Source organism: Talpa europaea (genome assembly GCF_964194135.1).
Source record: "Talpa europaea genome assembly, chromosome: 16".
Taxonomy (NCBI): Eukaryota; Metazoa; Chordata; class Mammalia; order Eulipotyphla; family Talpidae; genus Talpa; species Talpa europaea.
In genome coordinates, this window is record NC_140084.1 from 37,567,159 (window position 1) to 37,639,247 (window position 72,089).

Consider the following 72,089-nt stretch of genomic DNA (forward strand, 5'->3'; position numbering starts at 1 on the left):
AAAAAGTTTCTCAAGTAATGAGGCAAACAGAAATTTTCTTCCTGATGGAAAGCAAAGAGAAGAACACAGCATTATCCCTGTGGTAATTCTGCCAAAGATACAAAATCTAGATCAACTCATGAAGAAACATCAGATACTCCAAATTAAGGAAAAGGCTAGCAAAGAGCTAATAATCTTCAAAAAGAAATTGAGGAGCTATTCTAAACTGAAAGAGTTTTAAAAATGACAACAGTAACTGTGTGGCAAAGGGTGATGTAACAAGACCCAAAACAGCGAATATTTCACAACTTTCACACACGAACATTTCACATATTTACACCTCTCAAATCATGATGTTGCACACCTAGAATTAATGTAATGTTATATATCAATTATACCTCGATTTAAAAAAGAAACATGAGATCTAAAGCAAACATGTGGTTCTAGAGAGGGTCCTTTGGCTCCAAAGGGAATTACGAGGGCACACGGCAAAATGCCAACACTCGGGATTACCACGTAGGTAAATGACACAATTCTTCCACTAATTAGGGTGAGTCTCTGCATGACTCCAGACTTCAGCGATGCCACTGAGTTCTTGTGTGGTTGCAGCAAGGCGCATCCTCTCCCCACCATCTCTCTCACTTTCTCAATCAAGGGTCACTGCCTTATTAGGGATATGGAGTTTGGATTGGCAGGATGATCTGGGCTTGGATTGGCACGAAGATCTGAGGTTGGCAGGATGATCTGGGGTTGGCAGGATGATCGTGGAGCTTCATGTTGTATTCCAGGCTCTGTGGCAGCCGAGCTGACTGGTCCCCACTTCACTGGTCCTCACTTCATAGTCTCTTGTACCTGGATTTTCTATTTCATCTTGGAGTCAAACAGCAAGTCTGCAAGAGGCCAGAAAGGATGCACTTTCTAAAACAAAGAGTAGAGTTTGCAAGGGCAACACTTTTTCAGTTAGTTGCTGTTTTGTTTCATTTTTTTAATGCTTGGGCTAGAGCAGCTAGTATCTAATGGGAGGGGGGGGGGCAGGGAGAGAATGAAAAGCTGTCAAATCTCAGGCTCAGAGTCTTTTAAATAGAATCCCTAAGGTGAGCAAGAGTGGGTTAAGGCCCTAAATCAGTAGTCTGCCACACTCTGCCTGCAACCATCAGAAGGGGTGGGTCTCTCTGGAGGGGAAACTTCCCACCTTTCACATAAGACCCACTGTAAAGTAACAAGCAATTGTCTGTGATTTCTACTGGTGACAAACTCACAGTTACCCCCAATACAGCCATGGGTTTTATTTGTTTGCATACTACAACCATAATGGACGAAAATGCTACATTTTATTTAGCAGTTAGTGAATAAGACGTCATTTTAATTTTCATCCAAGTGTATAAACCTGCTCAGTTCAAGCTACTGATCCAGATTAAGGCTCTCTGGACCAGCACTTGGTACTTAGGAAAGCCCAGAAAACAGAAAAGGACCCCACAGAAGCCCACGGAAGGGAGATGGGGTGGGCTTTATTCAAGGCAAAGTCTATGGACGTGGCGACTGGAGAGTGGGAGCGAGCTGCCATCTGGAGGGAAAGCCAGCTGGACTTGGTGATGGGTGGCGCGTGGGCGTTGATGGTGAGTCTGGACAATTTGGAAGAGAAGTTTGGCAGGAAGAGGAAGAATGTTTGTGAAGCGCAGTGGCCTCCCCAAGGAGATGCAGGCGCCTGCTACTGTGAAGCTCAGCTTGCTCCCCTCTAAATGCCCACCCAGATGTCCCAGTGTGTCTGTAGCCCTCAGGGAAGTACTGTCTCCCATCCAAAATATGCCCCCTGCCTTTTTTTCACTCCCAACTGCAGGATCAAGGATCTATGCCCAGCTTCTTTGTTCTGACCCTCTTTAAATGAACCCCATTTGATTTTTTTAAAGATTTATTTATTTACGCATACAAGAATTGGAGTACAGGCTCCAGAGGTGTGGGGGTGGGGTGAGAGGATTCACCAGAGACAGAGTGGGGAGCAGAACAGGGAGACTGACAGAAATACACTGCTGAGGGGAGCAGTGGGCGAGACAGGAAAGGTCTGCTGTGCCATGTGGGTAGCTCCCTGGCCGGCTAGGGATTAAACTCATGCTGCAGAGGCTGTGGGTAGCTTCACAGTGCTATGCTGTGCTTAACCCCTTGTGCCACTAGGGAGGCCCAAAATAAACCCCGTTTTAGAGAGCTGTTATTTACATGTTAGTCTGAATGAGTTTGTCCATCCTTCTCTGAGAACATCAGGAGATTTTGAGTTTACTGAGCTCCTGAGAAAAGGTAGGTGTTGGAGGACAGGGGTAAAAGTGTGCCCCTTTTCCCAGTCAGACAAGGCTGAAAAACAGGGGCCCCTAGTGGAGCCCCAACAGAAAATTTCTATTTTTGTCACTTCTAGCCTGTGTCACATTCCCTCCTGTCACTCTCTGGGTGGAAGATAGGTTGGGTTTACTTTAAGGATGATTAGGGGACAATGAATTAAAAGGGATGTTTCTGATGGAAACTTGACTTTGGGGGATAATCATGAAGTAGTATATATGGATGTTGAATTATAAAGCTGTACACCTGATACTCACATTATGTTACAAACCAATACTACCTTAATAAACTAATTACCTCAATTAATAACAAAAAAATAATATCCCTAAGTAAGTATGTGCAAACATACCCAGGTGGAGCGCAGCCTGTGAGGCCCTCATTAGCACATTTTATTCACCTATCTGGAGTTCAAAGTCACCCAGAGGTGAGAATCTAGCATTTCCTCTGGACTCCATGGATTACACAGAGAATTTCCATAAATGGGGAAAAGCCCCAATTAATCTATAAGTTGTTGAGGGAAAAGCTTAGGATAGCCACCAGTCTATAAACACTAGTTATTTTTTCTAATTATAGAAGTAAAGTCAACCGATTCCAAGACTCAAAGGCGCTTAATGTACTTCCTTCCAATTCTTTTCCAAACTATTTGTTACAAGCCTGAGAACTTACGTACTAATACACACATGAACTTTGATAACCTACTTTGAAACAGAGCAAAGCAAATCCAAAGTACATGTGCTGTGTTAGATTTTCTTATTGCAAAGAAAAAGGCCTGAAAGGGCACTCATCAAACTGTGGAGTGTAGAAGGCAAAGAAGGGCACCTTTCACAGTGGCGTCTGAATTTTTTTTTTAGGATTTATTTATTTATACAAGAACTGGGGTACAGGCCAGATGCACAGGAGAGTGAGAGGATTCACTAGAGACAGAGCGGGGAAAAGAACAGGCAGACTGACGAAATACACTGCTGAGGGGAGCAGCGGGCGAGACAGGAGAGGTCTGCCACACACCATGTGGGACCCTCGCTGGCTGGCCAGGATCGAACCGGCACAGCAGAGGCTGCAGACAGCTTCACAGCGCTGCGCTCAAAAGCCTGTGCCACCAGGGGAGGCCCCCGGCTTCTGAATTTCTTAAGAAATGTTTAGTGACTACATGTTACTATGGCTGCTGTAACACATCATCACCAATTTAGCGTCATAAAGCAGTACAAATTTATAATCTTATAATTCAAGAGATCAGAAGTTTGAAGTGGGTTTCATTGAACTAAAATCAAGTCTCGGCAGGGCTGCATTCTTTCTGAAAGTGCTAAATGAGAATCCATTTCCTGTCATTTTCCAATTTCTAGAGGCTGCCCACATTCTTTGGCTCACAGACCCTTCTCTCTACCAAACCAGCAATTGAACTGGTTCTGGCTTCTTCCATCATCTCTTCTATCATCTCTGACTCTCCAGCCACCCTGTTTCACTTATAAGGACACTTGAGAATACAGTAAACTGACCCCACCTCAAAATCCTTAATTTAATCACATGATGAAAGTCTCTTTTTCCATGTAAAATCATAAATTTACATATTCATAGGTACTAGAGATCAGGAAGTAGGTACCTTTGGGGGATATAGGAGGCACTATTTTGCTTACCACAATTACTTGTGTAACTTAAAAAAAATTATTTTAAAAATTATGTATGATAAAAATTTCTCATCACTAAAATTTCCTGATAATCATAATTTTTAATGATGCCTAATGGGAAATATGAACCTCGATTTATTTAACTGGTCCTCCAAAATAAATTGATGTGCCTCAATTTATTTAACTGGCCCTCTCAATTGGGGCTATTTAGATTGTTCACATTTTCATGATTAAGGAGTGTGATTTTCATGAGGAACATCTTTAGACTTTCTGCAAGATGTGCTGACTCAGAAAAGGGGGTTAGAAAATGGACTTGAGGGGCCTTCCTGGTGGCACAAGGGTTTCTATGAAGCTACCCGCAACTACTGCAGCACGAGTTTGATCCCAGGCCAGGGAGGTGACCCACATGGCACAGCAGATCTCTCCTGTCTTGCCTGCTGCTCCCTTCAGCAGTGTATTTCAGGCAGTCTGCCTGTTCTGCTCCCCACTCTGTCTCTAGTGAATCCTCTCACCTCCCCACCCCGCACCTCTGGCCTATACCCCAGTTCTTGTATGCATGAGTAAATAAATCTTTAAAAAAAAAAAAGAAAATGGAATTGAACTCAGGAAGATCTGAGTTCAGAGCCAGACCTTGCCTCAGGGTATCCATGTGATTGGTCTTGGTTTCCTCAGCTGCAGAAAGGGAATCCTTATCACTTCATTCTCATAGCAATTTTTTTTACCAGCTTCTTGAGATATAATTCACAGACTATAAAATTTACCCACTGAAAGGGCAAATTCCATGGTTTTTAGCTGTGTGTGTGTGGAGGGAGTGGTGTTTGCAGGATTTAATGATGTTGAACATTCAAATTGTCATAATAGTAACAATTTGTTATTAATTATTTTCTTAGGCTCTCCTTAGAACAGCAATGTAGGATAGAACTCTACGAACCTTTCAATGTTTTGGAAATAGCCTTGTAAACATAGGGGTTCTTCTGTGATTTTTAATATTTATATATTCATTTGCTTTGGATTTATCAAAAGGGTGTTTGGATAGAATTGAGAGGCGTAGGAGATGTTGGTATGAGAATGTTAGACTATTTGACACAAGGTATCATCCTCCCTTGTGTAATGCTGAATTAAACTCATCTCCAAACCCTCACTCACAGGTAATTAAGGGAAGTTAATTCCAGTTCATTGAATCTCCCTGCCCCAGTCCCCAACCCCTGCAGAATCACCGGCCTGCTCCTCCTCCATATCCACGTGAGACTTACTCCTTCAGTGAGGGTTACATGGCTATATCTGCAATTGCCCATCTTAACTCATGCCATGCAAGTGGCTTGGAGGGCAGGCAGGAAGGAGAGACAGTGGGTCTCTACCAATCCCTTGGGGGGGTATCCAACCTACCTACCAGCAAACCATAAAATCAAATTCCGTTTGGCCATGAAGACTGACTGCAGGTTTCAGACTTCAGTGAGTGAAGTATCAGCCAAATCCAGGTGTGTGTTGCACCAGAGTGGTGTGTGGGTGAATCCTCAGGCATCCCACAGGTGTGGGAGCAGGTTACGTGAGATGGGTGTGGGTTAAGTGGTGAGGGACAGGAGGAAGGTGCAGGGAGGGTGGGTGGAGTCGGAGGTGGGCGAGGGTGGAGGCAAAGAATGGGGTTGGACCTAGTTAGACCAGTGGTTTGGAACCATTTTTTGGGTCACAGCCTCCTTTGAGAATCTGATGGATGTTAACAGAGTAATGCTCATGTGCACGCACGCACACACAAATTTCACATTCAGTTCCTGAATCATGAGTTCCTGGAACCCTAGAAGCTCATCTGAGGATTCAGAATGAGGGGCCTCTGGTCTGCACTAGTTAATTCACAGCAACTAAGAACTTGAGACTCTCATGTTATAGTTAGGAAGTTAGAGAATTAGATTCCAAAGTCCATTTATTCCATAAATGCTTTATATATGTTTTCCAGTTTTAATTTTGAAAACTTTCAAGTATATTGAAAAGTTGCAAGCTCATGTAGTCTTCAATTACATTCTCTGATTGTTAACATTTCTCTCCATTTGCGCCCCTCCCCCCACGTATGTTAGTGTGCTCAGGAACCCCGTGGTTTTTTTGGTTGTTGCTGTTTGTTTTCTGGAGAACCATTTGAGAGTAAATTGCAGATATTATGATACTTCATTCCTCGACACCTGGCATGTAATTTCTGAGATCAAGAGATTCTTCTGCAATCTAATCTCCTATACTATAATCCTCAGGCGCACAAAATTTAACATTGATAAAATATTATTGGGTAATATACATCCAATATTCAAATTTCCCCACTAGTCCCAATAGTGTCCTAAAGCTGTATCTTTTTTTAAAAAGATTTATTTATTTATACAAGAACTGGGGTACAGGCCAGATGTGCGGGAGTGTGAAAGGATTCACCAGAGACAGAGCGGGGAATAGAACAGGCAGACTGACTGATATATACTGCTGAGGGGAGCAGCGGGTGAGACAGGAGAGGTCTGCTGTGCTATGTGGGATTCTCACTGGCAGGCCGTGATCGAACTGGTGCTGCAGAGGCTGCAGACAGCTTCACAGCGCGGCGCTCAACCACCTGAGCCGCGAGGGAGGCCCCTAAAGCTCTTATCTTTTCTCCTTCCTTCCTACCCCACCCCCTCCAACTTTTTATCCAGTATCTAACCCAGAATCATAAACTTCATTTAGTTGTTAAAGCTCTCAGGCTCTAACAGCTGTTTTGCAGAATGCCACCCACACACCTCACTCCCTCCTCTTTGGGCACCCTCTCCATTTGTATTTGTCCTGTGTCCTAGCGATTGGATTCAGATACTTCAGGGTCCCTTCTGGCTGGTGCATCTCATCAGAACATCAGTTGGTGCCACACTGAGTTTGATTCATAGTTAAAGGGGTGACCTCCAGGTTCCCTTTGTAATTGCTAAGTGATCTGTGGGATAATACTATGTTCATTGAAAGCCTCCAACTGTGGCAAATGCTGGGTGAGCTACCGGACAGAGTCCTTGCTGTCATATTGTTCTTACAGAGGAGGAGACAGTAAGGAAATAAATAATTACAAAATGCAGATTTTTGAAGGTTGTGGGTAGGGCATAGGGATGTATCAACTCTGACTTTTAAAGTGAAATTAAAGGTGAGACTTGAAGAGAAAAAAGGAGTCAGGCATGGGAAGAGGGCCCTGGCCAATCTTGTAAGGTAGAAGGAACTGAAAGATGGGCATATGGTCTCAGGGAGGGAAAAGCTATACGCAAAAGGCCCTATATGATAATACTAATATTGAGGACTTAGTATCTGCAGGACACTGTCCGAAGAGGTTTCTGGATTTATCTTGTTTAGTGTTCCCATAGCTCTGTGAAGTAGGTGTCATTACTGTTTTTATGCTATAAAATCTACAGCACAGCACAGAGAGGTTAAGTTATTGACCCAGAGTCACACAGCTTGTAAGTAGCAGTGCTGGACTTCAAATTTAGATAGCTCCGACTTCATAGATAGCTCTTGACAGTACTGAGGAGGAAACAGGGTTTCATATAGAAAGCAAATGTGAAAAAGAGTTGGAGTCAGAGCAGCCTGGGCTGAGTGAGGAAGTTCTGTTGACCAAAGATGTGGGATGGGAAAGTGAGACCAAATGCAAGAAGAGATTTCAGGGCCAGTCATCAACATACAAAATAGACGAAAATTTGGTTAGCTAAACCACCTTAGTCCCCCCACCCTCTAGCCTGGCCCTTCAGGGAGAACAGCCACCATTCCTTTCCTGCTCTCTACCCTAACAAACAAAAAGAGAGAATTTCTATGGTCTTAAAGTATCTCCCTACAAACTGCTTACTGATTACAAAGAGAAAAATAGGAGCTTTTCCAGTGGGCTTTGAGCCAACTCCAGCTGAACCAAGGGAACATTCAGAAGGTCCTTAGGGAAGGCTCACAAAGGGGATTTGGGGGAAAGTGTAAGAGAAGGGTCTGGTAAGAAAGTCTCTGGATGGAGAGAGACTAGGAGGTCTTGGGGGTTTAGGAGTCTATGGGTGACAAGGCAGGGTCCAGTGTGGGCAGAAGGGGTGTCTAGGGCCCAGTGTTCCAGGCAGAAGGGGTGTCTAGGGCCCAGTGTGGGCAGAAGGGGTGTCTAGGGCCCAGTGTTCCGGGAAGAAGGGGTGTCTAGGGCCCAGTGAGGGAAGAAGGGGTGTCTAGGGTCCAGGGTTCTGGGAAGAAGTGGTGTCTAGGGCCCAGTGAGGGAAGGGGTGTCTAGGGCCCAATGAGGGAAGAAGGGGTGTCTAGGGCCCAGTGTGGGAAGATGGGGTGTCTCTGGGCAGGATGGGGGGGAAAATCTCGAGTAGGGGATGTCCTGGGGTGAGTCAGTCATCGGGAAGGGGCGTGAAGGGAGCCGTCTGGGGCCAGGCAGGCAGAACGCGGGCAGTGTGAAGGGGTAGCGGTGGGTAGACGCGAGGTGACGAGAGGGTTGGGGGCCTGTAGCGTGTCCGGGACAGCCATGAGAGGGTACACGAGGAGTTAGGCCCCAAGGCAGCCGTTTGCGGGCGGGCGAGGCAGGGTTGCGGGGGTCAGGCCACCCCGACGCTGAGGAGACTTGGAAGCACGACTCGGGGCAGCGGGAGGCCGGGGGCGGGGCCGGGGGCGGGGCCGGCGCCGCCCGGCGGGTCCCCCCGCGCTGCAGGGGGCGCTGTGGGCCTGGGCGGCCCCGGGCCGGGCGGCGGCCGCTCCTGGTGAGCGCGGCCCCTTTTCCGGGTTTCCTCCTCCTCCTCCTCCTCCTTCTTCGCCGCCGCCGCGCCGCCGCTGCCCCTTTCCCGGCCGGCGGCCGCCGCTGCTGGTGCCGCCGCCGCCACCGCGCCGGGGCCGCGAGTCGAGCGGAGGCCGCCGAGGAGCGCGAGCGCCGCCCGCCCCGCCGCCCCGCCGGCCGCTCCAGGGCCGGGCCGGCTCGGCCGGCGCCCCCCGCGCCCCCAACCCGCCCGCCCCCGCGGGCCCGGCCTGGCGCGGCCGCCCGTCGCCGCGCTCCTCCTCCTCCTGCTCCGGCGCCCCGCGGCCCGCCGCCTCCTCCGCCCGCCGCCCCGCGCCCCTTGCCGCGCCGCCGCCGCCCTCTGCGCCCCGCGGCGCCCCCCGGTCCCGCCCGCCATGCCCGGCCCGGCCGCGGGCAGCAGGGCCCGGGTCTACGCTGAGGTGAACAGCCTGAGGAGCCGCGAATATTGGGACTACGAGTCTCACGTCCCGAGCTGGGGGTAAAGCCACCGCCGCCCCCCGCAGGCCCTCTGACCCCCCTCCCCAGCCCCCAGCGCGACCCCCACCGGTTCCCCCCGCGGTCTGAGCCCCCCCACCCCCACCTCACCCCCCCACCACCCCCAGTCGGTCCCTCTCGGGGGCCGGCGCTTGTCGCGTCTGGGGTGGGAGGAGAGTACCCCGTACCCCGGCTCGCACATGTCTTCGCCTCCCTCTCCCCGCTTCTCCTCGCTCTGTCCCCGCCTTGCGCACCCCTCTTTCTCGCCTTTACCCCGCGGAAGGCTTGCTTGCTTACTGGGGAGCACTGTAGGGGCCAGGGGCCAGGGCTGGGTGGGAGAGAGGGAGCAGCCCTTCCTCCTTACTCTGTCGGGTTTCTACTAGGGTGGGAAGTCAACAGCTGTCCTCTTGTGCTATTAAAATTCCCTGCCTTTTTAGTCTTTTGAAATGAGACTGGGTGGGAGGAAATTTTTTAAAAGACATCCAGATTCTCCAGCCAGCCACTGTCTACCTTCGGGGTGTGAATTCAGGCAGGTGCCTAGGAGCTCTGGGCAGAGGGGCAGCTTCTGAATTTCCACCTTGGATGCTTTGCTCACCCCTCCAGATTGGCTCCGAGCGGTGCCTTCCTACCTCATCTGCCCAGGTTCTGAGGAACCAATTAGGTTGGGAGCTGTGTGCAGAGTGAAGGGAGCCAAGTTGATGTTAGAGCTTTCATTTAGGGAATGAGTTGTGGCGTGATGTATAGACACTTCCAAGTGCTTGATTGATGCAGGGACTGGATGGGGACATTTCGTGGGCAGAGACTTGGTTAATCCCGAATCCTGGCATTTATGTCTTGCTCTTTTCCTTTCACAGCAATCAAGATGATTACCAACTCGTTCGGAAACTTGGTCGGGGGAAATATAGTGAAGTATTTGAGGCCATTAACATCACTAACAATGAGAGAGTGGTTGTAAAAATTCTCAAGGTGAGTGTCTTATGAGTGGCGGCAATTTTTTTTTTTTCCTACAGGTCAAAAGATATAAACGATCCCAGCGACATTCTAGAATGAACGGGATAAGCTCTTTTTATGATCTCTGTCTTCCTCCATTGCTTCCTCTACCCCATTTTCCTGTGAACTTTCAAGAAAATATTCAGACCTCTTTCAAATCTAAGCACGGTAGTTCAGGAACATCCTTGTTCTAAAATGAAATTATGAGCTCCCAAAGCAAAGATTCCTAAGGGGCTGTGAGTAGGTTTTCAGAAAAAGAAAAGCCTTTTCGTGAAGAACCCATCAGCCCGAAGGGTTCTTGAGCACTGCTAGTAGTCTAAGTTATTCCAGAAAGTTGGGAAAAATTGGAGTGGCTTCAAAGATGAGTTTGAAGCCCGAGTGAACACAGTAGATAATCACTTGTTTCTACTTTGGCAAATAAAAGTTTCAGGTGAGATGGATACAGTGAACCAGTAGTGCTGGGAAGGTTCATTGTTATTTATCAGCTAGTACACGTGAAATCAAGAGCAGTAGACGAATACACTTACAGTAGCTAAAATTACCAGAACAAAACTGACTTAATAGTCTAAAACTGGTTTAGCGGCCTAAATTTGATCATAATACATCTTTTGTCATCTCTTGGATGAAAACATGATCTTAATGAGCATAAAGAGTGGACTGAATTCTCCTTCAGATAACCGATTAGTTGTGCAGCTTTAACAGTGTTGTGTAGAATGTACTAAAAAGTAATTCTTAGACTCTTTTTAGAGTCTTTGTCATTGCCAGATCATTTAGTGTGTGTGCTTGTCCTTTAGGGCAGGATTGAGAAGACTAAAGAATAATATAAACACAGTGACTTAAACATGAATGTGGCCATTCTGTAGAGGTTCTATGAATAAGAAAGTGTTGAAAAACTTAAGTCTTGAGGAGAGAACCAGAGCATTTGTTTCCAAGTTTAACATGAGGGGTCAGGTTTACGCTGTCGGAAAGTTGCATTTTGAAAAAGTGATCCACTCCATCACTCTGTACCGCCCTGGCCGAGGGATGACGCAGAATTGCAGTAGCAACAGGCACAGTTATTTGTGCTGTTAGAAACACATGAGAATGAGAAATGAAAAATCATACTGAAGATGTGGAGTGTGACTCCCCTCTTCCCTAAATATAAACTGTATCTTCAGAAGTCATGTGGTCTTTTTTTTTCTTTCTAAGCATAAATTCTTCAATGTTCCTTTCAGAGAATTCACCTAGGAAGCCATACAATTCTTGTCTTTTATATATAAACCATAAATGTTTTTAATACAAACTGCTAAGTCTTTCTAGGAAATTGAAATTAGGAATGTCCATGTTCTACCACTATGCATTAAGAAGAATGAATTGTTAACTTTAAAGCAATTCCAGAAAAAGGCCTAAACTTTCGTGCAATGGCAGCAGTTTTAGAATAAGTGTGCAATTTCCTGTGGTATCGCCGAAAGGAACAGCATAGATTCGGGTATAAGTAACAGCATGTTCATTTTTAGGAGAGCATCACGTTGCTCTTTAGTTTCCTGGAGAACTACGTAGATTCCATTGCTGAATAGTTTTGCCTCTGCTCCAGAGAGTCTCAGGTTGTGTTTAGGGCACTGAATATGGACGCTATAGGTTATTTTCACAAATGAGAAACCTGGACACAAGAAATTTATCTAACACCATGGTGAATTGCTCCTCAGCCAGAGCTCCTGTTTCTTATTTCTTCCTGTCTCTTACCACTTATTTTAGCATTGACTTATAAGATCCTGTCTTGAGCAAGAATATGATCCAGTGCTCTGAAATAAGACTTGGGAGGCCCCTTTGATGCCCTAGTTAATGAAGTGTTATTTCTTTGACATGGGTTCCATTCAGGGAGCAGCCTGAACTGATTTCCACTGATGAAAACTTACTCCTTTCTGTTTTTAAAGCCCTGTGGCATTTTCATCCAAAATTTGCTCCCATCTGAAGGATGGGGCAAGAAACTACTAATGGCGTTATTGTGGTTTTCTCTTTGTTCTGACAGACTGCATTAAAGTAGATTAAAAGTCTTATTTTTAAAATAGCACTGAGTCTTCATCCAAAGTTGTGCTCCTCTACTCAGATAAATTAAACTTTTGATTGATATCTACTATTGTGATATTTGGTCATAGGAAATTAAGTTCTTACCAGAGTACCAGCTGTTGATGATTTGAAGGAATCTAGAAGCTTTCATATGGGGCTGCATCCTTTTCATATGGGGCTACTTTCAACTGCAGAGAGGAAGTTGTGCATTAATACAGAAGTGATCGATATAGAGAGTTAGTCTTTGAGGACAGGGGCGGTATTCCTTTTTTGGTTAATAACTTTTCGCTCAATCTTTTCCAATATATGGGCATTATTAGATAAGATGAATGACCACAGAGGAATTTCTTACCATTTATTTTACCTAAATTTCTAAATATTTTATTGAGCAAAAAACAATTGGAGGTTTTAAGTTATAGCAATTTAAAAATTGTAAGCAAAATTTTATAGTCTATCCTGAAGTAAAATTCTGAGGCTGAAATCGTAAAGCTTTCCGGTCAGTAGGGAGGTTTTTATCTTTTTTGACAGAAACTATTTTGAACAGAAAAGAAAGGGGGGGATGATAAACCTTACGATAGCAGGACAGAAAGCCACTTTAGAGTCTGAAGTTTCATCTTTTGATTCTGAAAAATCACCTTTTCAGTTCCTCCACAGTACCTCTTCAGAAAGTATACACAGAAATAAAAGCATTTGGCCATTTTGGACAACATTTACCATCACTTGAGCACCATCTATGTGTGGATTTCAACCCCTTCTGGGGTCATGGAAATCCTTCAAATTAAACTGCTATTACTTAAGTAGAAGTTAAAGCCAATACTGTACTTCAAAAAACAAACGTACAGTTTCATGATCCTGTGTTGCAGTGGGTTGGAAATTCTCATCTAAGGCTTACTGGGGAGAGTCTTAGTTTATAAGAGCTTGGCTGTTGTTTTTTTTTTCCTCAGAAAGTAATTCTCAAGCTTAGCACAAAGAGTGATGGTAATACAAATTTGTTTTTTAAGCATGCTTAGTATGTTTGTAGATATTTAAAATTTTTTGTGCTGTTGGGGTGGTATTAAAAGAAGGGTAACTTGACTGTTGATTATAGCTCCTTGTAAGTATGTAGTGAGCTGATGACTGTTGAGATTATATCACAATGATGATTTCTCCTTTATTTTTACTTTCTCAGCTGATAGGTTTTTTACCCTCTCTTTACTTACTTGGCCATTGTACCAAGGAAGACATCATCTTCCTAAACAGTAGTATTAATTTGCTTAAATTTATATGAATTCTAGTTTCCCCAGATGTCATAAGGGTATAAAAATAAAAACACTACATTAACATTAATAATAATATGACTTATAAAAATCATGTGTGAACTAGTCAGTGCTATTTCTAATATTGTGGTTGTGGGGTCAGAGATTGAAAATGTGGTTAACCTATGTGAAACAGAATTGCAGAATATGGGCGCATCCAAGCCATTAGAAGCAAAAAACCCTTTTTACAGTCAAACCAAGACAATACCAAGAGAGCATTCTATTCAGTAGTTTGCTCAGGTCACACAGAGGGTAGAGACCCTAAGTTGAGGCCCTTCATCCCTAATGGAGTCTTGATCGACGTTGGGAGCACAGTTAGGACGTTTGCTGGCTGGCTGACCTGATGTGCAGCGCTGTCCTGGAAGGACTGACACACCAAGTCAAAGGAAATTAACTTGTTTCTAATGATTTTTTTTTTTTTTTTTTTGCATTCTGAAAGGAAATACATGACTTTGTTGGGTCACTAGTTGAAATGTAAAATATCTGTCTGTCCACAGAGCTGTTGGAACTCAGGCCTTTTGATTTGTCTTCACAGCAACATGTTTAATGCCTAAGGGAGATGTTACTTTAGTTTCCTGTTTTGAGGTCTCAGTAGCTAGTATTTTTATACTTTTTTAATCCATACAATTCTTGCAAGTCTTTTCGTAATCTCTTGGTCAAATTTTTGGTTTTACAGATTTATCCTCTTAATGTGTTTATTGGAGAGTCACCCATGTGTGAAAAGAATATTTTGATAAAGAGTACCTATTTTCACGTGTAAAGATTGGCTCCAGCTAGTTTCTATGGCCTAATTTTAGGATCTGCCACCTCATAATTAGGGTGTTACAGTGTAAGAAGTGCTGTGTGTGGAGGGCAGAAGACTTGGGTTCAATAATCAGTGTGTCCATTTATACCCACTTGATTTTCTCATCTGTAGAATGGGTTTACCGTTCCTGTTTGACTCCGAAGGTGGTTGGGAGAATCAGTGAGATAGAAGTGGATGGTAGGCAAGTGGGTGATAGCGTGTTAGTCATCTGCAAAGTGGTTTTTTCCCTGAGAGAACGTGGCCATGAAATTGCCCTGCATGGATTTGGATGTTAATTGCAACACTTAGAAACTCTATGAGCAGTCGTTTAAACACCAGCCTCAGTGTCCTGGCATAAAACTAGTTCCTGTGTCAGAATACTGTAAAATGTGGATTAAATACATTTACATCCATGCATGGCATTTAGAAAGCAATAAAATATAGTTAAAACTATTTCAGTTGGGCCAAGTAAGTGACGTTAGAGGACAGAACCAGTAGTAGGAAGGACTGTTATATTCTCTCGATGAGGTGCAAGAGAGGCTATTTACTTCTCCTTTTTAAATTAAAAAAAAAAAGTTTAATACTGAGAATTAACTGTTGCCCTCAAGGATTTGACAGTGCAATTGGAAAGTTGAGACTTGGAAGATTAGGGGCAGAGTTGCTGTGAAGAAATAAAATTACACAGATGTTTATATTTAGGTCAGTTGCTGTGGATTTCAGAGATACTAGCAAGTAGCATGTCCTGGTAAATGTCCTGGTCCAGGCTGAACTTTCTTCCCTACTCTCCTGTATTCTTAGCAGCCGTCGTTTGTTGTAATCGTTTGTTGCTGGTGATGAAATTAATATCTTAGTGAATCAATCATCGTTTTAAGCGTCCGAGTAAATAAATAGAACAGATTAGTACTTTATCATCAGTACTCCATCTTTCCAAGTAGCCGGTCAGTAAATAGGTCTCTTGTTTCTAATTTTGGGGGTTTTTTTGTTCCTTGCTGTTGTTTTTTTAAAATATTTATTTATTTGTGCATACAAGAGCTGGGGTACAGGGCAGAGATTGACGGGGGGGGGGGGAGGATTCACCAGAGACAGAGTGGGGAGCAGAACAGGCAAATCAACTGAAATACACTGCTGAGGGAAGTAACAGGTGAGACAGGAGATGTCTGCTGTGCCATGTGGGTTGCTCCCTGGCTGGCTGGGGATTGAACTCATGCTGTAGCAGCTGCAGATTGCTTTATAGTGCGGTTTTAACCCCTTGCGCCCTGTTTTTGTTGTTTTTTAGCTTTTGCCATTTCATCTCTGAGACTGACTTTTTAAAAAATTTGGGAAATAGGGCCTCCCCAGTGGCGCAGCGGTTGAGTGCTGGGTTGCGAAGCTGCCGGCAGCCTCTGCAGCGCCATTTCGATCCCTGGCTGCTCCCCCGTCCTCTGGAGGAGGGTCCCCCATGGCGCGCAGACCTCTCCTGCCGCCCGCTGCTCCCCTCAGCAGTGTACTTCGGTCCTTCTGCCTGCTCTGCTCCCCGCTCTGGCTCTGGTGAATTCTCTCACCCTCCTGCACTTCTGACTGTGTACCCAGTGCATGTATAAATAAATAAATAAATCTTTAAAAAAAAAATTTGGGAAACAGCTAAACTGATTCAGTTAGAATCTTTTAAACAGATATTCTCTAGATTAGAATAAATGACCTTAGCGGAGTGTGATTATCTTACATGCAAAATGAAATTATGACGTTATCGTGGAAGTATGTATATTTTCTCTACTTTGTGTACTTGGTGGCTAATGAGTACAAATGCTGGTCTGGATGGTCAAAGAAGACTTATTTCTTTAAAAGCCATAATTTGTTTTCATCAGGTTGCTAAGGGTCCTCCATTATAGATCTTCCTGAATTTCTCTGTTACTTTTTATAGCCATTGAAATGATCACTTTCACTCCCTGAGAACTCTTTGGTTGGGTAGCTTCTGGAGCATCTTCCAGCTTCAAAGGAATAAAAGGTTATTCAAAGGAATAAACCGAGGCTACCTGAAGCCTCAGGGCCTGAGGGCTCTCTCCTTGATCTCAGTATCTTGCTCTTTTGTCAGTCCATGAGGACTCCAGCTACTGCATCACTCATTGACCTATCACTTCAGAATTGTTCTGCTGTCCCTAGTCTCTAATTTGGAAATTTGTCTGGCCAGGTAACAGTTGGGCAGCAAAACATGCTTCACTTTGGCTCCATCAGTTACCTTTTGACATGATAAGCGACATCTCAGTCTTAACTGGGTTGTCCAGGAACAGTGAGCTTGATTGACCTGTTGCTGTGTAACAGGAGAGCAAAGCAAGGCTTTATAAGGCACTGTGTCATAAAAGCAACTCACTAGGATTACTCCTTGTTAGGAGGAGAGGAGGGTTTTTGGGTACATGACTGTTTTTTTACCTTTTTTTTTGGTCTAAAACAAACAAACAAAAAAAGCTGTTACCACTCCACAGATGTATAACAGCTTCCAATAATGTCTGTCAACTCTAGAATTTTCTTATTTGGATATGCTGATAGTATTGACTGAATTTATAGATATGATAGCTGGCTTTTAGTTTTCTTTTAGCTTTTGACATAATTTTAGACTTACAGAAAGTTGTAAGAATCTTTCCACCCACATTTCTCAAAGGTTAGCATTTATTTTATCCTTCTCTCTAGCCTTCTCTCACTTTTTCACATACACATCTACATACATAATTATATTTGTTGTACATTTCTTTCTTGAAGTAGCTGAGAGTAAATTGCAGTCATCCCTACCGTAGTGTGTGTTCCTAAAAACAACTTCTCATGTAGCCCCCGTGCTATTATGATCAAGCATATTTTGCGGCCTAATTGTCACCTGGCCAGACAAATTCCCAAACTTAGCATTGGTACAATGCCGTTGACCAGTCTAGAGCCTCTGCTCTTATTTGTCCTAATGTCCTTTATAGAAAAAGAAAACCCCACATCACATGTCATGTTTTTTTAAATCTGGAACAGTTGTTTAGACTGCATTGACATTTTTGAAGTTTACAGGCTGCTGTGTAGTATGTCCTGTCACGATTTTTTGATCCCGTTGTAATTCATGTTCGAGTGCTTTGTCTTTCCAAAGCATTGAAATTATGGAATAACTATGACAAAGGGAAGAAAGGGTAAGATTCCTATGTGGAGATGGGGAAGGAGACACAGTAGCCAAATCAGTTTTACTGGCAACCCTGGCAGGGGGGTGGGCCCAATGGTGGCAGCTGTCTTGGAAGGAGACAGCTTGATTCCAGGCTCTGTTGGCTCCCTGTTGTAGGTGATACAGGTACTTTGTGTTTTATAATCCCCTTCTCTGTTTATTGTGTGTTCAAAGCTGTAACTTAGTGACCAAAAAGAGAAAGGTTTCTCTGGCATATGTACATGTTTTTTTCTCCTCCCTCCCACCACCACCAGAAAGTCTTTTTAAATCTTATTTCAAAGCAAAAGCAAATCTGCTGGTCTCTCTTTGCTTGTGCTATTCTAACAGCGTCTCAGTAATGCCATACTCCTTTTCCTTAGCTCTGTTTCTCCCCAAAGCCACAGTTGGGAATGAAAGCACAATAGCTAAGAGTGGGGCCTAAGAGACTTTTTAGATTTGAATCCTACCCTCCAATTTTTAGTGTTAGCTATATGACATTGGGCAAAAGGTTCAGTTTGGCTGGTTGTACTACATAAGAGTTCTATAAGGATAAAATATGATTTATCCCTAACTAAAATTTTGAAAATAATAAAACTGGCATTTACTGAGTGCTTACAATGTGCCACTCACTATTCTAAAGTGGTTATGGTATTTTTTTCCCAGAACTATATGTGTTCTTCTCCAAACTCTCTAGCCTATTTAAGACAAGAAATAACATCTATATTACTGCATTAAAGTCTTTAGTTCTTTTGTCCACTGTATTGAAAGGTTAGCAGGTAGCAGAGATTTTTCAATCACTGCTGTACCAGAGACCTGTTATCTCTGGTTGATCCAATATCTCTTTCTTTAGAATTGGGGTCGTTTGGGAAATGTTACTGGCTGCTTGCTGATTTCAGATTCTAGTTTTAAGGAAATGGGAGTGGTGACAGGAAATGGGAGCCAGCAGCTGGGAAACAAGTTTGTAACTTGATGTCAGTGAACTGGTCTTCACTCCTGGAAGACAGAGTGACATGTAACTCATTGGAAGAGCAGGTGTCTCTCCATTTTGTTTCAGTTTTTCCATTTGTGAGTGCCTAATATACAGCTGTTCAGGGCTCTAACACTTTCTATTTGGCAGTTATCTAGTAAGCATTTTATTTTTAAAGTATGACATGGGTGTTCCAAATTTTTAAGTACCCTAAATGTAACTACTTAAAGGCTTGAGACCTAAGCTATTTTAGTCTGTGAACTATTTAACTTAATCTTTTAAGATTCTGATGGGTGGGTCCATATTATGTCGATATTTTTCTCTTCTAATTTAGACATGCTCTTTAACACAGTGTACAAAATAGCACATTATTTATTTGTTTTTGCTTTTTAAAAAGATTTATTTATTTATACAATAACTGGGGTACAAGTCAGAGGCGCAGGAGGGTGAGAGAACTCACCAGAGAGAGCAGGGAGCAGAACATGCAGACAGACCATGGGGAGCAGCGGGTGAGGCAGGAGAGGTCTGCCGTGCCACGTGGGAATCTCCCTGGCCGGCCAGGAATCAAACCCGAGCTGCGGAGGCTGCGGACAGCTTCACAGCACAGCGCTCAACCCGCTGCACCACCGGGAGGCCCCACATTATTTATTTGATTAGCTAACATTGTTTTCAAGTTTTATTAACTTCAAAAGAAGTCTCATTTCTGATTTCTCTTATGTATTTAAGCCAGTGAAGAAAAAGAAGATAAAACGAGAGGTTAAGATTCTGGAGAACCTCCGTGGTGGAACAAATATTATTAAGTTGATTGACACCGTGAAGGACCCTGTGGTAAGTGCCTGGAGAAGGTGATGAGACTCTTGGTCACATAGTAATGAAATGATTCCTTATTTTGATTTAGTCCAGAAACATTGGATGCATATCTCTTTAAATCCCCCTGCTTTTCTCCCAATTTTGAAATCTTTATTACTGCCAGCTAGCTTTATTTTACCTTACTCGAGTAAGCCTGACATTTGAAAGTCTGGGTTTGCGCAAGGAAATATTGACTCTCTCTGCATGAACACCTGCATGAACACCTGGCATAGAGCTGAGCAGGTCGCACAGCCTCATCTCCCCAAAGACCCTGTCAGAAAGTGCCCTTGCTGTCTCTCATGAGTACTAGCCTTTAACATCTACCACCTACCGCTAGGGCTCATTTTGTAGATACAACCAAAATATTTTTGCTAAAATGCTTAATTTTTTAATCTTTTTACATGTGCCATTTAACTTTCTGTCCTTGGGGAGTGTTTATGATTAGCTGAGGTTGAAAGCTCCCACTCCCTACCCCATTTTTGTTTTCCATTTATTTGTTCTACCTCAGATGTGTCCCTGTTCTCCCTGATAGCTTTCTGTTTATTTAAGAAGTCTTTGCTTCTGTCTGCTACCATAAGCTCATAATAATACAGAGGCTTGCTTCTGTCCTCATGATAATATAGTGGCTAACATGTTGCAGCACACTATTTTGAGTATTTAACTGTATCAAGTCCTTACAACATTCCATCGGGGTAGGTACTATTATTCACATTGTCACATTGTACAAATAAGAAAATTGAAGTCTACTGAGATTTAAGTAATTTTTCCAAGGTTGTAGAGTATTGCTGAACTGAATAGTATTGGATCCTGAAAGACTCAGAAGGATTGTTTTGTGCTAGATTTCATCTAACTGGCATTAAAAATTGACTGAAAATTAATTTTTTAATGACTAACCCTTTGCAGATGGCTGGCAGTATGAGCAGTATGTAGTATCATAGCAGGAACATCCTCATTTTGCCTTTTTTTTGTGTTAAGTTCACAGAACCTCGTGATAACTCTCTTCATAGTATTTTTGTAATTTGTTGCTTAAAGTATGTGTGTTTTATATGGTATGTGAGATAAGTAAATTGCAGTAGATTCGAATCAACAGGGAACCTTTTTTTCCCTAACTTGTAGGGGGAACAGGTTTGCTCCCAGTACAGAGAGTAATGTTCTTGATGAAATTCTTTGAACTTTGGGCTAGTGAAGAATCCTTGACCAGGACTGCTGCTTGTCCTAGCACAGACCTGTGGTGTACACTGTGGCCTGTTTCCTAAGTTGTTTTCACCTGCTTCCTTGAGCTGACCATCCCAACCATAAAGATTTCCCGGAGGTTTTCCTTTCTTTCTGAAACCTGTTAAGCCCTGCTCTTTTCCCAATTTTGAGAGCTTATTATTGCCAGTTAGCGTTAATTTCCTTCAATTAAAGGAAACCTGACATTAGAAAATCTGGACTTATGCAAGGAAATACTGAACATTTTGCACATGTTACATTAAAGATAGTGCTTTTAAAGTACTTGATTTTTTTTTTTTTTTTTTGGTTGGGGGTGTGGTGGGACAACACATCTGCTTTGTAGGGTGAGGGATTCTCTACTGGTCTCTAGCCAACACAGTAGTTTTATGTTATATGTTCCTTTTAGACCCTGAAAAAAATTTATGGTAGATTTCCAGGACTTGTGATAACTCAGCCAACAGTATCTGACTTAAGTCTCTCCTTTTGTAGTTGGCACACTAGAACACTGCAGTGTAAATCTTCATATAATGTGCCGGGCTCACTGATAGGTTAGTCAGAATAAGAACCTTTATTATGAAAAATTTCAAACATTTTCAAAAATAATGAACCTCCCTACACACAGCACCCAGTTTTAGCAGTTAACAGTTCCTGGCCAGCTTTGTTACATCTGTCCCCACCTTCCCCAGGTATACTGTGAAACAAATTCTAGGTACCATAAATTATAAGGGGATATTTTCTTGAATAGACCCTCCATGATGAGTAAATCTCTGTCATTTAAATGAGATCTGGGGATGGGGCAGTATGATAGAAGCAAATTGTATATTGTTTGAATACTTAAAAGACATAAATATTTTTTTTCTTGCAGTCAAAGACACCAGCTTTGGTATTTGAATATATCAATAATACAGATTTTAAGGTGCGTATATACTTTTTTGTTTATTTTTGGCATGGGGTAATGGAGGATTGGGAGGTGACAATAAGTGCTGTTTATAGTCTAAACAGAAGGGGGCCAGGAAGGTCATTAGTAAGATGAGGAAATAACAATTAGATTCCTTATCATGTGAGTACAGGATTCAGAAAGTGGCTAGGGTTTTTGCTTTTGATGAAATTACTCGCTACTCTGCCTTGCTTATTCTGGAAATAACTGGTGGACCGGGCCTAAGCTGTTGCCACATCTATAACAATCCTGTTTTAGACAGCATAGCTTTAGGTAGATGTTAACTTTGACTTCTGTAGGAATCTTAACATTGCAGATAGAAAGTGATAAATGGATACAGGGCTCCTGTGAAAAGAAGCAGTGCACTGACTCAGCTGCCAGATGAGTATGTTCATGCAGGCTGTCCACAGAGCCAGTGATAGGAAGAGCTAGTTAAGGATCACCGTGCTTTTAGCACAGCTCTGTCCGGGGTTATTTACATTTCTTGCATTTTTAATGCATGTTAATATAGACTTTAGATTATTTTTCTGAAAGTATCATTTAAAGCTATTTTTTTTCATGAATTTGTTTTTATCATTGTTCAAACACTGCAGCCTTAACCTCTGATAAGGATTTGGAGGTGGAGGGACGGGGACATGATAGAACATAATTTGAAGACCAATATAAGAACAAAATAATGGTGTTGATTTCCAGGGGCATTTAGAGAACTTTGGTTCTCTAAATCATTTAGGTGATTATAGCTATCACTGAATAAAACGCTTGTGATTTTGTGATGAAAGTTAGAGGCAAAACCAAATTAGCAGTTAAGAGATGCTGGTATCAGGAGTGACACTTTTGGCTAAAAATAAAAGCACCTTGTCCTCACATTTAATTTTTCTTAGGTAATCACCCTAAAATTACTCAAAAATTAGGTTAATTGGTAAAGAATAAATAAAAGACTGGTGGCTTATAAAACAACAAGAAAGCAAGTTTTATGTATCTTAAAACTTCCCATGTGTAGCAGGTTTCCTTGCTAATGTCTGTTGACTTCTTAAGAGTGACTCAATAGTGAGCTCTTAAGTGGGATGTACATTTTTTCACTAGCTGTCATAGCGGTGCTTAGGGTGGGGTACTGTGCTGACATACATAGCTGATCACATTTTTACCATGAATGACAAGTTTATCAAGGTGTAACAAGTGGGAATGTGTGTGTGTTTCTTAGAGATGGGCTTTAATGAAACCAAAACATTTTCCTGATGCAGAAGTTTAAAAGCTGGTTTAATGGAACTTCATAGTGGAGTCCCTAAGTTTTAAATGTTTGTGTTTCATTCTAGTCATATACATAAAATTTTACCTAAGACTTTTGTTTCATAAATTGACAGCTGCCCTCTTGATATAATAATACGCTGAAAATCAGTTAACAGGAATTTTTTAAAAAAGATTTATTTATGCGTACAAGAACTAGGGTGTACGCCAGAGGTGAGAGGGTGAGAGGATTCATCAGAGACAGAGCGGGGAGCAGAGCAGGCGGACTGACTGAAAGACACTGCTGAGGGGAGCAGTGGGTGAGACAGGAGAAGTTTGCTGCCCCGTGTGGGTTAGCTCCTTGGCTGGGGATCGAACTTGTGCTGCAGTGGCTGGCAATACCTTGATAGCGCTGTGTCTTTAACCCCTCTGCCACCAGGAGGCTCAACGGGAATTTTTAATTCCCTAGAGAAATCTTATTTCTCTCTGCTTTTAAACCTCAAAGGGTATGGTTTGACAGTACATATTTTGTAGTAACTTCTTTTTAAAGGGTCGTTGGAAATTGATATTTTGGAGGGGCTGTCATATCTGAAACTATCTTGATTTTATCTTCCCAATTTATTTTTCATGGAATAGAATTCTGGGTGGTAATTAAGAATTTTCCCAGAATTTTGAAGAGTCTGTCATTCTGGCATCATCTTATGTGATCACTTTCTGTGTTTGTTTTCTCTTCTGAAAGCTTTTAGGATTTTCTCTTCCTCCTCCTGAAATTTCACAAAATTGTGCCTTTGTATATGTCACTTTCATCTTCTGGTCTGGACACTTGCTGGGCTTTTTCAGTCTAGAAACTCATGTCCTTCCGTTTGGGGGGAAGTATTTTTAATGTTCTTTGATTTTCTTCCCTTTCTTTTTTGTTCTCACTTTCTAGAACTCATTCTAATGTTAGATATCATATCTTAGAGCTCTACTTTGTTCTCTGAACTCTTAAAAATAGTATTCTGTTCTTCTGTGTTTTATGTAATATCTTCTGTTTTCCTGCTGAGAATTTTTTTTGACCATTGTTTTCTTCATGCCTTTTCTGTTTTTCTTCCAAATACCTTTTTTGTGTGTTTTTGTCTATTACAGTTGTCTGAAATGTCCTGGTTTTTGAATGTTGCTCTTCTTTGAGAGTGATGCTCTAAAGTGCAGATTGCCATGTAAGTGCATTAACTTGCACTTAATTCCCCTGTAAATGAGTTTTAAACTTATTTTCCTGTATTCGGCTCAGTCTGTTTACCCTTTTTCTTTGATACCTGGAGTCAACATTCCTGAGCCTTTTACAGCTAGCTTTTCAATTTGAAGCTTTTTGCTGCTAGACCCTTCCACCGTTGGCAGGATTTTCAGCTTTTTTTTGGTCTGCTAAGTCAGTTGGACACCTGGCTTCTAGCTTCTCATGTTGACTCTTCCATTCTCTTGGATCTTGTGAGTTAATCCTCTCTCCCACTCCTTTCACTGTTATTTTAAAGAAACTTTGGGAAGAGGCACCCAAAAAAAATGTTTTATCTACCTTGTTTAACTGGAAGTCTCCTTTGAATATTAAAAATATTCATGCTATTTTAGTGGGCTGAAATTGTTAAATTTTCAGGTAGAAATCTTTTTCAGATATTAGAACATGGCAGTTGCTTAGGTTCTTACTGTCCTTCAGACTTCTCATTTTCTTCTCTGTCCATCTTTTTTTTTTTTTTTTTTTTTTAAGATTATTTATTTATATGAGCACTGGTTACAGTCAGAAGCGCGGGAGGGTGAGAGAATTCACCAGAGCCAGAGCAGGGAGCAGAACAGGCAGACTGACGAAGAAGTACACTGCTGAGGGGATCGGCGGGTGAGGTCTATGCGCCATGTGGGAGCAGCCAGGGATTGAACCAGCGCTGCAGAGGCTGCGGGCAGCTTTGCAGCCCAGTGATCAACCGCTGCGCCACCGAGGGAGGCCCTCTGTTCATCTTACTTAGAAAACTTTGGTTTGGGTTTTTTTTTTTTTTTCCTTCTCATTTTACTGTTAATTGTATTAATAATAGATTTTAAGCTATCGCTCAGTGGAACTCTGTTCCAGGTTTAATATCAGGGGTGAATCACCAGTGATAAAGCCCACAACCCATTCTTTTTAATATTTTTTATTGATACAATTGATAATAGGGTACAAATTTACCAATCTCATATCCAACCATCAATTTTAGCTCACACCATGTTTTCCATTTGGAACATGAATTTTGCCCAAATATAATTAAGTATCCCTCAGAGTGTTTTCTTCATTTCGAGTCAGTCCTGAAAGGTGATCGCCGTCATTTCACTACATTTTCCTTTTAAAATATACTGTAAGTTAAATGTCTTTCCTGATTTTTCTATCTTTTCTTGAGTGTATTTGGATAATATTTGCCCACTTTCCATTTTTTTGTTTTAATATTGTTAGACTTCTCTGAGGACTTAATTTTGTCTGTAATTTTGCTTTCCTTTACATTTTATCATTATTTTACTTTTACTGTTATTTCTCTTTTTTGAAGAAATAGCTGTCTTGCTAGAAATCTCTTAGTAATACTTTTCAGAGAGCCAGCTTTTAGTTTTATTGCTCAGATGTTGTTGTTTTCTCTCTTAAATATTTTCTTCATTCAACCTCCTTGAGGTTTTTACTAGTTTTCCCCCTTAACTTCTTGAGTAGAAGTCAGCTCAAGATTTGTTTGTTTCTTTCTTGGTTGTTGATAAATGTACTTTTAAGTCTGTGTAACCTGTGCAGCATTTTGGCTACAATCCATGGTTATGGAGCTCACTTCTAGCTAGTTTGTAAATTAGAAGTACAAATTCCAAGCTTGTGGATTTGAGTTTTCCTTCCCAAACTTTGCAGTTTGGAATTTTTTAAATCTACTGAAAATTGGAAAAAGAAGATTTACTAGTTGTTTCTCTCTCTCTCCCTTTTATCTCTATTTTGCTTTGGTCATCTTAAAGTAGGTTGTAGACATTCCATTCTGCTACTTCACCCCTAAAAGTACTGGCACTGGAATTAAGACATTTTCTTACATAACCACAATATAATTATTGTTATTATTATTATACTTCCGAGTATTAACTTCTATTAAGTAATGTCGTATACGATGTTGTCTGTATTCAAAATTTTCTCAGTAATTAGCTTCCCAGTACTGTCCTTCATAACTATGTTTATAAATATATGATTCAGGATCCTTTTAGGTTTTCAGTGTTTATTCCTAATTTGGTTGCGCTGCGTCTGGAGAACATGGTCTTTGTGATGTTGATTATTTGGAATTTGTTGATGGCTGCATGGTAATACTTAGAACAAAAGACAAAACTCCAGAAAAGCCAGTCTCTAAAAGTTGGAGTGTGAAGATTTACAGAAGGTACCCAAACTCAAAAGTCTCCAGGCAACTAAGATAGCATTTTTAGGTAAAGAAAAAGTTTCTATTGAAACATGCTTCTCAGTGTTGTATGCCTTTGGAAGAGTGTCAATAAAAATGTGAATGTACATAATAAGTAAAATATATCATTAGATATATTAAAAACGATGGTAGGCCTTTATTGGTCTATGGAGAATTTCTACATCTCAACATAAAGGTAGGCTTTGACTAGCTGCTGTCTTGAGGCCATGTTTACGCTGTTTGAGATTGATGTGGAGCAGATGAGTTAACAGAATAGTTTACTTATTCAGGTGAACAAATTTTATTATTGTTATAAGTCATTGATATATTTGTCATTTGCTTGTAAGACTTAAATGACATTTTTAAGTCATTTGTAGTAATACAGATTTGCTTGATTATGAGTTCCTTAGATTTCTAAAAATGTTGGTCTTGGTTTCATTCTGGATTTTGGAGTTACAAGTTAACAGTTCTGAAACTAGTAACTACTATATTAAATAGCTTTTGATTTTCACTTTATATCCCATTCCCCCAGTTTTTTCTTCTCCCTGTGTGGGGACCCCTGGGGTTTCTGGGCATCGACTGAGTTGTGTATGTCAGGGAATGTGCAGATTTTGTGCGCAGGGTGAGAGTTTGCTGTTGATGATTCCCACATCTAGCTGGGAACCTTCGTAAAGTGTGGGGTGAGAAATGGGATGAGGCCTTGGGCTCTCGTGATCATGACACAACTGAGCAAAAGTTAAGGTCTAAGGACCTGTGCATGTTCAGAAGTGAGGTCCACTTGTGACCATCCTCTCTGACTGTTGGTTTTAGACCCAAAGAGTCCCTGAGTCTGTGGATCAAATTGCATTTTTTTTGGTCATTCTTTTCCTCAGGCTCTCTGAAGTTAATTAAAAGTCCCAGGAAATAGCTACCAGGCCCTCAGGGGGTAATCCTAGGGTGGAACTGATTTCTAGGGAAATGCCAAGGCGCTTGAGGCTTTGGAGCCAAAAGATGATTGGTGAATAGTTTCTTCCTCAGTGCTTTTATCTTCCGGGAAGCATAGGCTTGTTTTGTTTCTGATAAGTCATTTATGAAAATGTAAGCAAAGCTAACTTCCTGCCAACATTTTGCAGTTCATTGGTAGATAACGTTCTCCACAGAGCTGGTTAAGAATGGAGCAAAGTACGGTTCTTGTGAAGTTTCCCTTTCTAATTTGTCACGGATGCTTAGTTCTTCTTTCTGTTTATCAGGAGATGGTTTTTATTTTGTTCCAATGAGGTGAATGTCATCAGAGACAGATCTTCATTGACTCTCTTCTGTGCACAGACAGAATGAGCATACGCGGTGTGGGGTACATAAAGCTAATGCTTTTCTGTCTTGTATGTTAGGACTCTGATTATGGGTCGAGTTCTTTGGTGGACCCCTTGACAGATTGGAGGGAGGGAAATTCAGAATCTTGGAATCATCACAGTAGTGACTACCACCTGCCATGGCCCCTGTTTTTCCCCTTTGTGTATGTCTCCCTATGCAGGGATGCTGGCCTGTGATTATTGGGGTGAGGGCAAAGTGAAGCAGCCCATTGTTCCCCACAGAAGAAGAAAGTATCTTGAGAACTTGAGGTCCCTGCCCAGTACTTGAGTAAGGAATGTTAACCCTGGGGTCCCTGCTGCTGTCAGTTTCCAAATGGACAATAAACAGTGTGGGGGTTCAGAGAAAGAGCTCTGTGGCTCTAAGATAGGGTTTGACCCTTAAGGGGCAGGGTATTCCAGGTTTGGGAGGAAGGCAGGGACATTGGAGAAGGAAGAAGGGAGGTGGCAGACACGGGCTTGTATGGTTGGAGGGATATCTCCGAGGGGACTGCCTGGAGACAGCTGTGGGAGTTGGAGACCAGACTGTGGACCCTGGTGAGTCCTGAATATTAGGCGCAGGTGGTTAAACATTACAGATGTTAAACATACACAGCTGCTTGGTACAGATACCACACTATATGAGAAAAAGTCCAGATAATAAAATGGCCCATATTGGTTTTCTGGAAATAAAATACTGCAGCCGTCTGAGGGTTAGAAGAAAATGCTCTTTTCACTTTCATGGTCTATTTACTGACTTGAGGTTTGACTTGGCAGAGTCTCTAGGAGTGATTTTGTTAACTCTCAGAGGAGAAGCTGATTTGATGTCCAAAGAGATGGTATCTTTGGCTGTACACACAGGTTGTTCGTGTGCTAGCTGAAAGACCTTCCTGCTATGCAGAGCTGGGGGAAAACAAACAGCTTGGCTTTACGTGATCGATCTTTCCTGAGAAGTGTTGGCATATTTGTACCTTTGTGCCTGAATGTGGTTCATTGCCAACCAGGGTCAGCCCCCGGTGGTGGAACAGATCCAAGGCACCTCCAGTGTGGCCTCTGTTCTGTGTGCTTTCGTTCTCCATAGTGCCCTGAGCTGGCCACTGTCTGAGCTTGATGAAACCAGACATTCTGAACTGAAGGGAGAAATAACTTGAAAGAGGACATTTCAGAAAGAAACTAAGTCCCAGTCTTCTTTTAAATTTGTATAAGGTTTGATTATTGGCAAATTTGTCATTTTTGAACATGTATATTACATGGATCAAAAGTATAAGATTAGGCATGAAGTGAAAAGTGTTCTTCTGTGTCCTCGCTATCCACCACCACCACCCCTATCCCCTGCACACACTTATACATGAACCATTTTTTACTAATCTCTTTTATATCATTCCTGGTAGATACAAAGAAATGTGAACATGTAGTTTTACATACCCCCTTTTGCACAGACACAAGTGGTGTTGTATGCCCCTTGGGGAGATTCTCTATACTGTGTGAATCTTCCCATAAAGGAAGGAATGAAATAAGTTAATAAAGGTGTGATGATTAACATTTTAGAAAGTGTTGATTGGATTGATGGGGGGGAAGATTTACTTGGAATTGGTTATCAAAAATAATAGTATAGGGCCTCCCCGGTGGTCCAGCGGTTGAGGGCTGGGCTGCGAAGCTGCCCGCAGCCTCTGCAGCGCCGGTTCAAAACCCGGCTGCCGGGCGAGGGTCCCACATGGCGCGCAGACCTCTCCTGCCGCCTGCTGCTCCCCTCAGCAGTGTACTTTGTCACTCTGCCTGTTCTGCTCCCTGCTCTGGCTCTGGTGAGTTCTCTCACCCTCCTGCGCTTCTGATATACCCAGTGCCTGTATGTATGTATGTATGTATGTATGTATGTATGTATGTATGTATAAATAAATCTTAAAAATAAATAAGATTTATTTAAAAAAATAGTATAGTTCTGCCAAGAGTTTATGATGGTTTTAATGAACCGAATGTGTAAGTGATATTCTGCCTCTTAGAAATTTTTTAAATTCTCTTTCATTTGTGTGAATTTCGCTGGCAGTCATTTTCAGTTCCACTGCCTGTTCCTTTTTTTTTTTTTTTTTTTTTTTTAGCATCTCATTCCACTACTATTTTCTTTACCCTAAAGTTCCATCTATTGTTGCCTGTGAAGTGTTCTATTTTCCCAGCCTGGAATTGGTTTTGGGAAAAATGAGGTGTATAAATGTTTCAAGCTTCTTACCATCTCCAAAACTCTAACAGTTCATTTTCCTTGTTTCTTTCATGAACAGGCCGACTTCCTTACTACTGTTTTACCCACATGGGCTAATGCAGTTCAGGTTTTGCTGTCCTCTCAGAACTCAGCTCAATAAAGCTGCATGTAATACTGCAGTGGGGCTGGTTAGTTTGAAGTGCAGTTGGCCTGAGGACAGTTGGGCAACTTGGACTCCATAATAATATAATAGTGGGCTTGAAATCATGGAGCATTAAAAAAGTTTTTGAAGGTTCAAGTTGACTTAAATGTTTTTTCCCTTAGAATTCTTTATTTTTTTTCCCTTCCAAACACTGAAGTATTACACTGTAGTCGTTAGTCTTGTCCCCATTTGTTCTAGATCAGGTTGTAAAAAGGCCTGGGTTCTTTAGTGATTTAAACACTAAGTATAGTGTTTAAACAATATGTATATGGGGCCTCCCCAGTGGCGCAGCGGTTGAGCGCTGGGTTGCAAAGCTGCCCGCAGCCTCTGCAGTGCCGGTTCGATCCCCGGCTGCTTCCCGGCCACCAGAGGAGGGTCCCACATGGCGCGCAGACCTCTCCTGCCGCCCGCTGCTCCCCTCAGCAGTGTACTTCGGTCCTTCTGCCTGCTCTGCTCCCCACCCTCTCTCTGGTGAATTCTCTCACCCTCCCGCGCTTCTGACTGTACCCAGTGCTTGTATAAATAAATAAATCTTTAAAAAAAAAAAAAATATGGCACCAAGAAGTGACATACATTTAAAAAAATATATATATGTATATGTATAATGACTGCCTTTTGCTTACAGGATGCAACGAGACTAACTTTCTGTTTTCTGAACTCTGTTTTCAGCAACTTTACCAGATCCTGACAGACTTTGATATCCGGTTTTATATGTATGAACTACTTAAAGTAAGTGGCATTTATAAACAGTGATTTCTCAGGCTTATTTATTAGAGAAGTTTTTGAGAGGACAAAGACTCAGGCAGAATGTTTCTTAATACCCAAAGAATTTAGGGAGGTTTTTATCTTCAAATGATTTATTTCTCAAAATTCCGTGGGTTAGCTGGGGCAGTCTTTTGGTCTGGGTCAGCTTGACTAGGGCAGCATGGTCCAGAATGGGCTTTCACTTACCTGAAATGGCAGCTGGAATAGCTGTGTTCTCTTCTCCAGGAAGTTAGTCTGGGACACTTCCCATAGTGGTCTCAGAGTCCTAGGAGCACGAGTGTGTACAAGCACTCAGTGTGTGCAAGCACTTTTCATGCTTCTGCTTGTATCGTGTTTGCTACTGCCCTTTTGACCAAAACAGATTGTGTCGCCAAATCTAAATGCAGGTGGTGGAGTAGAAGCTCTTGGTGGACAGAGAATTGAAGTCACATTATGGACTGACACGCATACAGAAATGGCAGGCATTTGCAGCTGTCCTTTTGCAAATTTCTCCTAATCCCATTCTCATGAGTAGAAAGTCTACCCACTAGCTTATCCCTCTAGTTCTGGCTAGTTAACTTGGACATGCAGGGAAAGTAGATCTACCTATTAACTTTTGTAAGTCTGAAATCCCAAGACTGAAATTCTGAAGCATCACTGCTTAGTGGAGGATTGATCTTTTTTAGTTTGTCTAGGTAAAAAGGTTTATAAAGTAGAGTAGACCAATGCTTCCTAAGATTTTTAGGATCAAGAATCACTAAGAATATAATAAAAGCTTTGAGTGCCACCTCAAAATGCATGTATAATATGCAGTGTCATATAGTTTTTTTGGAGGGCGGGCATTGCTATGGATTTCAATTAAGAATTTCTGAAAGAAGAGATTCTTAGAGATGACTAAGATGTTGGCATTACTGAGGGAATATTGTAAAGATAGACTATTGATGGGATTGTGAACAGTTCCATAAAAGGACCAAGATAAATTAAGGCTAAGCTTTAGGGAACTGGGATTTAAAGAAAGTAGCTTTATGGAGTGAATGTGTTTTCTTCATAACACATGGTTTGGTTGCACAAACCACATGTTATTAGAGAGAGCCTAGGTAGTGAATTTAAGGATTCACTTTAAGTCTGATGGGTCAGTAAGATCCAGAAGATGAAAAAGGTAGAACTTGATTTACCCTACCTTCTCCATGCTCTCTCCAAATTAAAGTTGAAGACCTTGGTGGGTGGGGATGAGGTTTGCAGTGCCAATTAGTGCCTTTCCTGGAGGTACTTTCCAGAAAATCCTAGGCACTCACCCAATGAGAGCTACAAAGCAAATCTCATAATTGGTGATTTTTTGTTTGTTTTTTAAGTAAGTCATCAAGGTTTTGGCCGGACACCAAAGGTAAAGATCTGTAACCTAGCAGTTGCCCTTGAATCAGGTAGAGGCATCTCAATGATGCGGGTTTTCACAGGCTGGCCTTTCAGGTGGGACTCAGTGGTTGACCTCCTCTCTGCTTTCCAGAGGTGGCATAGAGATGTTCAAAGCATACCTTCTGCTAATGAGGCTTAGAACTCCAGATAAAACCTGAAAAGCGTCTTTCATGCTTAATGGTCAGAAACTGGACCAGATTTTAAAACTGAAATAATTCCCAAAGGAATTTAAAAGTATGTCAGTAGCTCCAGAGGGAGTCTGACTAGTGAATTTGGCAAAGGAATTAATTCCCTTACTGTATTAGTTCAGCCTTTGCCATTCATCGGGTATTTTTCACATCCCAGGTATTGTGAATAATACCTTAATTGGTTTATTCCTTTCGGTAAAGATGGAGCAAAATAGCATCAACACTTGCTAAACTTTATGGAAAAAGAAGTGGGGGTGGGAAGGAAGAAACACCTCATTGAAAACGTAGAAGAAACTGAGACTGAGGACTGGTGATTGCTGGGTGACTCATGGAGGTTTTGTACAGAACCGGTCTCCTGATTCAGATTCAGGGAGGCCTATCCTCAGGAGCCCTCATTTCATAAGGCACTACCACATAGGTGCTGTGGAATCTTGCTACAACTTCTGTAAGACAAAACAGAGAAAAAATAAATTGAAGTAGAACTTATAAACAAAGTGAACACATTGTAAGTGTACAGTTTTTTGGATTTTACGTAAGTGAAACCTTTACCGAGATCCACACAGAACTATGCTTTCCAGAGAACTATTTAAATTAAGAAAGATTTAAAATGCAGTTCCTTAGTCTCACAACATTTCAAGTGCTCTGGCATCATTAGCTAGTGGCTACCATATTGGACAGTGTAGTTACTGAGTATTTTTTATTTCACAAAGTTCTGTTGGACAGGGCTAATAAAGAATGTTATAATTACCCCAAATTCCCCTGTGGCCCTTCAACATTGTCGTCATCCCCCCACCCAACAAAGATTAAATTTTCACCTCTTCCACCACAGCTACTTTTGCTTGCTTTTGACCTTCATATAAAAAGCATCATACATTGTATATTCTTGTTCTGGTGAATGTTGACCCGAGGGATGATTCTCTTTTTTTAATGTGTCCCTGTCATGTAAAGAGGTGCCTTTTATGATCATATGGCTGCTCTAGTCCAGTGGTTTATAGCCAGGTCAGCTTTGTCCTCCAGGAGACATTTGGCAGTGACTGGAACCATTTCTGGTTGTCACAGTTGCTACTGGCATCTTGGTGGGTAGATGCCAGGAGTTCTGCTAACCAAAGAATTATCTGATCCAAAATGTCAATGATGGTGAGGTTGAGAAATCCTAATCTCGCTCAGAAAACCAATATTTGAATCAACATTTGTGCAAAGAAGATAAAGGATGGCCATAAGCACACAAAAAGATGGTCAGCTTGATCACTCTTTAGGGAAATACAACTCAAAACCATAAGATAGTATTTCAGATCCTCTAGAATGGCCATAGTGAAAAATCGATGGTGAGAGGTTGGCAAGTATATAGAGAAAAGAGTCCTCGTACATCACTAGGAATGTAAAAAGGCATAGTCATTTTGGAAATAGGCATAACTTTAAAAGTTTAATGTGAAATAAATGTGAACTTATATACAAGCCAGCACTGTATCCTCAGGAATCTACCCAAGAGAAATGAAAATATATGCTCTCTCCAAGACTTGTATGTAAATGTTCATTGCAGCATTATTCATAGTAGCCAAAAAGTAGAAACAACCCAAATGTTCGTCTATACAGCCATACAATGGAATACTACTCAGCAAGAAAAAAGCAACATGGATGAATCTCAGAAAGAAGCTGAGTGCAAGAAGTTATATTACATTCAGTACATTTTGTGTCTTATTGTCTATGAATGTCCAAAAAAAAGGCAAATCTGTAGCAACAGACAGCAGATTAGTGCTGAGGAGGAGAGAAGGTGGTAGGGTGGAGGTGACAGTGGTAATTAACTGCAGGCAAGTTTAAGAGACATTCTTAAGGTAATGGAAACTTTCTAAAACTAAATTTTGGTCATAGTTGCACAGGTCTAGAAATTAACTAAAAGGTTTTTGTATACTTAAAAAAATCTTACCTGCTTATCAGTTATCTTAAAGAAGGAGTTTCCTCTCTTTGGGTAATAAAACAGTTAAAATGCTTAAAGGTTAACTGGCCCAAGGATGGTTGTTAAAGAAAATACTAATATTCAGAATGCTTGTTAATCTAGAGAACCCACAGGGCGCATTTACTTAAGACGAGCCACGTTAAAATCTTCGTGTCTTTGTGGGACTCTTGCCTGTCATTTGAACCACTCTGAGAGGACTCTGGTGATGTTCCCAGATGTGGTTTTTTTTCTTTTAAGATTTTTTTATACATACAAGAACTGGGGTACAGGCCAGAGTTTTGGGGGATGAGAGGATTCACCAGAGACAGAGTGGGGGAACAGAACAGGCAGATCGACTGAAATACACTGCTGAGGGGAGCACCAGGCGAGTCAGGAGAAGTCCTGCGCCATGTGGGTCACCTCCCTGGCCGGGCATCAAACTTGTGCTATAGTGGCTGCAGTGAGCTTCATAGGTTGCATCTTAACCCCTTGCACCACCAGGGAGGCCCCCCAGATGTGGTTTTAAGCACATCAAATTAGACTAACAAATGGATGAAAGCAGGTGGCTAATAAATTGGTGTCTACTACATGTTGGAGAGGAGTGTCTAAAGTGTGTCAGCTCCTCCTTTTAAGGTTCCTTCATTATAGCTCTTTATTCCCTCCATAGCTCCTTGTCTACCAGCTACCAGCCCTACTAGACACAGAAAACAAGGGGTGCCTTGTTTTTTCTCTTTTTACCGAGAGTAAGCCGCCCCTTCGGGAGACCATATTCGAGTCAGGCTGTCACAAACATAGAATATGCTTGCATTGGGGGGTGGTAGAGGGTTTGTTTACTTTTCTCTGTGCTTTCTTATCTAATAGGCTCTGGATTACTGCCACAGCAAAGGAATCATGCACAGGGATGTGAAACCTCACAATGTCATGATAGATCACCAACAGAAAAAGGTACCATTACAGCCAGGTAGCAGCAAGCCTTTCATTGGAAGGCTTAAGGTAGATCATAGTGCTGGCCTGTACTGTAGTTTCTGGAGACCCATGCTGCCTGTTTTCTTTGGCGGACTTGTGTTACTGTTACTTCCCCGTCTCCAGAGTTGGTTTCTACTTTACATAAGCACAGTACACAAGGAAAGTAGGTAGCTGAGCCCTAGTAACTTGTTTAATTTGGTCATGGTTTCTGGAGAACCTCAAGATAGAAACTTCAGCTGAGTTTCTACTTCTTAATGACCCTCAGACCAGTCTGCCTGGTCTTAATAGTACACTGGGGTCCCTCCTATTTTTGAAATCCAATTCTGTTTGTCTCTAATTGGTGAGAAAATGAGTGAAATAGTAGTAAGTTAACAAAGAGTTAGAGTGCTTCATTCCTGGAGTGGGGTATATGTCCCCAGCCCTCCTTACACTGAAAACTGTTGCTGATGGGGGAGTGTATTACACATGTAAGTGGCATAAAGCTTAAGCTCTGCTGATCTAGAGAGCATGATAAACCAGGATAACTTAAATTGGGAAAAAAGAAAAGATTCTAAGTGCTCCCTTTAGAACTCGTATGTAGTTGCTGAAAGTGTAGTTTTTTAGCACTTACTCACATGTTTTATGTGATCGAATAGTTCTCTAATGTGTGTTATCTAAGGCACCAGCATCTGTGAACACTCCTTTCACATGTCCTATTCTGTTGTGTTTGTAGCTGCGACTGATAGACTGGGGTCTGGCCGAGTTCTATCACCCTGCTCAGGAGTACAATGTACGTGTAGCCTCGAGATACTTCAAGGGACCGGAGCTTCTTGTGGACTACCAGGTAAAGTGCCTCTGGATTCTTCATGTATTTCCTTAGAGCTTTTCTTAGGATTTGCCCTTTAGTTAATTGGGGTACATTTAAAACCTAGTCTTTATTTCACCCTAAGACGACAATAACTCAGTTTTTCCTCAGCTTTTTTTTTTTCTTCCCCACTTTGAGTTCTAAAATACCTGCAGGGAACAACTGAAGGCTAGAAATTTGGCTCAGAGAAATGCATTTGTTATACCTTTAACTGACGCTCTGTATTTCCTCAGATGTATGATTATAGCTTGGACATGTGGAGTTTGGGCTGTATGTTAGCGAGCATGATCTTTCGAAAGGAACCCTTCTTCCACGGACAGGACAACTATGACCAGGTGAGCAAACACCATGTGGCTCTTACATGTGGGGACAGATGCCAAAGGATAGCATCCTTTGATAGGGACGCTGTCCTTGAGCCAAAAAGCATCACTTAGTCTCTACATAGAAACTTCTTTTTGGATAAAGAATTTCACAAATTTTCTTGATATTGCTAGCTAGGTTCCCCAAAGACAGACAGATTATACTGTGTATACCCACTTTCAACCTGAGTCTGTGAAAAAGTCAGGCACTCCCTTGTCTAATAAAACTAGATTCTAATCATTAGATTGTGATGTCACTATAAGTGTCAGATTTTAGATTATTGCCATAAATTGTGTTACCATCTTAAAGGCAGTTTGGAAATTTGCATTCCTGTGAACTTCATGTCTATAGGTGTACAGTCTGTCTGGCCCAGATCTGTATCTGGTTCCTGGAGTTTAGTGATTTGGAAGTCAGGTTGCTTGGTGCATCATCCTCACCACGTGCTGTGAGTTCTGTGCTCAGTGATTTGGTCAGTTTGTTTTGTGTTTCAGCTTGTTCGCATTGCCAAGGTTCTGGGTACAGATGAGCTGTATGGGTATCTGAAGAAATATCACATAGACCTAGATCCACACTTCAACGATATCCTGGGACAGTAAGTAAGAGAGAAAGAAAAAGAAGTGGAAAGGTTAGCTGAAGTCACTTTCTAAAGGCCTTGCCACCTTTCTGATCACACCAAAATTGAAATATCCTTTCTCATTCCGTGTGTATTTTGTTAACTAATTTTGAGTTCTTTGGACATTGTTACTTGTATATTTACTTATCAGTTACTTACCCAAGAGAATAACTTATCTATCAATAGGAAATAGAAAACAAAATCATAATGTTAAAGAAAAATGCTTTCTGCTACAACATATGCTTATTTTAACAGGAAATAATCTTAGGAAGTTGTGATTCTTCTTCGAGTAAGAGATTTTATAATTCTTATTCTGTATAGTGGGTTTTCTGTAAAGAAGCAATTTTTAAGGCACATTTTCAGAGATAGTTTGATAATACTGAAAAGTAAATGTGTTGATGATTTTCAAAAAGTATTTTCTGGAACCTCCATTTTTCTGAAGGTAGCACTAATTATATCTGCTGGCCAGTAAAAAGTCACCTCATGCCACACCCAGAACTGACTAAAATTGATGCCTGAGACATGAGAAGTAATCTAAGGTGATTCCACCAATTCTAAGTCAGATGTGGAAGTTTTACCTAATTTTATATGTCAATTTCATGTCATTATGATCATAATCATGAGAAGTTGGGGCAGCTACCAATAAGAATGAGTCTTCTTGACTTTAGTCTTCATAAGTAGGAATTGTTGTGGAACTTAGTATCCAAATACTAACGCTTCCCTTTTCTTCTCAGACATTCACGAAAACGCTGGGAAAACTTTATCCATAGTGAGAACAGACACCTTGTCAGTCCTGAGGCCCTAGATCTTTTGGACAAACTTCTGCGATATGACCATCAACAGAGACTGACTGCCAAAGAGGCCATGGAGCACCCCTACTTCTGTGAGTCTCCAGGGACTGTTTCCAGGACTGATTATTAAAGGGAAAAACTTACTGCCTTTTATCTTTGAGGCCAGACTAGAGAATTCTAGGTATTTGGACTGAATTGTCCTTGGAATTTGGCCTCACTGGTTCTAGAAGATCGAGACAGCTTTGCTGATCTGTTTTTGATCCCCAGCAGTTTTGTTTGTTCACCACATGGCTGGCTTGAGTCTGGTCTGTTTCCCCTTCCCCATGGCCCTCGGTTGATTGATCACAGGTATCTAAAATTAGTTTTCAAATCTGTACATTTGTGTGGAAACATAATCAAAAAGGATTCCTCCCACCAAAAAAAAAAAAGTAGTTAAAAGTAATACGGTCAACACAGTATATTTTAAAAGATAGAAATAAAAGAAGTTTGAGGAAAGGTAAGTAGGGAAGACTTCATTAAAATCCTATCTGAATTGATGACTTCTTAAGTTTCACTTAGAACTGAATATGTACCATATATTTGCAGGCATACACTTCTCTCTACTGATAAAGTTTGTCTCAAATAAATTTCCTCCGATTAACAATTTGAGATGATTTAGAGAAGTCACAGAGGAGACTGAAAATATGCAGATCTTATCTCCAGTGTTGTGACCTGTCTTAGTCCATTATGAATTGAGGTGACAATTTTCAGCCTAGCTGAATCTTGAACAGTGTGCACTCTATTCCTTCTCCCTTTCCCCTCTCTGGAGATGAATTAAATTTTACCAGAATACATTATTATGTGGTCTTGACTGTTCCAGCCCATTAGCATTAGTAGACAGCAGACTTAAAAGGGCCTACCTTCCAGATCTCAGATCAGTGCAACTCAGATGTCCTCTTCCCAGTTTCCGGCATAGAAAACTGAAAACTGTTTTCACCCTTTGAGTTAGATTAAGAATATTGCCTTATTTATTTTTTCCTGGCCATAAGATATGCATTAGTTAGGGTTCTCCAAAGAAAAAGAACCAACAGACCGTCCATCTGCATCTATTTCTGTATCTCTGTATTTTTTTTCCCATCCTACCACCCATCCCTTTGATCCTTTCTACCTCCTTACTTCCCCTCCTAGCCTCAGAAACCACATTTTGGTTATCAATATCTGCTAGTTTATGATTCTTTTGCATACTCAGTTGATCTACTTTGATTTCTTATTTTATATAGGTGATATCATTCAATATTTGTCTGTATCTTCCTGTCTTACTTTGTTACTTTGTCCCTTAAACTCCTTCAACTTTTGCTGTAAATCTGTCCTTGTAGCTGAATAGTATTCCATAGTGGATGTACCACTGATCCTTCTACCATTGGGCACTTAGGTTGTTATCAAATCCTAACTATTGTAAATAATGCTGCAGTGAACATTATGGCATGTACAGTTTTTTGAGTTGATGGCTTCATATTCTTCAGATAGATACCAAAAGTGGGATCTCTGGATCACGTGGTATTTCCTTTTTTTTTTTTGTTTTTTAAGGTAGGTCCAGGCTGCTTTTCCGAGAGTGTACATTCCCACCAGCTAGTATTTATATATGGTGTTTATGATGTGTCATTCATGATCTGTCTGTATTTCTGAATACACATCATACTTCTATTAAAACATTTTTTAACTGCTGTTGCTTCAACTTGATAGGTCTTCTAGTAGCCCTATTTATTCACACTCTCCTCCAAAGCACTTACTATTGCGCTTACAATGCCTTGAAAAATCGAAGGTTGGATATGTTCGTATTCAAGGAAAATGACACATGTAAAAAACTAGTAGAAATTCTGAGTGATGGGAAATTAGTGTTTCTGTACCTCTCTTTCCACGAGTCTCAGTAGTTGAGCTTGTACTCTGAGGAAGTGCCGTGTTTAGTTTCTCTACAACTGTAATTCTATATTTTCTGTTGTCCTCCTGACCCTTGCTTTCCAGTCAGTCTCTTTGTGTCCCTGTGGCAGGGTTGGACTTGTCATGATTCTCTTCCCCACACTGGCCAGCCCTGAGTTCTCTGACTTTCATCCTGTTTTGTTGCAGACCCTGTGGTGAAGGAGCAGTCCCAGCCTTGTGCAGATAACACTGTGCTTCCCAGTGGTCTCACGGCAGCCCGATGAAGACTGGAAAGCGACGGGTAATGCGGCATTGATGCTTGCCAATAAAACCAACCAACCAAACACAAATCTTGAAGGAAAACTACAGTGTGATAAAAAGAAATTCTAGTCATTCCTTCTCAATGCAACGAAGAGTAAAGACCTAAAAGTCTGTCAAAAAGAAAGAAACTCCCCAGTACTAGTCTACAGGGAGCTGCCGTCTGGCAGCCTGATGATGCACATAGTTCAGGATCTGAGGGAACTCTCCCTTTGGAATGCATGGGAGATGAGAGACTCGGAGTTGTTGTACATTCACCTTTATTTAACAGGAGAGAACACTGTTGAATTGACCCGTTAAGTCAACAAGCTCTGAATATCTGACTTCCTATCTATTCCACTGTGGTCTGGGTTTCCTTTGGTGAGATTCAGGCTCAAGTTTTAGCAAAACGTCAGCAGAATATACTGACACACCAGCCTCATTTATGAAAAGGAGATATTAAAACAGTGACAGTATTTTTTTTTTTTTTAAGCTCTTTTACAAATTCATGTTTTATGTATTTTTTTATGACATGAGCTCTAGGAAATGTACCTCATCCCTGCAGTTTTCTTCTAAGTGTTTTCATTTGGGAGCAACCGCAGTCACTCTCACAGGAGTCCCCTTTGCTATCAGGAGGCATCCCCTGAAACCTTGTGATGCCGTGAACAGGTCCATCGGTCTCATCGAAAGCGTGACGTTAAGTGCTTGACTGCTAAGAGCTCACTGTAGCCTTTGTTGATTTGCCTAATCATAAAATCTTGTTACTATTTTTTTGTGTGTGTAGCTTTGCCTTTTTTTTTTTTTCTTTTTTTTTTTTTTGACAGCCTTGTTAGGAAAACCTCACCATTTCCCAGCACATCCCTGTGTGTGCACCTGTTTTATTAACGCACCTCTCAGAAACTTTCTTTTTCTTCATGGCCATAATTAAAGCTGGAAAGTCAGTGTTCAGGCAGGTCAGGGAGGGAGAAAATGGTCCTCTTACAATCTGTTAGTAAAGACTTGCTGGGTGAAAAAAATGTACTCCCCTCCCCCTTTTTGCCTCTTTTTTAATCCCCATTTATTTCCCACTGTAATCAGGGTAATCTGCACTTTTAAGCTCTGATAGGTAATACATGAATGTGACGGCCAAGGTATGTCTTTCTCACTTGCAGGGACTGGCGTTGTCTGGGCGGCGCTGCCCGACAACCCACGTGACTGCAGACATCAGCATACTTGGCTTGGGAAAGGAAGTGGAGCTCCTGGAACTAGTGTCAAAGCTTAGGACCCATTGTGCTATCCACACTAGCAAAGGAAGCTAGATTTTGGGTTTTTGTTTTTTTTGTTTTTTTTTTTTTTAAATAGGGCTGATTTCATTTTGGGGATTTGTCACCAATGCAGTTTGCAAGCAGTCCCCCCACCCTCCCCCCAGCTGCAGAGCCGTGTCACAGCTGTGGGGACTTCACACACCTAGGCTAGAGCTAGAGGTGTCCACGTCACATGTAGGATTTCTTTATTAATTATTTAATAATGCCATACATTTTTATAAGGTTAGATTGTTTGTTTGAAAACATCTGTTTACATTCCATATTCCAATAAAAGCATACTGGTATTGGTAATAGGTCCTATTTCTAAATGTAGATTCTATTTTTGTCGTTTGGTCTCTGGGAACTTATAATGCAAATAAAACTCTATGCTAAGAATTCAGCATACAGATTGAAAATAGATCCCAAAGCCAGGAAATGCATTCAGTTAAGGTTCTCATACCAATACTATCTGCCTGTGTTGCACATTCTGTATATTAACGTATACATTTGTTCTACCTGAAAATCAAAGACAAGATGTGAACTCTCAGCTGAACCTATGTGGCTGTGTCAGGCAGCAAAACCCAGTGTTTGGGATTATCAAAAAAGCCTTTTAACGTGCCCTTCTAGGCAACACTGAACTGTTGGTTATTATCAGGGAGATGTGCCACTATGTGTCTTTCCTGCTCCCCTACCTCTGCCTCCTCATCTGTTGCCTAATCCTCTTCCTGCCCCACCTATTTTTTTTTAAGTGGCCTGTCTTTACTAGGCAGGGGGAGTCTACTGGAAGTTCTGAATGAAATAGTAGCCCCATTACTTTCCCTTGGGTCCCCCAGAGGCGATGAAAGCATCTGGAGGAGAAAATCAGGTGATTTACTTCTGCCTCTCCTTTGATCATCAATCAGTAGGTGCAAACACAGCTAATCTGCCTGTCCTTGGGTTCTGTAACTGCAGCTTTGACACAGGAGTAATTTTTTTTTTCATTCATACAGTTTACTTTCCACCAACTCTATTTTTTACCTCTCTTCATGCCTTAGACATACAGTATAACTCAGTTTAAAGTGCTCGCTCCTTTCTAAGTAGTAGTTCTTTCCCAGACTGAAGTGCGTCCAGTTGAGACCTTTTCTCTTCAAAACTATTTTGTGTCCAGATAATACCTGACTTCCCCAAGATTTTACAGTAGTTACCTGGGTAAGGAGATGGTCTTAGTTCCAAAAGAAAGGGGTAAGAGAATGTGTGTGTAGGAGTGGGAGTCAGACTTAAACTAAACTGGTAGATACACCCACCCAGTATCCTTTTCTGTTAGCATATTTTTAAATTCATCTCAGTGATTTTCATTAGACATTGTGTTTGCTTCATTACCTTATAACAGGTTAAAAGTGCCTATGATAAGGACTCAACTATTTCCTAAAGAAAAGCAAAAAAATGTGGGGAACAGGGTAGTGTTACACTATCGTCTCAGGTACTGCCTATGTTCAAAAACATAGACCTGGTATGGTGAGAATAAAAGGTTCCTATGCCAAATGCTGATCATCATTTATTGGCCACCAGTGAGCATATAACTACAGGGTTTTGCTTCAGCCAATAAATCCCATGCTGAGAGCAGAACTGATGAAGCACTAAGTAATATTTTCTCTGTGGTTTGCTTGCGATTCACTCTCCCCTGGGTCATGTCAGCTGGCATGCTCCCCTTGGTAGGTGCTGGGTGGGAGAAGCCATCAAGTGTATGATGCCAACCAGCATTATTGTCTTCTCATCAACTAGAGGAGTGCCAGTGTTGGCTCAGTGAGGCACTAAAGTACCACTCACCTGGGTCTCCTAACAGGTAGTCTGTAGCGCATCAGAAACTCACAAAGCCCAAAGCAAATTCCCTTGCAGAGAAGGAAGGGGTATACTCATACTGATGAGAGAAGACAGAAGAGCTTGTAAACTTTGGGGACTGGGAGAGAAGCTGGGAGAGAGGGAGCTGTTAAAAGGAGCCAATAAAAAAGAAATGTCTAAAGGTAGTACTTGGAGGAATGTTGCTGCTTGAGGGGCACCGAGTAAATATTTTGGAGTGGGCACTGCTCCCTGCATTGGTCCAGCAGGACTGAAAGGTGGTGCTCTCAAGGCAGATGCTGAGTCCCAGGGAGCTGGCGGTCTCAGTCTGCGCCTACTCAGGGAAATGACTTAGGTTCTCCCAGGTGCTGCATTGATGAGGATGGAATCCAAACTATTTGGGGACACAAGCAACAGTGGGAAGAATTTTTATAAATGCATTGCAATGGATCTAAGAAAGCCCAATAAACAGTATCCTTTAATGCCAGTTCAGATTAAATGATTCATTTAGAAACCCGCGTTACTGCATGAGCACCCACAGGAAAAAAGCAAACTTTTCTCCTACAAATAAAAAAGGAGTGGATAATAACTAATCAGAGTCGAGGTCATTGAAAGATAAAACCTGAAAACAAGCAGGGTCCACACAAGCACACAAGTTTGTCAGTGAGCTTAATAAATTAAGACTGAATAATGTCCTGCCTTTAAAAATTATCCCCAGGGTGGAAGGGTGGGGGGGGGAGAAGGTGAAACATCTGGCTAAGAAAATCAGTGATAAATAACATGCTTTTGAGCTTTCTGGATATAATGAACACGGCCCCAACCAGGTATCATGGAGGCTGGGGAAAGTGACACAGTGGGGTGACACAGGTGGTACATTTGTGTAGAGACTCAACGATGTGCTGCAAATGTGATACTTAATCCTGAACTGCATGTATTGGGGATTGTTTTAAAAAACAAAACTTTCATTGAATCAATAAATTAACCGTTTTTCACTTGCTGGCTTTTCTTGCTGTAAATGGTGACTGAGAGCTTGGGACAAATCTGACACCCACTGGGAAGCTTGGATAAGTCATCAAGAACCATGGAGCCGACCGTTTCCTTCTGTTGTCAGAAAAGTAACACTGCCTGGGTTGTGATCTTTTACAAATGACTACTTACTTCTGACACAGTTGGCCACCTCTGTGTATCTCTGGATAACTGATGTATGACTTACGTGCTGCTGCCCTTAGACAAAAAGAAAAATGCCATGTTAAATCCTGTTTTCATAAATAAAAATGTCGATAATCACCAGCCTTCCCAAACGGGAGACAAGCCACTGCTATGAGGACCTTAAACTTGTATTTCCTGTCTTGGGGGAGAGGAGGGGTAGACCTTGACCTGCAAAGGTGTGGCGGTTGCAACTAATCACCTCGATATGAAGACTCCTTTGACAGAAGAGTGAGACTAACGTGATGGGGGGTGATTCTTGTGCTTCTGGATTACACCACTCCTGCCTCTTGGGTTTGACCCACTTGATTGCACGACCTTAACTATCATGCAATGCTTGGTGGCAGAGCGTCCTGCCTTTGTGAAGATAACCACTCCCCACCCCTGCCCCAGTTGCAATACCCAGCGGGCTTAGACCTCTTTGGCAGACGGTGGTGTCTTAATGATTAGCATGATTTCTTTTGACCCCTCTGTGGAGTTGGGTCCTGGAAAGGAGTTGCTGATGTGCTTAAATTTCTCATGGCCCGTGCAGCCTTTCTCAAACGCTAAGGAGTAGCATCTTCCCCAAAATGTTCTGTGGGACAGCCTCCCAGGTGTGTGGTCTTCTCGGTGGTATAGTCCTCTTCTACAAGAACCTGCTTCTAGGATTCTGTTGCATCTAACCACCCATTTCACCCTACTGGACATGGAGGGAGAAACATTCCCGGGCCATGCTAGACAACAGCTTCCCAGGAGCTCTTTTTTGCTCTGAGTATTGGTGGGTTTGACCCTTTTCCTGTACAAATACTAAGTCACCTGATTCTTAGCCCCCAAGACACCCTCAGTAAATCAGGTCAGATCTGATGGGGATCTAGAGCCTGCCTGATCAACTTGTAACTTGGCTCGCACTGAACCGTCAAGAACCTTTTGTCCTTCTAAGGCCTCTCAGGGGGAGACCTCTTGGTCAAATAGATAGCGGTGCCCAAAACTGCCTCTATTCAATGGTGATCAGAAGAGGAAGAGAGTCCCATTTGAAACCTGAAACCACCAAGTCAGTCCTTAGTAGGTTTTCCACAAAGTGGCATGGGGAAGGCAAGCTCTTCTCAACACTGCAAGAGAAGGGAGCCACACGCAAGTGGAGGTCTGTCCTCGCTCCCGGTCAGATTGATTAACGCCATCTTTCCCCTCCTCCCATCTCTCCCCAGGTCTGTTGCGGTTCCTCCCACTTTTTCATAAGCAGAACAAGAACCAAATCAAACGTCTTAACGTGTGTAGAGAGATCACGTCCCGTGAGCAGACACAAAACGGTGGCAGGTTTGGCGAACACGAACTAGACCAACTGAAGGGCAACCCACCACCGTATATCAAACCTCACTTCCGAATGTAAAAGGTTCACAAGCCTTTGGCTTCTTGTTGACTTCCTCTTGACCCAGAAAGCATGGGAAATGTGAAGGGTATGCAAAATGGTTGCTGGTTACTATTGCTCCCCCGCGCCCTTGACTTCTCCCGCGGCAGCCTGATTTTGGGCAGACGACACCAACGCCACAGCGGGGGAACGGAGGCAATATATGGCATGACGGGCAGTTACATATTATAATTTTAAAAGTATATATTATTGAATAAAAGGTTTTAAAAGAAGTGTATGGAGAGTTTTCAGTATGGAAGGGGCCATGAACTGAGATCACAGAGGACTAAAACAGGAGTGCATTCCTGGTAGGTTCTAGAAGGAGCAAAGCAGGGAACGTCCCAGAGGTGAGAAGGGCTGATTTTAAGGATCATCTTTACAGAGGTGAGAAGTCGAAGAGGTCTGGAGTGAACTCTTCCTGGGAAGGGGAAAACAGCAGATGATGCAAGTAGACCTGTGAGCTGGGGGAGCCAGGCTCTGTCCTGATCCCTCCCTCCAAAGCAGGTGAGTGCTCCGATGACTCAGGTGGTAGCTGAATGTCACCTCTAGTGAACTTAGGAAGGTAGATGCCTTAGTCCCGTCTTTGCTTTCCTTATGCTCTTGTCTCCAAATTTCATCCCACCTTCCAATTCAGCCCTCCCCCCCATCCCACATGCTCCCTTCTGCAAAGTGTCTTACCTTAGAGATGCTTGGGTCTGCAGCAGGGAAGGAACTGGGGTCTTGGGAACAGCCCGGAGGGTTGCTTCTGAGTGCATTCTGCAGCTCCCCTGAGCAGGAAGGAAAAGTGGCTCTCTTAGATGTGAAAGAGGTTGGAATTGAAGTGCCAATTGTATTTGTTAAATGAAAAAAAAAATTATGCACATGCGCCTTCGCTGGCTCCCTCAGCTCTCCCCTCCCAGGGGGAGGTGAAAGCAGCAGCAATCTGATGGCTGCCCAGCCTTGCTGCTGGTGACCTCTCACTGCCTGTAGAGAGCAGGAGTGATGGGCAAATGCCTTTGCTCAGGCAGCTGGATGGGGCGCCTGCTGGTTCTCCACAAAATCCACAGATCTGCACAACTTCCTTCTCTGTTTTCTCTGCTGCTTGTCCTGAACAGGTGACTCTGGGAACCCAGGTGCGGACGTTCAGTTTTTGAAGCAAGTATGGGGGGGAAAGCAGAGAGGCCCTTCAAGGCCACCCTATCGCGGTGTTCCTTCGACCAGCTTCTGTCGAGTCTGAGCAGCTCCTCAGGTGTGGAAACTTGAGACTGCACGCATGTGAGGGCCCACAGAGCCTGCTGTCTGTAAGGCCAACGGGACATCAAGTGGATGGACGTGGTGCTTCCCAGCACCCTCAGCAGCCTCGTATTCTCCAGCGATCTCTCTCGTCAGGCCCTTTTTACCTCAAGGTTCTGCAACTTTTGGTTGGTTCCAGATCTCTGGACTGATACCTCATTTGTTAGAATGAATCTGCCCCGGAAGCTCCTTGGACGTGGTTCCTCAAATGTGTGTTGTTTGTCAAGATAGCACATTACCTCTGTGCTGATCTCCTCTGGCACGAGGGCCCTTCCAGACGGGAAGGGTCTTTTTGGAGCAGAGTCACAGTAATAGGTTTGGGAATTCTTCTGATGCCACAAACACTAACTTTGTCCTTCAGTCTCTCTTCTCAACCAAGTCTCTCTCTAACTTCCCAGTGGGAAGGTCTTGTTTTCCAGAAACCTCTCAGGCATGCCAAATACTCTTGTCTCTTATGGGTGATTGCTGTTGAGTAGGATCGTGTTTGGGTGTAGAATGAAGGAGTTTTTGTTGGTTATTTTGATGTTTAGAGAAGGGGGCAAGGAACCTGCTAACCCAAGAACAGTCTAAAGATTACCTGTGTGTTTGGAAATTCAGAACATCAATCCATATCTCGCAATAGTTTGCTTTGTGTTGGGTTGCTTGAAGTAATATATTTATTGAATTTTCCTGATTACCAAAGTGATGGAGGTGCGTTGTAAAGCAATTCAGATTACATAAAGTAAATAATGACAGCCACCCTCCCACTCCCCCAAAACACACACACACACACACACACACACACACGCACTTTCTCCTCTGACCTAACCATGGTGAAATTTGGCCTAGATCTTCCCACTCTCCCCTATGCATTTATTTACATTTTAAAACTATAATGACTTTTATTTTTACAGAAATAGAATCAGATTTACATTCTTTTCCTGCAAAAGAAATCTCACTTGTCAAAATCTTACTGTTTCAACATGTATAGATCTACCTCACCTCTTTTTGTGGCTGCATAGTAATGCACTGTGCGATGGACCACATTTTAGGTAATCCTTCATTGATAGATTTAACAGCTATTATAAGTATTGCTGCAAAGTAACCCCTTACTGGTAGCTTTACCAGCCTTTTTAAGTATTGCTGCAATGAACAAAATTGCACGTTTTTATATAGTAGGAATGTTTGTGAGATAGTACCTTAAAGAATTATTGTGCCATGTGATTTTTTTTTTTTTTTAAACAAAGGGAATGGTTCAGATTCAGAGAAAGCAGTCTTCCACCTCCTTCTCTTGCTGGCACTCGTTACAATTGTGATGCCTTTAATCATGGAATCCTTAGAGGGCTCTGTCAGATACTTGGAGCAAAGCACCACGGTCTGTGAGTTTTCTAGGAGCCTACTTTTTAAAAAGCCATGGACTCTAACATAAGAAAGCTGCAAAATTAAAATATTTGTAATGAGTGGCAGTTTTTCTCATCCTGTGATCTTAATTATTAAATTCGTTTGCTTTAAAAAATATATTAATGAAGAGTCACAATCACAAAATATTTATAATTTCAAAAATATTCTAAAGATCTTTTCCAGAAAGTTACAGGATAAAGCTTATCTTAAATATTAAAAAATGACTGCCTTTTAATATGTTTCAGTGCTGGCGGGAAATCTTCAAAAGCAAGTGCGCAGAGGGACTCCCCACGTTTTAAAGAGAGGCCAGAGTGGGCTGAGTGGCACAATGGATGAGCAGCTGTTTGCAGAATATTCTACAATTAAAATGTGCATCTCAAACTCGTTGTGTTAAGAATGTACTAAGAAGCAACCAGACTCAATGATACATACTGAATGATGCAATTTATGTGACATTCTGGAAAAGACAAAACTGTAGGGATGGAGAACAGTTCCATGTTTTGCCAAGGGTTACAGGCGGGGCAGGAGGAGAGAGTTTGGACTACAGGGGTAGCATGAGGAAATCTGGGAGGTGATTGATCTGTTCTATATCCTACATGGTGATGATTATGTGACTTTGTGCCTTTGTTAAAACTGTACACCAAAAAAAGGACATTTCACTGTATCTAAGTTTAAAAATAAATTCTTAAAAATAACAATAATGGACAGAGCCCCAGTAAAGTCCCATTTGGCTCTTTTACTGATGTAATCATGGCTGATGCGCTTTGGATATAACCACTGGAGCTGGGGTTCAAGGGGGCCTCCATCTGCCAGCTGTCATCAGGGCACCCCTCCATCTTTTCTTCCAGCTAAGGGGTGATTCTTGAGGTACAACTCTTCATCTCATTGCTATATCTCACCACCCCCATCAGCAAGGAGAATAAATTGCATTATAGTGTATGGCAAGACCCCCATCCCTCAGAGGCCAGGTGCTCTGAGATTCTGCCCTTGGACGTGAACAGATACAGTCACCGAGGTTTTATCCTCTGAGCAAGGCTTTTGTGCACTGAAAAGATGCTTATAGCTACTGGTGTTTTAAATAAGATCTTAGTTATTAAACCATCCATTGAAAAATTGAATTCATCTTGTGTCTTTAAGATTAACCTACAGGGCCTCCCTGGTGGTGGCGCAGCAGTTGAGTGCTGGGTTGTGAAACTTCCCACAGCCTCTGCAGGCCAGTTCGATCCCCAGCCACCGGGTGAGGTTCCCACATGGTGCACAGACCTCTCCTGCTGCCCGCTGCTCCCCTCAGCAGTGTACTTCATCATTCTGCCTGTTCTGCTCTCCGCTCTGGCTCTGGTGAATTTTCTTACCTTCCTGCGCTTCTGACTGTACCCAGTGCTTGTATAAATAAATAATGAAGTTTTCATATTCTGATATTCATTATCATTTTTAATTATTTTTATATCATTGTTCATTTTTAAACAATAGATGTGAACACTTTTTTTCCTCTTTGATCAGTGCTCAATTCAAAACCTAATGGGTTAAACCAAGTTTCCTTAGACATTTCAGTCAGCTACATGTTTCATCTGTTTGATGCACACAGACACTTCCAATAACTAAAAGGAAAGACTTAAAATCTGATAAAAATCTAAGTATTCAAATACTAAGATGTCTAAGTCTAAACTCATAGGTTTAATCAAAAAGTCTTTGAAATAGTCATCATTTACATGTGTATAATTTTCTTAGATATTTTATATTAAAATTACAGATCTAATTGCAAATTCTGTACATCAAATTAAATTCAAAATATCAGATCTAATATGTAAGGCTATCTTAATTTTCGTATCTCTTAAGAAAATATCACGATAATCGGAAATACCTTCCTCAATTTGACACTGTTTACTGATATCAAGGGTTTGGTTTAATTACCTTAATTTGCATACTCTGACACTTACACCACCAAGGTGACTTACTCTGTCTAAATTCAGGACCCTGGGGCCTCCCGGTGGTGCAGCGGTTGAGCGCTGGGTTGTGAAGCTGACAGTAGCTTCTGCAGTGCCGGTTTGATCCCCGGCTGCTCCCCGGCCACAGGAGGAGCGTTCCACGTGGCGCCCAGACCTCTCCTGTTGCCCACTGCTCCCCTCAGCAGTGTACTTCGGTCCTTCTGCCTGCTCTGCTCCCTGCTCTGGCTCTGGTGAATTCTCTCGCCCTCCCGTGCTTCTGACTGTACCCAGTGCTTGTATAAATAAATAAATAAATCTTAAAAAAAAATAAATAAAGTCAGTTATCGAGTGGGAAAAAAAAAAAAATTCAGGACCCTGACACATTCATGGCCAGAAATTCTGGGCTGAGTTAACCCCAAACTGCAGGTTGACCAACTAAGCCCCTTTTGTAGTAATGGAGTTCTCAAGACAATCCAATAGTTTGTGCCTCAAGTGATTGCCTCTTGCGCAATCTTTAATGGACTGATTTGCATCCATTGATCATCCTCACTCATTATTCAGATTGTAATCAATTTATTGCCTCATTAGGATATACTCCCTCTTTTTGTTTTATTACTTTTAAAAACTGATCAAAATATGAGATGATGTGTGCACAAGGCATTTGTTGTAGTAATATTTATAATAGGAAAAGATTAAATATAAGCCGATGTCCATCATTTGGACCAAATGATAAAATCATAGGGCATTCCTTCAGTGAAGTGTAATGCAACTATGAAAAGAATGACTTAGGTTTTTTAATATACTGATAGTAATCTTCAGGCTATACTCGCATATGAAGAAATCAAGTTGCAGAAGGGTGTCTATTATGTAAGCTTTTATTGTACAAGTGTTTTTAATTTTTATATACATGAGGCAAAAACTTACAAAAATGATCAATCACAGAATGAAGGAAGAAAAAAGTACAGAGTTCAGGAAGAAAAGCTAGCTATGTCTGAGTGAAATTGATTTATAGTTCTCACTTTGGAACCATGGGAATCTTTTCAGTAATTAAAAAACAAAAAACTTTTAAAAAAGCAATACCTAAATATGAAAAATAAATAAACCCTGCTGTGTATTGTTAGTGGCACAAGCATGCAAGAACAATTCTTTCAAGCTATTTAAGACGTATTACATCTTAGCTGGGGATCTCTTCAGGCACAAAAGAACCTCAAAGAAATATTAAATATTCAGTGGGTTTATTAGTGAAGACATTGCTGTCCTTTTGGGAAATAAAGTGTATATAATAGTTGATATACATATATGCAAGACAAATTTGCTATTTATGTCAAATGAATTTATTATACATATAATTAATATATAATTACTCATTTAACATACATATAGTAAATATGATAGTGGGAAGATGGACAAAATGAATGAAGCCAGAGATATTTGATTATCTGAAAATTTTAAACAAGCAAATGGATATTCTAGAACTGAAAACTAAGATTTCCATGTATAGACTTAAAATGAATTCAGAAGAAGGGATGATCTAAAACCTAAGTCATCAAACTTATTCAAACTGAACACAAAGAAATTTTTTAAAAGAACGGATTGTGAGAGTATGTGGTAAAATTGCTAATATGGCTGAAGTTTGAGTTTCAGGAAGAGTGAAAAATAAAAAGAATGGTGCGGAACAATATTCTGATATGATCCTTGAGATATTTGAGAAAATATTAACTAAGAATTTTCCCCAAATGATGAAAAATGTTAACCTACATATTCAAGTAGCCTGGTGAATCTCAAGCAGATTTTGAAAAGGAAAAATGGAAAATAAAAGGCAAAACCTAAGCATGTCATTTTCAAGCAGCTTGAAATCAAAGAAAAAGAAAAGCATCTGATAAGCAAGCAAGGAGCGGGAAACACATACGTTCACAGAAACAATAATAGAAATTAGAATGGGGGACCTCCCTGGTGGCGCAAGGGGTTAAGCAAAGCATTGTGAAGCTATCTGTGGCTTCTGCAGCATGAATTTGATCCCTGGCTGGCCAGGGAGCTACCCACATGAAGCAGCAGACCTCTCCTGTCTCTCCCGCTGCTCCCCTTAGCAGTGTATTTCGGTAGATCTGCCTGTTCTGTTCCCCATTCTTTTTCTGGTGAGTCCTCTCACCCCCTGCACCTTTGGCCTGTACCCCAGTTCTTATATACATAAAAAAATAAAAAATCTTAAAAAAAAAGAAATTAGAACAGGCTTCTCAATAACAACAATGGCAATCAAGAGATGATAGGATAGCATCTTTCAAATGCTGAAAAACAAATTTCAACTGAGAGTTCTATCCCCAGATACAATGATCTTCAAAAATGAAGATAAACACCTTTTCATACAAATAAAAGCTGAGCAAATTCATTGCCAGCATATTCACCCAACAAGAAATGCTAAGGAAGAGCCTCACACAAGAGAAATGATCTTTAAAGAAAGAACAGATACACAGGAAGTAATGAAGAGCTCTGATAAAAATAAATATGTGGGTAGGTAGAAAAATTTTTTAAATTTAAGACTACTGATTGTTTAAAACATCAGTAATAAGTGTATTATGGGGTTTATAACACAATAAAAATAAAATATATGATAACTATAGCACAAAGGATGGGGGTGGTAAATGGAATTACATAGGTTTTTGCCATGAGGTGGTAAAATACTAATTCAGGGTAAATGTTATAAGTTTAACGCACATAGTAATTTCTAGAATAAACTAAGATAAAATACAAAATAGACATAATTAAAAAGTGAAGATAATTACAAAAGAGACTAATGTAAAACCCTAGATTAATCTAAAAGAAGGCTGGAGAAGAGGAAAAAAAGAGCAAGAAAAAGACCGAACATATAGTGAGGACCTTTAACTCAATTGTACCAGTAGTAACATTAAATGGAAATGAGCTAATATTTATTAGCTATTAGGAATTAAAATGCTGTGAGTGGCAGGCTGGATTAAAATATGTTAAATATATGCATATGTCATGACCTAGAAATTCTGGCCACTGGATGCAAATGCAAAAGGTCTTTCAGGTGACAGAAAGATGGATGACCATCAGCAGAGAAGGGACAGAGAAGTGGAGGTCCAGTACAGGACAAGAGAGGAGGGAAAAGGTCAGCTTCACCTTTCTGTTTCTTTGCTTCTTTACATGGTCTCTTGCTGCAACAATGACGCACAGCATCTGTAGTTTAAAACACATCAAACAAGGCCTCCCCGGTGGCGCAGCGGTTGAGCGCTGGGTTGCGAAGCTGCCCGCGGTCTCTGCAGCGCCGGTTCGATCCCCGGCTGCTCCCCAGCCACCAGAGGAGGGTCCCACATGGTGCACAGACCTCTCCTGCCGCCCGCTGCTCCCCTCAGCAGTGTACTTCGGTCCTTCTGCCTGCTCTGCTCCCCGCTCTGGCTCTGGTGAATTCTCTCACCCTCCCGCGCTTCTGACTGTACCCAGTGCATGTATAAATAAATAAATGCTGAAAAAAAAATAAACGGGCCTTCTTTAAAAAAAAAAAAATCAAACAAAAAAAATAAAAGGAAAAAAGATATGAAGGGACAATATCCAAAAGTATAATTATTTCTGAATGGTGAGATTATGAGTCATGATGTACTTTTTCAGTTTCCTCAATGAATCTATTATCTTCACCAGAAGAAAAATAAGTTCACAGATCATATGCAGACCTGAAGGAATAAATGACTACCTTATTCTTTTTTCTATGATTATTGGTTATTTGGCTTTCTATTTCTAGTCTCAATGTTGGTAACTTTTTCCCCTAGAGAATAATTTATTTTATATATATTGTCAAATGGGTAAAGTTGTATATAGTATTTAAGGACCTTAAACTCAACAACCTTTCAATTACTAATAGCTAATAAATATTAGCTCATTTCCATTTAATGTTACTACTGACACAATTGAGTTTAAGGTCCTCATCTATAGTTATTTCACTGAATGTTATGTCTTCTCTATCCTTTTTTTTCTCCTAGGAAAAACTTAATAACAAGGCATAAAATGTTCACTAATCTCAGGCATATAGAGTGTCCAGAAATCATCTAAAAATAAGTTTCACATAAAAAAAGTTTTTAATTTTCTACTCTTAGAAGACTTCCCTGTGTCCGGAAACTGGTTGGACTGTCTACTCAGTTTTTGCAAGGATTAAATGACTTAATACAGGCTAAGGAAATTAATACAGTGTCTGCCACATCTTAAATGCTCCATTGCCATTAGCTATTACTAATTGCTTTTATGATGAAGTTAGCAGCAAACTCCTTTTCTGTCAGCTACAATACCCAACACAGCCCTGGGCACAAAGTGTAATATTTAGGTCGATAATCAATGTCTGACTGGTCATCACCATTCACATTTCCTTCACACTTGAAATGTAATCAAAGTCTTAAAAATTGCTCTAACTATTAGCTCATTAAAAAAAATCAGCTGTTGATTCAACTCAACTCTTTTATTTGATGTCAGCAATTTCTACTTCTAAATGTTCAACCTTTGTTTTCTAACGATTCATTTAAGGCAACACGTTTTCCTCCGAGTATTTCTTTCCTCTGCGCCCCACAAGTTAAGAGAATGAATATGGTGTATTCATGGAGACTAAATAATTAAATCAACGGTGCATATGAAGAAGCACTTAGCACACTTAGTGCCCAACACTGGTGAGCTCACTTTAACTTTGTCCTATCCTTGGCCAACAAGCATCTATTCGGCATTCACAAGACGCCAGGTAAATAAACACCTGTTCAGCAGAGCCACCTCCCGAGTCCGCCTTCCCTTCTGCCCTTGAGACGCCTCCCCTCCCCAGGGGGCGGGGCCTGGTCTCCACGCCCGCTGGCCCCACCCCCGCACGTTCCCATGACACCACGCAGTCTCAATGACGCATTCTCTAACCCGCCGTCTCCTTCCGCTCTCTAAAGGCCGCTCTGGGACGATGGGAAAAATAGTCCCTTGGCAACAGGATTCTTAGCACGAGGCGACGGGAATAAGGGCGGGGCTCACGAGCGGGAGGAACAGGAAGTCTCCGAGGCATGGGACTGGATTGGCTGGATTGGGCCCCGCGCTCCCAGGGGGCGGGCTCAAGTGGGCGGAAGGATCCTTCTGAGGGGGCGGGCGGCCCGCCGCCTGCATTTAAGGCGGGGAGCGCGGCGCGGGAGGCAGTTGCTGTGGTTTCCGTGTTGCTTGCCCGGCCGCTTCTGGCGCCTGAGCCTCACGAGCGCCGCGACCCGCGTCCGAGTCTGTCTGTTGTGCTTGCAAATAAAGGGGTGGGGGGTCGCGAGCTCAGTGTCCCTTTTCTGCCCAGACCCGGCCCTCTGCGTTGCCTTCGCCGCTCGGCGCGCCTACCAGGTCGGCTCCGGCGCGGCTGAGGAGAAGGCCGCGGGCGAGATGTTCAAAAACACGTTCCAGAGCGGGTTCCTGTCCATCCTCTACAGCATCGGCAGCAAGCCCCTGCAGATCTGGGACAAGAAGGTCAGGGGCTGGGGGCCGCGCCGGGGTGGGGTGCAGGGCCTGTGCGCCCCCCTCATCCCGCCTCGGGGGGGGGCGGGCTGGCGGGTACTTGAGGCCTGGGGAGGCCAAACGGTCGGGGCCGCGCCTGTCCCCGCACCTGGCGTGACTGGGCCTCGAGGGGGGGCGTGTGAGGAGGTTGTGAGGGACGTGAGCATCCTGCGGCCGCGGGGTGTTTAGGACGGAGGCTCCTCCCTGCAGGCTCGACTGGCCCACTCAGGTCCTCTCATTGCGCTCTGTAGAGTAGGCTTGAGAGTGCCCGTCTGGCAGGAAACGCACATATTTTCGTGAGTCCACTTTGGGAAGGTACCTGTAAAAGGAACTGGTCGTCCCTGATTTCACAGCTAGTTCCTGAGCGCCTCCTGTGTGCCAGGCACCGTGCAGGGCTCTGGACACAGAGGCTTTGTTCCACGCACCCTGCTCGAGGCGCAGCCAGGCAGCGCTTGTGTGTTTGGGTTTCATTCATTGGCTGCTTTCCTGCAGCTGATCCCAAACAAGCCCGAATTTGAGGACGTTCTGTACCGTGCTTCCAGGTCCTGATTTTTTTTTTCCCCGTTAGGAAAATTGCAAAAAGGTGACAGTTTTGTCTGGATTAAGAAACTCAGAGGCTGTCCAAGCTGCTTCTTTATTCAGAAGTCTACCAGAAGCTGCTTTCACTCACCCCAGGAGATGTCAACGCGCTGGGCTTTCTGGAGATGTTGAGTAGGGGGCATGTGTGTTTGGCAGCCTCAGAGTCGCTATGCATTTTTTTTTTTTAACTTTAATATTTGGTTTCTCATGCAAATTTCCAGATAGTCAGCTGTCACCCTCTTTTAATATGAGGTAAGGTAATTGCTTTGATGAGGAAGGTGAGTTTAGGGTGTATGCTTACTGCCCTCCTTGGGGGAGGATGGAGACAGGTGGTATGTTGGAATGGTGCATTTACAGAGCTGGATGTGGAATAATCTAAATAAGTAGTTTGGGTAAGTGAAGTAAAAAAAAAAAATGTGAATTTCATCTCAGAACTGTCTTCTTGCACCCATAGACGAGAACTCCATGCCTTATAGATTGATAGAGAACCTGGTCAGCCTTCTGCCCGTCCCCGGGAGAGTTCTGCTTTCTCAGAGCAGGTCTGAGGGTGGTGTGTCCTTAATGTCATTTTTATGAGATAGCTGAAAGATCTGCATATAATAAGCTTGGCTTTATCCGTGTGTGAAAAATCTTTCCCCTCGCAAAGATTGTGTCCATAAGTTGGCTCAAATGTTAAGAGTACTACATAGAAATTCCAATTTTTTGTTTCCCTCCTATGTTACTGAGGATTGTAGTGCCATGGTTTTGTTCACATTGGACTAAAACATTGTAAATTCTGAAATTGCACCTCTACAAAGAGAAGTTGGAGAAAGTATACCTGGCTACTTTGCAAGGATAATGACTTCCCAGTTGTGGTTTGGCTTAGTTGTGAGTGGTCAGAGAGCAGGAGTGGCCTAGTGTGCCACTTGAACTTGGAAACTGAATTGTAAAGTGTCAAATTGAAATAGAGGATGGGATCTGACCTAGGAGCAGGTCAGAGAATTTACTCACACTGAAACAGTTCCAGTGGTAAGGATGCCTCAGCATTTCTATCAGGTGAAACTTTTGTCCGAGTTGTCCATTTTAACTATTCTCGACTCGATCTTTTGTTTCATTTTTCCAAAGGCAGCTTTTTGACTAGTCAACATGTTTACACAGCGGTATATGAAAGTGTAACCATGGTGCGCCGTGTGTCCCTTAACAACGCCACTAGAGGTCGGATGGTACCCTGAAGACATAAACACGTGTGAAAACACTGATCCACCAGCTGGGTTACGTGGAGTAAATAAAACATAGTTTGTCAAAGAATACCGTTAGAAGAACACCCATTTTAAGCAAAAACCTCATAATGATGAAATATGTTTCTCTTCTTATTTAGAATAGATTGAAAAATATTTAGTGATGAATTTTTCCCCCTGGTGCAAGAGGAGGAAAGGGAGGAAGAGGAAAGTTTGGGGCCAAATTCATAGACTTTTGTAGTGTGCCTTTTCTCGCTGTATTATAGAAAGCCCTCGGGAAATATTGAGAATCCAGCCAGGAGAACACTGGGAATTGATATACTTATCAAAGATTGATTGAGCAACAGCTAAGCGATGGGCATTGTGTATACTTGAGGAGATAATCTCTTTAGAGAAAGACAAGGTATCTTCTCTGAAGACATCTTCTCCGCTCCCAGAGAATAAGGCAAAGTTGTAATAAGGGTGACGTTTAATGGAGGGAGGGAAAGACTGTCTACATTTGTTTCGACATGAACCTGCCCTTTGCCAACAGGTCCATGTTGGCTGTAGTGGTTATTTTTAGTTACTATTTTGATTTCACAGTGTAACAGGGCAACCCCGATATAAAACGGGTTGCCTGCCTGGATCCTCACCCAGGCTTGCGCAGGACATCCTTTCCCCCTAACACCAGAACTTTACTGTTTTCTTCTTGAGTTTATGGATTGATAAGTTCCATAATTTGTTTTCTGTGAACAAGTCTTGGATAAATTGGTTTGGCTTCTGTTTACGCTCTGTGTCTCCCTCTGAGTGTCTCCTGTGTATGAGCTGTGACTGCCATGTACACATTACCAGTGAATTTGCAAACTCCGTCGTTGCAGGTATGACTTGCTCATGTTTGTATCCCCTGCAATTTATTGACATTCTATGATATTTACAGCCCCTGTCCTCCACTTCATCTTTCAACCCCAAACATTTCACTGGCAGTTTTAAGTTAGGTCTCCAGTGGCACTCTGTCACCCTGTTTGGCAGTTGCTTATTTGTAGTGTAGCACCCGGTAGACTGCAAGTTCCTTAAGGGCAAGTGTGATGTCTTACCTTGAAATGCCAGTGCTAGAGTGATCAGGCACCTTGGATTTGTGTCCTGGCTGGGTTCTCTGCTGTGTAAAATGTTGGACAAGTACTTAACTACTGTGTTTTCTCATAATAATACTGAACCCACATGGTTATAGAGCTTAAATGAAGATGTACCATAAAAAGCTTTGCCATATAAGTATTAACTAGGGCAGGGATCTGCCCTGCTTAGAGTAAATTTTATAACTGAGACCATTGTCAGATGCCTTGGAATAGGAAGTGCACCAAAACCACACTTCTGAAATGAAATAATTGAGCCATTGTATCATGGTGTCCTTAGCCCTGAATCTTTAGTATGGATCTAAGGCCACACAGCCCATGGTCTGACGCCTTCTTAACTAGTTGTCAGGCTCACCTCCTCCGGGTTCCCCTCTAAGTATTTACCCCCTTCTGAACCGAAAGAAGTCCTGTTATTTCTCTCTCTGGCACAGGCTTTGCATTTTCTGGCCCCTCTGCTGGGACCCGCTCCTGTACCTCGTCTCCAGTCTCCAGTACAGAGTTCAAAAGCACCTCCTCAGAGAGCTCGCTCTTGACCCTCTAGGTTAAGTTAATTTATATCTACTCATAGGACCTCTACTTCCTTTTTATCATACTCATCTCACTTGAAATAAACTTTTTAAGACCTAAATTTCTGGCAAGACTAGTAAGCTTCCTGATAGAGACCTTTGTATTTTTTTCAAACCAAGAATTCAGGGGAGATGAGGGGGTTCTCTAGTATTCCCTTAGTTCTGGGACCAGCAAATAAATTACATTTATTAAAGGACTCTGATGTTTAATGTGAACAGTTTAATGTTAATAGTTTGTAAAGAAAATACTAGAAGGTTCTAACTCCACTTCAGCCTGTGTAAAACGTAATTTTCCGTCTTTGCTGGTTAGGTCCTAAAAGTGTACAAGATGAGGATGTTAATTTATACAAGATTCTCCTCATTTTACCTTGTCCTTTCTCAGCAGCTGCTGCTGATCCTCCCTATTCCCAAACTAAATAACAGAACCGGAGTTTTTGTGGTGGTGTTGCTGTTCCAAATTTAAACAATAAACACTGTCTGTCCCCCCCCCAAAAAAAAAATACCTCCCACCCTAGCTGTTAATTAGCAAATGTTGTTGGTACATATTAAACGGGGCAGTTTCCAGCAGGACTGAGTGACTTTGGATATGAAGTTAGCAAAACTTCCCCCGCCCCGCCAGATTTTCCTGTGGCATTCTATGGTCTTTATTATTCTGAATAACAGCTTTTACTGTAATTGAAGAAGGCATGGGCTCTTTAAATGTACTGTTAGGAAGAGACTGATTAGTTTGTTGTCCTTTCTTCAACTAAGGGGTTTGCATATGCCTAGAATTGTCAGTGTGCAGTCTGGATAGGTCTTGTTAAGCATAGCAAGGGAAAGAAACCTTTGACCCATTCAAGCCTGTGAGACCCAGGAGCTATGTGCAGCTTGAGTTGGAGCTATGCTCAGCTCTCCCTACAGAGGTCTCCCTCTGCCCGTTTTTTGACTTGGAGTTCCAGCTGTAGCCTAGGGCAGAAACTTGCCTGTTGAAGTGGACAGCTCTATTGGCTTAATGCAAATTGGAACAAGTGCTATTAAGACTAGGATGCCAGATGGCTGGGGGCTCAGCTGTCAGCCAGGATAAGTGGGTAGAGCCAGAAAAATGAAAGCTGGGGGTGGGGAGTGGATACAACTTTTGTTATTTTGAAGCTCTCAGAAATACAGAACTTTGTCCAGCTACCTCCCACCCCAGTTGTAGTTTTTCCCCTCAGCTTGATCCTTCTTGGGGTGTACACTGAAATACAAATCAGTGTCCTTTATTAACTGCCCAGCAACCATGGCAAACCTGGGAGAGTGATTGTAAAGGGCTGAAGTGTCCCTTTTCCGTGTCTGCAGAGGCTGAGGACCATTCTGACCTGTAATTGCCAGTTGACTGGGTTCTGGAGCTCCTAAACTACCCCCAGCTCGTGGTTGGGGGAAAAAGTTCATGAAATTAAAAAAAAAAAAAAAAGAACAATTAAAAAGAAAAAACCAATTGGCAACTTCTAATTTAGAGAGGAAAGTAAATAAAACCTGCTTCCACCATGAGTAATAAATGCTGACCAGTTCATTTTTTCTTCATTTCAAAGCCAGGCCTGCCTAGTGACCTCTGAACTGGAAGGAGCTAAGGAAAGGAAGTTGATGCTTTCTGAGACCATGCATCTTTGTTAGATGTTTTTGTCAGAAACTAGATGAGGAGGGGCAGGGTTGCTTCCTGAAGACCTTTACCATTCAAAGTAGTGACACCCAGATTGCCACTGTGGTTGGAAGACTTTGTGACAAATTGGTTGTCCCTATTTATACTTGGGTCCTACCTTCAGAGCCTAGAGAAGAGGTTGGGGAAGTTTAATTACTATTAAAACCCTTAACTTTTGATTCATTGCATACACCTCCCCCTCCCCTCCAATGAGTTTGTATCTGTAGTCCTTTAAACTTAATAAAGGAGAAAAATCATAATTTCACTAGCAAATCCACTAAATTTAATTTCAGAGCTCTGGCAGCTTGTGATGTGGGAATGCTTGTGTTTTTCTCCAAGGACTAAACTTTCTCCTTGGGCAAAGCCCCATTTAGCTTGTCTCACCACAAGCCAAATTAAAATTCTAGAGAGGCTGGTGGACATTCCTTTGAAAGTGCTGCCTTTTCTCCTAGGTGCTCTTGTTTTATAGGATGGATACATTTGATTAATTTTGCTAGAATTAAATTTGTAAGTGATGGTTATTATCAGATGCTGCGGAAAGAAATTTTTCTTTAAAAAGTTACTGGAAGTCCAACTGAAAATTGGGGCGGAAGCATGCGGACACTACAAAGTCTGTTCTGGCTTCCAGTCTGACTCCTGCTTGCAGTAGAGGCATTGTATTCTTCTGTGAAGGCCTGAATTGCTAGATTTGCTGGAGTGAAGTCATCTGTTATAAACTTGGAGATGGGCAGCGGCAACTTTCCTAACATTTCCTCCCTGTGAAATCTGGTTGGGCTTTCTGGAGCTGAGGGAGGCTTCTTGTTGACTCTGGCCTGAGAGACCTTTGGGGATGTAAGAATTGAGACCGTTCTCTCGGTGTTGGGAAAAGTGCTGCCTTCTAGTAGTGGTAGTCCTTAGACCCCAATCACTTGATCTTTTCAACTTAACCATCTGATTTTTATATTACATTCTTTTGTTTTTTAATTTTATTTTTATATTCCCCATACAATTGCAACCCCCTTATTTTGAACCCAACCTCCCCCCCCATAGTGTGTCTCTGGTTCATAGTTGTTTGTTGATTTTGATTTTTTCTTTCTTATAGTTATTCTTTTTCCTGGTCCCTTATTTAGGTTTTCTAGATTCCTGCTATGAGTGAGACCATCCGGTATTTTTCTTTTTCTTTCTGGCTTATTTCGCTGAGCATGATCTCTTCCAGCGCCATCCATGTTGCTGCAAATTGCATGTGTTTATCTTTTTTGAATGCTGAGTAATATTCCATGGTATATATGTACCATATCTTCTTGATCCAGTCATCTATTTTTGGGCATTTGGGCTGTTTCCAAAGCTTAGCTATTGTAAACAGTGCTGCTATAAACATAGGTGTGCAGGTGCTCTTTGGAATTGATGTTTCTGTGTCCTTTGGGTAAATACCTAGGAGTGGAATTGCTGGATCATATGGAAGCTCTATGTTTAGTAGGTCCAGAAATCTCCACACAGCTCTCCATAGTGGTTGGACCAGTTTGCACTCCCACCAACAGTGCAGGAGAGTTCCTTTTTCTCCACCCCTCGCCAACATTCGTTGTTGCTAGTTTTTTATATGTTAGATACGTTTAAAGAAAGAATGAAGTGGGCCTCCCCGGTGGCGCAGCAGTTGAGCGCTGGGTTGCGAAGCTGCCCGCAGCCTCTGCGGCGCCGGTTCGATTCCCGGCTGCTCCCCGGCCACCAGAGGAGGCTCCCACATGGCTCGCAGACCTTTCCTGCCACCCGCTGCTCCCCTCAGCAGTTTACTTCGGTCCTTCTGCCTGCTCTGCTCCCCGCTCTGGCTCTGGTGAATTCTCTCACCCTCCCGTGCTTCTGACTGTACCCAGTGCTTGTATAAATAAATAAATAAATCTTTTTAAAAAAAAAAGAAAAGAAAGAATGAAGTTATATTATAGAGACTAATTAGTATTCGTGGTATGTTATAAATTAGTGTTTGAGTCTTTTTGGAATACTGTTAGCACTTATCAATGTGTGATTGCATTGCATTATTTGGAAATAATTTCATGATTAATTCTTCTCTCACCAACAAGTCTGCCTGATTTTCCAGAGCAGCTGTGGGCTAGTAAATAAAGGATGAATATTGCCACTTTGGTTGGGGAATGAGGTGGGTAGTGTTGGCATGCGCTGCATAGACCCAAGCCTTTGTGCTCTTAATCTCCCTTGGAAAGAGGCCCAGAATTCAATGCAGGGGCATTGGATATCACCAGCTCTGTTTGAGAAGCACTTGAATGTGACGTTTGTGTCTTGAGAACCTAAGAAATGCTACATTGGCAGCGATCTGGGGTCCATCCAATCAACATTCTTTCTCTTGATGGTGCCTTCTGAGGCACCGAAGAATGATTTGTGGGAAAGCTTCACACTGCCGGCCTCATGGGCTCTGTGACATATATCCCAGGATCTCTCACTTCCTAAATACTCCATGGTGGATATGTTATCCAGGAATTTAAAAAAAAAAATAAATCCTCCTTGAATATATTCATTTGTGCCAATTCTTAGGGTGACAAATTCCAGCAGTCAGCAAATATTTTAATGCTTAGTTTATTCCTAGCACAGTACTAAGCATTGTGGAAGATACAAATGATGCTTGATCCCTAGCCCTGAGCTTATTCTTATTTGAGGCGGTAAGAGTGAGTTGCCTGCTGTAGAAAAAAATGGGCAGTGATGTCAGATGTCGCCTGGGCAACACTAAGTACACCGCTAGTGGGTCAAATTCACAGTAACAGAGCTCACAGACACGGAGGCCTGAAAACAGAATGCCATATTATTAATTATCTATGTTGGTAAATATACCTACCAGGCAGACTCAACACTGTTCTGTCCTTATGTGCAAATCTGATGGAAAACCAAATAATGGAGTTCTTGAGTGTGACTGCTGATGTGTGACCGTTTTCACTATACCTAGGAAAAGACAACTTGTTTGTCTTTCTGATGCCTCCTGTTCTAAATTGCTCTTTAGAACAGGATGTAGCTCTTTTTCATGTTGCAATAACAGTGTAGTCTTGTAACAGTAACAGTGTAGTCTTGTCTTATACTTTTGCACATCTCTGTCTCTCTAGCCATATTAAGTGCTTACAAATTTGATGCTGGAAGATAATTATTCTTTCCCAAATATTGAGAGAAGGCATCTGTATTGAATATTGACTCCTCTCCATCATGTATAGATGCAGCAAATAGTACCAAAAACCGTAGGGTGAAGTACTAAATTATGTAATCTAGGCTTCATGAGCCAGAAAAACACATCAGAGAGAAGTCCTTGTGGGCCGAAGATGCAGGCTTCTATGTAAGGCACAGATGGAACTTGAATTTATATTTGAAAAAGTAGAAACTTGGGGAAAGAAAATAAGGAAGAATGATGTAAGAATAAACCGGGGGGAAGTAATGCTTTCATTTTTTTGGTTGCCATCCTCTTCCTCAGTGACACTTAGCATTTGACCTTTCTGGCATACAAACATATAAGAGGCAGTATGGAGCTGTGGAAAGCCCTGGCATTTATTCTGAGTCCCCTACTGGGGAACCTACTAGTGTGCATTGGTGGAGTGAAATCAATACTACCTACTTTGTGATCGTTGTTATTGTTAGAATTAAGTGAGAGAATGTACATGAATGTTTCCAGTACACAGTAGGCACTCAATAAACGTTAGGTGAATCTGAATTAAGTTGTTTTCTTGGGAAGATTTATACATTACCAAGTTACTTGCAGTTCCTGTGGTGGTTGATCAGACCTTGTTTCGAGGTGATAGCGTAGCTTACTTATGTATAAACTCATATACCATGTCACAGGCTTCTGTGGTATGTCCCTTGGACCACTGTGGTTTTCTTTAAATGGTCCCATTAAACCTTCAAATTTTTAACAAAGCCTTGACTAAATATTTCAGTACTAACCAGTTTAGTTTTCTTCCTTACAGGTGCGGAATGGCCACATCAAAAGAATCACTGATAATGACATCCAGTCCCTGGTGCTAGAGATTGAAGGAACCAATGTCAGGTAGATTGCCACTGTTTTCCCAGACACACTGTACCCCAGGGGGACTGTTCATCATAGAGGTTAACACTGCAGGCTGCAGTCAGACTGCCCAATGTGCATCCAGCCCTGCTACTTGGAATTTGCCTTGCCACGTTACTGCATCCCTAGGCCTTAGTTTCCTCATCTGAAAATTGGGGATAATAACAATACATCTTCCTTATTGGGTAATTGTGAGGATTGAATAAATGAATGTGTACAAAACACTTTGCACCTTCTTAGCAGGAAGTAAGTGCAATGTAAATATGAGCTGTTATTGTTAATATTGAATCATGCTGTGTGTGGGGAAGAGGGTACCTATTGCCCTAATCACCCAGTATGTGGCCAGTGTGGTTTATGGTGCCACATGGTGTTAGTTTTGTTTTGTTATTATTTGACGATCCTTTTGGACCAGAATTGCATCTTCTTTCACTGGAAGGACTTCCTCAGATTCATTCGTCTGGTTTTGTTTTTCCAAGTGTTTTGTTGGTATCTAGTCCTACGTAAAGCTTTTGTTTCACAATCCAGCATTTGTTTTTTTAAGCATTAGCTGATTTAAGAGTTGAGGCATCATCGGTTGATGTATCTGATCTTTTAGCTCTGCCTTTCATTTCATCCTCAGACTGTGTATCATTGCTGTGCATACCACAAATGAAACGATGAGTAGTATGTTTATTGGTCTTTCCTTTCTCTATAGCACAACATACATCACATGTCCTGCAGACCCAAAGAAGACATTGGGAATTAAACTTCCCTTCCTTGTCATGATTATCAAAAATCTGAAAAAATATTTTACGTTTGAAGTTCAGGTAAGTATGTGCACATGAATATGTACACTTTTTTTTTTTAAAAGATTTATTTATTTATACAAGAACTGGGGTACAGGCCAGATGCACGGGAGGGTGAGAGGATTCACCAGAGACAGAGCGGGGAACAGAACAGGCAGACTGACGAAATACACTGCTGAGGGAAGCAGCGGGCGCTACAGGAGAGGTCTGCTGCACCAAGTGGGACCCTCACTGGCTGGCCAGGATCGAACTTACACTGCAGAGGCTGTGGACAGCTTCACAGCACTGCGCTCAACCGCCTGTGCCACCAGAGAGGCCCGAATACGTACACTCTTGACTATGCTTACGGGAAAGTTGTATTACCCTCTACTATATATTCTTTTGTGTCTACTTTACCTTTGATAATTATTTTGATATACATTTGATATTAGTAATCAGAATTGAATGCCCAGTTTTTAAAGGAACAGTAAGCATTCAGGAAGTCTAATCATTTCAAAACTTAAGGATTAATGTCCATTTGGAGACTACTGTTTAATACTGAGTTCTTGGTGGTCTTTACTCCAGTAATTTTTTTTTTTCTCCAAATGGAAGAATGTTTATGAAATCATTCTATGGTCTGAGGGCTTGCAGGGTGTGTCATATGTCATAAGCAGCTGGTGTTGTCTTGGCAACAGACAAGATAAATTTGCTACTTCCGGGCCATCTGCAGCCAGTGTGACCTGTATTGGTCTGTTTATTCTCCCTTGGGGTTCAGCCTTGGGAAACCGGGCTGTGGGAGCTCAGGTCCTTGTCTCACCAAGGTTGTTTGCGTCTTCCAAGGTGGAGTGAATGTGACTCTTGTCTCTGTATTTCACAGGTACTAGATGACAAAAATGTGCGTCGGCGGTTTCGGGCAAGTAACTATCAGAGCACCACCCGAGTCAAACCCTTCATCTGCACCATGCCCATGCGGCTGGATGATGGCTGGAACCAGATTCAATTCAACCTGTCAGACTTCACTCGGCGAGCATATGGCACAAATTACATCGAGACCCTAAGAGTGCAGGTACTGACTCCTTTTCCACATGGAACCCCAGATGGGAGGTGGGGGGTGGAGTGGGGATGGCTATGCTCTGACTGTTACTTGCTTGTGGCCCATGTGACAGAACAGCGTGGGTTTCTGGCTAAAGTTCCCAAGTCCCTGTCCAAGGAGCTTTTGACCTCAGAGAGGTCTTGGACATATTCAGGAGTGTGCATATTCAGATGTAGTGGGAGAATAGAGCAAGCAAAGTCTCTCTCTTGCCTGAAGCACCTAAGCCAAGCTGAGGAGATGCCAAGGAAATGAAGCTTATTTGTTAATTTTTTTTTTTTATCAAGACAAACTATTCTTTAGCTCAAATGTTCATTTTTCGTCGTTCTTTAAGTCAGTCAACCAAAAGAAATTCTTTACATTCCAAAAACACTTTGCACTCTGAAAAGAGACTGGCCTTCCTCATCCCCTCAAAATATCTAATGCAGGCATAATTTCTGTTGAAATCTGTATATGCCTTCTGTCTTGGCTCAGCCACAGCAAACTTAGGAAAGCTGCAGTGTCTCCCTGGATACAGTGAATGCTCCAGCAGTATGAAATTACAGGTGCTTGGCAAGAAGGCCACATGCCTGAGGTCTCATCAAAGCACTGGATGCCGTGGTAGCTATTCTCAACACCAGTGTACTTCCATACTGGAGGAGAAATGGATCAGATGAATGGTTGATAGCACATTGAGAAGGACTGTAGGTGAATTGGGAGAAGAGGAAGGATAATCATGTTTAATCTCCTAAAAATCTTGCACCCACAGATCCATGCAAACTGCCGTATCCGACGGGTTTACTTCTCAGACAGACTCTACTCAGAAGATGAACTGCCAGCAGAGTTCAAACTTTATCTCCCAGTTCAGAACAAGGCAAAGGTAAGCCTACCCCTTCCTCAGAGGAAGGCCAGACAGTGAGGTGGAGAAGCTGTGTTGCTGGCGAGTGTGCTATTCTGAGTTCAGCTACAGAGCCTCTGTGGGCACTTTGAAGCCATTCCTTTACATCATGAATTCTTAGGTCTACTGCATCAGCACTGAGTAGGAATGATCCTGTGAAAGGTTCTGTTACTGCTATCTCTGCCTCTTCAAGGTGATCTTGCTCTTCTTGGGGTCATTGTGCTGCATCTTGCTCAGGCCTTCCTGGAAGAAACTCATAACCTTTCACCTGAACCTCTTTAGCAGCCCCAGTTTACTCTCAGCCAATGGGTCCCTTCTGATACCCTGGGGATGCTCACATGCCTACCCACTGCTGACAGGTTTGCATCTCCCCGCAGCCCAGCAGTCCCCTCAAGTGTCACCAGAGGTAGGTGACATTGACCTTCTATATTCTGATAACTTAAACTGATGCCTCTTTTCTGTTTTTTGTTTGCTTTTTTCCTTCCAGCAATAACGAGTGCAACTCAAGGGATAGATCCTGGATGTGACTCTTAGTTTATAAAGGAAACTATCTGGAGGACAATGCAAAAAACCAAATATTTATATTAGTTCACTGTGCTATGGTTCTTTTATCTCTGACTTGGTGTCCTTTGTCGTGGACACCGGCGACCATGCCCTAATGCCATAATTGCATTGTAAGTACAGTGAGGGCTAAGCCACCCTTGGTATGTGGATGCTGGAGTTTATCCTGCTGCCTGCCCCAGCGTGTGGGGAGAGATTCCATGAACTTACAGAATTAAAGATGTCCCATAAGGCAGTTTCAGACCAATATTTCTTGCTATGGTTTATTCTTTGTTTTATATATTATCTAAATGTATGTACATGCTGTGTAATAATCTGGAAATGAATAAAATGGTATATTCTTGGTTTATAAATTTGTTCTTAATTTGTGACTTTTTTAATGATCGTGTTTCTCTTTCCTTTGTCATATGAAAATATTACTCTTTCCAAAGAACATCCCATACGTTCATATTGTGACATAGCTTGCAGTAAGACTTAAAGAACAGGACAGTTCTGTGTATACTGATTGGAACAGCCTCCAGGGTAAATTAGAAGAAAACATGAGCAGCGTGTCACCAGTGGAAGCATCGTACTAGGGGTTGGGCCCGAAGTGGCACTTTAGACAAAGCGTCATAAAGTACATATTGCTCTTAAGCACATAGGAAGATGTGGTATCTGAACCCCACATGTTTTTGTAATAATCCGCCCATCTAGTATTCCTCAGGTTGGAAGAGATCACCATTTCCCTCTGAGCTCCAGATGAGGGGCTTGCTTGAATTAGGGATATATAACAAAAACGTTTCTTTAAACACTAGAATCACACGAGAAAGCTGAAAATTTACATACTCACCCACTCACAGTTATTGGGCATACGCTTGGTAATGACCCCGGCACACTTAGAAAAGTTAAACACTTAATATGATGCAGCTCAATTGTGTATGACATTTCTAGGGAGAAGCAGTTTGGGGACAGAGCAAGAGCATATGTTGATATACCTAGATGAGCCTGAAGCCGACACAAGAACTAGACCAGTGATTTCATCTGGAGAAAAGGGTTTTGTATCATTTGTGTACTTGTATTACAATACGAACCTTTTTGAAAAGTAATATTTACCTATAAATTGAAAGTCAAAAAAGAACAGAAGGGGTCATTCTAGGCATGTGCTCTCCCCAGGCACTCCCTCTTGATTTTTTCCATAAGAATGATAAGGAATTATTGGCACCAAACGTTTTGACTTTGATTAGAAGTAAAAACACATATTGCTAATTTATGTTAATACCACTTAAATGGCTAGCGCACTGTTTGGCCTCCTTATCCTTCGGAGTGTGCTCTGGATAAGCACAACCAGGTCTCTGAGGTGGGCAAGGGTGCAGGAGGTGGAGGGAATGGTGGTCCACTGCTACCGACTGTGACCCGGAGTTTTCATTTCTCCTCAACAGTGGTCCAGTGTCTGGCACTTAGGTGGGCTCAGTCAAGACAACTTTGTTCTTTTCCTGCTAACGACCAGACTAGAGCTGCCCTTCCGCGGATGCTGCCCCTTGTCTGAGAGTCTCCAGTTATTCACCATCAGCGAATGCCCATCAGCTCAGGTGACAGCGTCTGCTCTCCCAGGGCCAGCCCTAGTCAAATGTGAATATTGCCCACTTTGCCACCCTTAAACCTGTTAGTATTCCTCGTGTCAGCCTGCAGTTGCCTGTTGACCGAGCTTTCTGGGTCACTATGAATTCTCAGAAATGGAGGGGGGTGGAGTGGCCGGTGACTTCCACAGAGCTTCTTGTCTCTGGCCACTATATTGAGAAATTGTCTTTCCAATCTAGAGTTTATTGTGGGATGAAAGATGCTTTTGTGGAGGCAAGAAAACTGGGCTCACTTTTCATTTCTCTTTGGTGCCAGGACATCAGCAAAATGCTCCTGGAAGTCCAGAGAAATACAGTCATGCACTCTCCTCCACACAGAGCCCCTTTCACCCTGAGGCACTTGTCAGACTATATATGGGGATTACCTCACCACCCTTCTTGGGGTGGAAGGCGGCAGCTGTTGAGTGCCCAGATGCTTCATATGTCCACCCGAGAGGAAGTGAGGGGGTGTCGAGGGTGATGGGATGTATTATCTAAGCTGGACCTGGGCCAGCATGAATTGTGGCACCACTGACTGCATGGCCTCTTGCCCTTAGCTTTCAGCTCACCAGGAGGATGACAACACTAGTTGCGAGGCTAAGGGGGCAGGAAGGACGGGAGCCTGCTGGGCTAAAGGCCTCTTCACAGAGCTTAGGCCAGAATGACCTTAGATTGTGGAAATTAGAGCAGGCAGAGTTGGTTATCTGACTCCCTCAAAGTCATGGTGTGGTTTAGAAGGAATTGCCTTCCAAATGAGAGAGTGCTATTAGTTGGCATGAACTTGAGGGGACAGGCACATAACCGTCCCAACAGGGTTCACCTTGTTGGCGAACAGATCCATTGTAGCCCTTATTTGCCACTGACCCACTAACTACTTCCCTGCAGCCAGGCTGGCAACTGACCCAGCCAGCCCAGTCCCCTCCTGGGGCAATAAGGACAGCCCCCAAGCTTCTTCCCCTAGCATCTCAGCATCTTCAGCAGAAAGTCTCAAGTATCAGAAGTCTCTGAAAAAGATCCTGGACCTCTTCTTATCACAGCCGCTTCATCACCCGTTTTACTGATGAGGACACCTAAGCCCAGAGAGAGATGGGCTAGTCCCTCTAAGAGTGACAAGACTGGAATGAGGCCCCAAATTACCTGATGGGGGTCATAAGCCATCGCAGTCCTCCCTCATATTGGTGTCCCCCTGCTTCCTGTGGCTGGCTGTGCCTTTTTGTAAAGGATGTTGACAAGTCAGATGGGCCAGACCAGTCCTGGCTGCACAAGGGAGCTCGAGGACTAGACTCAGCTCTGCCTCTGCAGTGAGGCTGGCCTGGTTTATCATTTCCCAGTAGAACATTAGTTGAATTTCAGGGCCTGAGTCTAAGGGTCACTGCGCACAGTGGAATACTATATGGTAATGAAAAGGAATAAAAGCTGCAATAGGAAGTATACCACCGTAGTGTAAAGTTTTGATTCCATTTTACAATTTTTAATTAGGCAAAACAATACTGTTCCAGGATGCATCATTTATAATACTCTTCAGTGACAGACAAGTGACTATCTCAAAAGTTGGGAGTGCTTTTTACTTGGAGGTAATGGTAGGGTGGTTACACAGGCAATGGGAGAGGCTCTTAAGAGCACCTTCCAAGGACCACCAACAGTATTTCTTAATCTGGATAGTGCTTACACCTGAGTGTTTGCTTCATCACTATTTAAATTACACATACAGGTGAATATGTTCTTATTATATCTCCCAACTAAAAAAAAGTCAAATTTAGATTACTCTGACCTATTAAAATGTAGGCTCTTTGGACCCAACTTATTAAAAATATATAGATTTCTCTTTCGGGAGGTCTAGCTTCAGTCCAGAGACCTACATGTTAATACCTGGTAATTTTTTTTTGTTTCTTGGGATGCTGCTCCAAGTTGAAGGATACAAAAGTTAGCGTGACCCTCTGAGAATAGAGAATCGAACTGCTGGGAAGCTAGAAAAGCATAACTCATCCCAGGCACGGCTACAAATAGCAACTTTCCCTGCTCTCTCAAAACTTGAAGAGCCTTTTATACATACGTTTCTAATGTATAACTTAGGTCTCTGTACCTTTTCTGTAACCTGACAACATGGAGTCCTGTAGTGCAAACCACAATGCCTCTGGGCTGTGATAGAGGCACTCCAAATTGCAAATCTGCAAGACGCTAAACATCTGGATGGAGCATGAGCCTTGGAAAAATTGTGCCTCTTGGTCTCCATGGTGTCTGAAGCAAAGCAAAAACAGTGTGCTAGGGTGGGATGTGGAAACGCATTTGACAGAACCCCTTATTAAAGGGGTGTAAAATGTCACTGAGAGCCTCTGCTATTTTATTGCATGAGGGTAATATTAGCAAAGGCTTTCATGAATTCTCTCATCACTTGGATTTCCCCCAGCTCTTTCTTCCATAAAGTTATGAATCTGGGTTTTGGGGAATGTAGTCAAATCAGTAAATGCAAGAGAATCAGTCCATCCACATATTAGCCCTGGGGTTCCAAGTCACTCTCCAAAGCTTCCTTCC

At 42.2% G+C, this 72,089-nt stretch overlaps 2 protein-coding genes across 2 annotated transcripts; both read left to right on the forward strand.

Annotated features, from left to right (window-relative positions):
* Nucleotides 1-9,038: 9,038 nt before the first annotated feature.
* On the forward strand, nucleotides 9,039-39,741 carry CSNK2A2 (casein kinase 2 alpha 2; the record flags this gene model as incomplete). Its single annotated transcript, XM_084257698.1, has 11 exons — nucleotides 9,039-9,142; nucleotides 9,993-10,104; nucleotides 19,092-19,193; nucleotides 21,292-21,342; nucleotides 30,379-30,438; nucleotides 34,849-34,932; nucleotides 35,666-35,776; nucleotides 36,031-36,132; nucleotides 36,649-36,749; nucleotides 37,505-37,653; nucleotides 39,665-39,741. The coding sequence occupies 11 exons, from the start codon at nucleotides 9,039-9,041 to the stop codon at nucleotides 39,739-39,741; spliced, it is 1,053 nt and encodes a 350-aa protein (XP_084113824.1).
* A 15,669-nt stretch (nucleotides 39,742-55,410) lies between these two features.
* Nucleotides 55,411-67,894, forward strand: CFAP20 (cilia and flagella associated protein 20; the record flags this gene model as incomplete). The annotated part of the gene is made up of 6 exons (XM_084256862.1): nucleotides 55,411-55,494; nucleotides 64,573-64,652; nucleotides 65,365-65,476; nucleotides 66,312-66,500; nucleotides 67,273-67,383; nucleotides 67,889-67,894. 6 exons carry the CDS (start codon nucleotides 55,411-55,413, stop codon nucleotides 67,892-67,894), a joined length of 582 nt encoding a protein of 193 aa, XP_084112988.1.
* Between the last annotated feature and the right edge of the window lie 4,195 nt (nucleotides 67,895-72,089).